Below are 72,089 nucleotides of genomic sequence, written 5' to 3' on the forward strand. Positions count from 1 at the left end.
TCAGGTGCTTCCTATCAAAGACACAGGGTGTTTAGGTTTTCTGTAGGGATTTAACAGGAACATAATACTAACCAATACAATCTTTCAGAGATCTGAGAGGAAGCCGCAATGCACTAAAGCAACATGAATTCCTTTAACGTAACAAGAACGTACGAATGATTACTTCTGCAAGTACCAAAGGCTGTAAAATCAAAGTTAAGAAAATATTTCAAAAGGTGCTCGTTACATAAAACTAATAAAACCACATTGGAAACCGTCCTGAAAAGAAATGAGGTAGTGTTGTTGATACGTAGTAGGGATGTACCAGTTCCCCGTTTATACTGCAAAAACCAATACTGAAACACTCAGCTTCATTTATCAGTCAATTATGGTCAGAAATTTGATCGAATACTTAAATAATAAGTTAAACAGTTTGGGGTCAATGTCAAAAAAAAATTGGACCAGATTTACTTTGTTTATTTTTTCCATCAAACTCCTTTCCTATCTGATAAATGTATCCGTGCATGTTGATTTCTGGTACTGAGCATAGCTATGTGGAAATGTTCTCGTACAACTGGAATCAGATACACTTCATGAGTCAAGTTGAGTTCCCCTTTTCAATTAAAAACATGGCAAGCTTTTCACATAGGAAAATTATTATACCACGTTTAAATGACAACTAATGCCACAGTATCACATTGGTGCATCCCTAATTAGGAGTACAATTTAGAAGAGTGGTCTACGGATGCGTTGTCGTAACATCTTCTCTAGTTATCCCACCAACATCAGTAAACCAGTAGCAACATAAACATGTCAATACTTTGATTCCAAAATGAGATATACACCATCTAAAATATAGCAAAAATCACTTTTCAACTGAGTGTCCCTGGTCAAGAAAAAACCATCACACCACGTGGATATATGGCATTTTGGAAAAAAATACTTCATGTGTACCAAATCTGTATACTCTTTCTTTTTACATTTTGAGTGTTATTTCCTTCATTTTGACAGGTGTTTTGTACTTTCACTGAATAGAAATATACAGAGGTTATGAACGCACCTACAATAATTGGGCACCTGAGACCCCCACACTCCATTCAGGGAATGTGTGTGTGTGTGTTTACGGGTGCGTTTGTATGACTTGAGCTTTCTGTGTGCGTGTTTCAAGGTGTGTGTGTGTGTGTGTGTGTGTGTGTGTGTGTGTGTGGACCCTGAGACAGCAGGAGGCTGGAGAGAGACACAGGTGTCACACTCAAGAGTGTGCAGATTTTCTTCAAGGCTTACTCCTCAGTGCCACGTTAAAAGTGGCACTAGCCGGAGTTTCCGATCCTCCCGTTCATGATGTTAGCCTGTCTCACTCACTCACAGACCATTCCAGGCTCTCTCATAGCACAAAGCCATGTGCGACACAGTGGGAATAGCCTCCTTCAATCCACTTCCATCTGCTTGGTTTAGTTAAATCTTTCATTTCTTTCCTAAAGACAGGAAAAAACTCAGAGGAAAATATGGTTGCATTGCAAGGGAATGCATTACCATACACAGTACTCTACCACTAAAAATATACTGTGTATGTATACAGTACGTGCCAACCTATGAAACAATGGATTCAAGGACCCGTCTGAAACTTTTCCACGGAAGAGAAAGGAATCCAATGATGAGGTGCATAAAAACAATCCCTAGGGATTCTACCTGGGTACGTAGAAGAAAGAAAATCAGTCTGATGTCTGTTTGTGTAAGGGTTGCTGCCCTACATGCAGCGGCTACGGACACAGATAACTGTGTGCTGCTGAGGTAGAGTGGACAAGGCCGGAGCTGACAAACTGGGCAGAGGACATCCTACCAGAGATGGCCTTCCCTGGTGCCGAAGGGCAGTGTCCGGAGTCCCCGTTCTCCAGATGCTCCGACTTCAGCACAGAACGCACATTTTTTGGGGAGTGGAAGCCGTTGGTTAGCCCCATGTCCTTCTGTGGCTCTCTGTCTGCGCTCAGCTGGTCTCCCGTGCCTTGTAGCTCCCTGTTGTGATTAGCCACCAACTTTATCAAGGGAAGACTCACGGGGCTTTGGGCCAGTGATAGTTTTTCGAAAATGTTCTCTTCTCCTGGTGGGCTTGGCTGACTCAAAGGGGAATATCTGTCCTCTGATAATGAGGGTCCCCTGGTGGTGTTAGAATCCTTCTCCCTTTCGCTGCCATCCTCCTCTTTCTCCCTTCCTGGGTCTGACAGCTCTGAGTGAACAATAACTTCTGCCTCCACCTGGTTACTGCACACGGATGTACACAGATGGTCTTCTATGTCCTGCAACAAAACAGTATCACTTTTACGTCAGGTTGTTCTATCAGTTGATCGACCCAGGTCACTCAAACATTTTATGTTTTTTGTACAATTACCGCGTATGATGACATTTTACATAACTATCAGCAACAATCACAACGGACTGTTCGCTAAACCCCTCCACCAACAGTGATGGACGAATCCTAGACAAGGAACTGTAACTGGCCTGTCAATATGTTTCCACATGTCAAAGGTGAGTGCTGTATATTTTTTCCCCTCTCTAAAACAGAGCAAAAGTGTAAGGAATGGATTAAACTGTTTCTATCTACTCTAACTCTAAGCTTCAATTATGACCATGTCCTACTAACTAGCTTGCTGCTCACTATAGTAAGTGTTGCTGCCGGGGCCAAGGAGCACACAGTTAACTGAACTAGCACATCCATTGTGTTGTTGTTTCACAATAAGTGGAAGACGGTCTGTTAGCAGAGTTCAGGGCGAGGTTAGCGGCTCAATCCTGCTCTTTTAATGAATTTGGGGAAGATACCATAGCATTGCTAACTGTGATAGCATTTACATTTGCTAACTTCTCCCCTGAGACATGCAGCTGAAGCCTCTATCTTCAGCACAACATCATATATGAAGCCATCAAGTGCATATTTAGGAAACCTTTACGGAAATTTTGTTCAAACCAGTCAGCTGGAAAACAGCCCAATCTGTTTTAGTGAACCTGTTACTGAAATCAAGGAGCTGTTGTTTAAAAAATGAACAAACATTTCAAGTGGTAAATCTGCCCCGATGACCCTCATTGTATACTGCATATCTGCTGTGCAAGAACAGAAAGCGTGACAGCCATAGCAACAGTAAATAAGGGGGGTGGTTTAGCAAACAGTCAATTGATAATGTCACTTGATTTGTGGTGTACAGCTAAAGTTGCTTGTCAGAGACAGGTTGATAGCTGAAATAGAGTTTTCATAGAATTTAGTTGATTCATTTACCGTGCCATTATCAGTAATTTGCATGTTGAGAGCTCCATTAATGAGTGTTGGAGAGTCTTCTGTTATGGTGTCTCTGTATCTAGTGATTCTGTTGGCCCAGTTATGACTCACAGAGCCATTCCAAGCAGCCTGTAAGACAGTGGATGCACCAAATTACAACTAGTATCCCTCTAACACCACGTAACAAAAAAAAACAGAATATCCAAGGCCCATCTGGAGAAGAGCTTCCCCCTTGCAGGTTTTGGCCTTGGGATCAGGTGCAGGGGCATCTTCCCCTTTCCCCGGATTAGAACTTGCCATCAGGCTCTGCTCCTCTGGGGCCTCTTCTGGCAGCTGACCAGACTCTCGGACACCCGGGGGCATCAGTGTCTCAAGCTCGTGGCTATCGCTGCACTCTGGCACGTTGGAGGAAACGGGGCAGCCTCCTCGCCTGTACTGAGGGGTCACAGCTGTGGGGTCCAGGCCCCCAGACACCTCCCTATTTGGATGAGGGATAGTAGTAGTTGGGGTAATATAGAGGTCTGAACGTCGCATACAATTTCCTGGATTGTTTTAGCTGGCTTTTAGTTATTGAGACAACAGTTGTAAGTAAGTAAAACATTAAACTCATTCAAATGTGCAGAGGTTCTGTACGACTGCCAACACTGTAGAGTTACCTTACCTTGGTTTGCCATTACGAAAGCTTAAACACATGCAGAGGAGGATGCATATCAGTCCCAGGCACACACCAACTATGATGCCTGTCACTGCATGGACGTCCAGCTCTGTTCAAATATCAGGCAACATGGAATAGGAGAAAAACACTGTTAGAATAAATGTAAACAACAATCCGGGAAAAACAGAGTTCGCACATGGAAGAAATATATGCCATATTGATTTTCACATGTGATCTGTTGCCAGTAGCTGTTATCTGGCTCATATATCTCCATCTTAAAAACTACTAAGATACAATGCATTCCGAGTTTGAAATACTGTTTGGCTCAGGCCCGATGTTATGAGACTGCGTATAGAGACCTTCATTTCAGACAAAGTTACAGTAATGAAGAGATATGAGGCGACATTCAACTAGGGACAGCAGACCTTCATTGCTATTCATTTATGCTCGGTGTCTTTGGCAGTCTGGACATAGAGAGGAGAGGAAACAGATGGCAGGAGCTCTCAACCACCCACCAGCCACCTCACTCCCCATTCACACTGGCAACACTATTACAGCCTATGTGAACAAAATAAACCTGTTCCTCTGATTAAGGGTTTGGGTACAACACAAATACATTTTCACTGCTGATTGCATCAGGAAAGTTTAATGTTCAGATTTTCCAGAAATATGATCTACAGGTTGGTGGATAGCATGTTTGAAACAATATTCTTCTTCAGTACGTATAAGAGAAGAAAAAGGCTTACCGGTAAATGGTCAGACCAATTGAATCCTAATTATCTTCATTGTTGATGAACTGGTTGTAATTACAATGAGTTTGACAGGCTCATGTTGGATAATAGTTCACAGAATAGGTCTTTATTTATGCTTGAAGACAAAAGGAGTATTTCATCATGTAAAAAGTAAAGCTAAAATGCTGCCTGGTGGAATTACAAAGTGTATAATGAGATTGCATGCTTTAAACAAAGTGACATGAAAGTAAAGAAAGTGCTTTTCACAGCAATTCTGCACAAAGAGCAGTGATTCAAAGATCTCCCCTGGGGGTGGCTGATGAGGCCCCTTGATACCCACACTTCTCCTCACAATGCACCAGAATAGGAGAAGCGAATAACGGTGTCCTACCGAGCTAAACTTTCTCTGCTGGCAGGGACAAATTACCCACTTTAGAGTGATAGAAAAGTGTGTATGTGTGAGCATGGGGTATGGGTGGGAAAGTGTGTCAGTGTGTGTGAATGCATGGCAAGGCTTGCTGTACGATTTTGAATCTCAGAATTCTTAAAGAGGCAATATGTAAAATACGGCCAGGAGGATCGTAGGAGGACGAAGAATGTAAAGCTGCCCTAAGGGCTTGTCAATCACATTGAAGATACAGCGTCTGTGTGCGTGTTGATAGTTTGTTTATTGGATTCAATTCAAAGTGGCAGAAAAGAGATGATGACTTGTGTTTCTGTCTCGACCGCCCCGCCACCGGGAGGCTGCTTAACCCGAAGGAGAGCGGGCGCAGCTCCAGGAGATGGCCGGCCCTTCAGTTAGCACTTAGTTAGCCGGCTGCAGACTGGGGGTCTGTCTCCCAGTGCACACTTTCCTCCTGTCCGGGTGGTCTCCTGGCCACGGGGAGGACAAAACGAAGGTGCAGGTTGTTTTCTTGATTCTGCCACTTTGGAGTTAATCCATCAAACAATCAAAACGTACACGTGTTGAACAACCCCCAGGTTAGTTGCACAAACACAAAGATGGGTAATAGAAAACACAGGCCGACGCCGCACGATACGATCATAAAAAACAAAATTATTCATATTCTGTATTCTATAGACTAAAAATCTAAAACAATTGAGCAATCATGTTATCAATTCATTTCGTGGCATCAATTACGTATTGTAATATTTGAATGCATTTAAAGATATTAAATAAGCGATATGTTGCATTTCCTCTTTATTCTACTTTAAGTAAATTTCTATCTGTCCTAAGCTACAGATATGCCTGTGCCCCTCAAAGTGTTGTCCCTTTCTCATTCAGCATGTTGCATCCCTGAACCCTCTTGACGCTGAGACTGCTTCTTTCTTTCCATTCACAAATTGAACCTCTCTTTACTGAGCTACTGCTCCTACCACTGTTATAACAACCTTCACTACTGCTACCACTGCTCTTAAAATGACCATCACTTGTTTTCTTGTTATTAAGGTCACCTGTATATTGCATGAACTTTTTTGGCACATACCATATTTCTGAAGGGGGGTGTCAACATCCTTTACAGGTGAAAAAGGCCCTGGCCCCATCTCAGTTGACGCCCCCAGCTTAAAAAAGTAACGGGTGCCACTGGACAAACCCTGGACTTCCACACTGGTAATGCTCCCTGAGAGAGACAGATAGGAAAACACAGTTTCACTCAGAATTTCATGAAGTATTAAACAGGATTATAAAAATAAAGGGCTCAGGATTTGTGTCATGCCAGCCAACACCTACCATCCTGATATAGGTTTTCCCACAAGTGCTCAGGCTGGCTGAGGTTGCCACTGAACAAGAGCCTGTAGCTGATGATGATGCCGTTAGGCTCCAGCGGAGGGCGCCAGCTCGCCACCACAGACGAGGAGTCCCGAGCACTCAGCTGCAGCTCCTCGGGAGGTGTGGAGGGCCCTGGAGGAGAGAGGAGGACTGGGTCAGTAATTGGAGCCCAGCAATGAGGCCTCACAGCTGTGGAATGTATATTGTCTTGGTGGGGGATTTGACATGTAGTGTGACAACCATCTGCGCCCTCATGACCCCACCACCTGGGTACATGAGAGAGGGGACAAGCAGGGCAATGGGGGGCTTGGGCTCAGGTGACGATACATGGCATTGGAGAGCATAACAGAGTGACTGGTGGTAATAATGTCATTAAAAGGCAGCCCATTCTACACTCTCCGCCCTTACTTGGCTTACAGGCAGAGCTGCTGGCCAATATGAGAGCCACTACTACACCCGGGTATTTCATTTTAGCCAGTTATCAGCCATCAATGCCAACCACGAATTCCCATGTCCACTGGCCTCAGGCCAGCCAGCACACTGATCCACACATGAGTGAGCACACACTCACTTGCAAGCAAATGCATATATTACCATATCTGCAGGCTGCAGAGAGCGAAATTGCAAAACCTTTACCTTGCTAGCTGGAGACAATGGTTCAAAAGATGAAATACAACGCAAGTGCAGCTAATCAGACAAAAAATCTGAAAGCATAAATGTGCACTTCAAGAACAAGATGAAATAAATGATTGATGGGGAACATGAGGTAATATGTTTTAGCAGACACAATAAAAAAACAGAAGTGACTTGCTTTAGGGCACTGCAAAGTTGTGAGAGCGAAGAGTGTCTTCCATATCAAGTGAGTGAAAAAAGTCTTACTAATGTCCAAAACCAAGTAAATGCCAAAAAAATGGCGTAGCTCTACAAGAATGTTTGAATGCCTTTCTTCATACAGCACCCTTGAAAAACAAAGTTACGAAGTGCTTTTCACAGAAAAAACAAATGTAAATATAATAACTGAAAAATCAAGTATAATGTTAACTATATCAAGCATGCTTTAAAGGCCACAAAATACGACAGGAAACCCCTCAGGGACTTTGATTGTTGGGTCTTTATGAACTAAAACACTAATTAAAATGACTGCCCTGATAGGAGCACAGCAGAGACTCACGGTCAGACGAGGTAGACTCCTCCACTGTGCCGCTGAAGGGTCCCGCCACGTCCACACCATTAGACTGCACCGCCAGCTTATAGCGGGTGAAGGGCCTCAACGCCCCGAGCAGTATCTCCTGAGCAGAGCTGCAACATACAACAGCACGGGACAGTCCTGAGTGTGTGGTGTGCCGTCTGTATTCTGGGCTGACAGAAAATAATAACTGACTTTGTTTGATTTTGTCTGTTTATCTCGTGTTTAGTTGGACCACTCTCGACTTCAACATACATTATCTTAATATTTTACCTTTATTACATGCATTCTACTTGACAATCAATTGTTTATTTTTATTGTTGATGCACCTCTTTAACCCAATAATTCCATTTCCTTACCTAAGATACTTCTTGACCATGAACTATGGTGATACCTTTTGAGCTTTCCAGGGTCATTATCTCTTTAAAATCGCAGGCAATTATTAAGTTTCTGTTGTTTAAACTGCTTTCTGACCTGGTATAATAGGAGACCAGGGAGGCGTTGGTGGTTCCAGCTGGGCTGCAGCGCACTGTGTAGTTGATGATGCGTACGTTGCTGAACCGTGGTTTCTCCCAGCGCAGCCAGATCGAGGTGGAGCTGTTGGCCATGGCTTGGATGCCGCTCGGGGGCAATGGAGGGGGGCGCATGGGCAGGAACGACGACACTTTAACACACATCATTTACCTTGATACAATTTAGCATTTTTAGTATCCCATAAAAGTGATGGGAGGGAGGGAATACCTTTTTTTTACAAGACGCTCAACAATACACACATGCAGTAAGATAAATCTTACCTCTGTCATGGGTCCTGTCTGTCCTTCCCTTCCACACGGCAGCTGCTCCATCTATCTGCTTGTTGAATGCCCAAACTCTCACCTCGTACTGCCGATCAGGGACTGACACACACACACACATACACACACACAGCAAAAAGAGTGTGAAAGACAAATATGAAAACAGAAAAATAAATGTATATATGTTGTACAAAGACAAGCCATTTAAATATTGAAATTAGGCCCTAGATCTCATCTAAATGCAGTCAATTTTGGTCTGATATGCTGTACCTATAATGTAACACTAATGGCAGCTAAGCTACTAAAGACTTTTGAATGAAATGATGAATTATTAAATACTTTTCATGAGGTGTCCATTTCTGTTCTTTCTTTTATTTTTTTTAAATAAGTGCTAGTGAAAGCAACTTTAAATGAAATACTCAACTCGGAGTCAAAAAGGCTCTCCAAAAGCTCAGTGTACTAAGTTTGAAAAAATAGCTGAATCATTTTTATCAAACTTTTTTTTCAACAGCAAAGTTGGCATAATATATTACAATAAAATATTATATAAATAGATAAATAAACAAAATAAGTAGATACAAATATCTACTTATTTAGTCAAAAATAGATAAATGCAAAATGACTGTGGTATAAATATGAATGCAGAATGCACTTATGTATGTTATCGCGCATGTTGCATTTTGGAGAGGTCTCAGTCAACAACTTACCCAGCCCGGTGAGGAGATGATACCTGGCCTTCTTACGGAGCCTGATGGTGTGGGTCTGTGTTGTCTTTTCTACATTGTCTGATTCATCAGCCTCCACCTCTCGACAGGACAGCTTGTAACCGGAAACCAGTGTGTGATTTGGCGAGGGATGCCATGTCACATTGAGTGTGTTCACTCTCGCTCTGACTTTCAGCTCAGTGGGGGCAAAGATCACTGAACAAATTTTGGAAAAAAGTATAAAAAAAAAAGATTTCCACATGATGACATTATCAATATCCACAAGCATTTCCCAGTATATTTTGACCTGTTGCTTGTGGAAAATCCACATAGTCCTGCTAATAAAAGTAAAAAAAAGTGGGAACTCTGCATTAAAACAAACCAGGAATTTTAGGAATGAACAAATGCTAAGAGAGTCAGGTTCTGGTGCCTTCCTTACCCATGATGTGGTCGCTGTAGTTGTAGTGGGCTAATGTTTGGTGCTGGGCCCACTCAGAGGCAACCCCGAAGCCAATGCCTGTCCCGGCTGCTATCCTCAGTCGGTAGGCCTGGTTGGGCTGCAGCTCTTTCATTGTGAACTGAGTCTCATTACCCCTTACTTCCACAGAGAACACAGTGTCCACTGTGGGAACACACAACACACTTCAAATATGTCGTCTCTAATAGGACAATCTGTTTTGAAATTGCCAATTAAGCCAATCTGACATATTATCCCAAACAGAACAGAACCATTAGTAAAGCAGGCTGCCAATATTTGTCCTTTTCTATGAATAAATTATGTGAAGAAACCAAAATGGGTAAATCTCCTGAATTATCCTCTGTGAGTCACTAAATTGTACTTTCACTGGCAGATCAACTTGATATCCAGCAGGGGTTACTCACCCTGATCCAGAGTGCTATACTCAATGCGGTAGCGGGTAACAGCCCCTCGACTATGCTGCGAGGACAATGGATGCCACATCAGCCTGATGTCTGTGGGGGAGGTGCTGACTATAGACAGCTGAGGAGGTGCGCTTGGTACTGAAGAAGGGAATAGAAGGACATACTGAACTGTTTGATAATGCACATTCAAGGCATATCCTATAGATCTGCACAGTTACTGGACTCCTGGAAGACACTGCTGATTCACAGACATTTTAGACTGGTTTGTGTTTCCTTTTTGGGCATTTACAAACGTCTTATTCAGTGTTGGGTTGAACTGAGCTCCACCCTCTTGTGACACATCTGGTTTAGTCTTGTCATACTTTTTTAAAAGCAAAAATGCTCTGTTGAGTCTCCAGCGAGCTGCTACTACTACTCTTTAAACAACAACTAGGACACGTAATGAACGGCTGATACAGATGACTCATAAACTCTTAATAATCTGGAGGAGTTACAAGGTTGGCACGATATGATTTTTGCTCTGTGAAGCATCCAGGGCTGGCCTGAGGTTACCAGTACGAGTTTATGAGTTTGATTACGCACCATCCTCCAGCATCTCTACAGTAACACGCAGGGATGGCCGACTGGCACCCATGGGAGAGTAAGCCACCACAAAGAACGTGTAAGCAGTATGGGGAAGAAGCTCTTTGATATGATATTCTGTGGTGTCGTTGTTCATCGCAAACTGGTACTCCTCGTTATCCGAGCCTGAAATGGATGAAAAATGTCAAATCAAAGACAATTCTTGCGGGAATGCGTACAGACTTACTGTACTGCTATACACAGAGACGCACACGGAGACAAATAGAGACACACCTGCAGCGCGTTGGCAGTGCACAGAGTAGCCGATGATTTGGTCCGAGTTGTACTCAGGTTTCTCCCAGATGAGCAGGGCAGTTGTGCTGGAGGGCGTGGCAGACAGGTGGCGAGGAGGACTAGGCAGACCTTCCCTCACAATGACCGTCAGCTTGGCAGTGGCACAGGCCGTGCCCAGCCCATTGTCTGCTATGCACTGGTAGTAGCCCTCATCCTCCTGCGCCAGCTGGTTGATAAGCAGGACTCCGGGGCTTTGGGTCTTTACTCGTCTGAATGACTTGATGGGCTGACCGTCCTTAAGCCAGTGCAACACTGGAGTTGGCTCCCCAGAGCTGTTGCATACAAACCTGGCTGTGTTTCCCCGGGAGAGGGACACCGTCTCCGGGGGCTGGAGAATGACTGGAGGGGCTGTTGGAAGAAAGAAACAAATCCAGGATTTACAGGGGAATCGGATTGTGTGCACTGTGAAATTAAAGGGATACCCCAAAGATGTTGTGTGGGGCGCAATGTTATTTAAAAACCTGCTTGGCTTGTGTTATGTTGCCACTGACGAAAATGGCATCCACAAATATGTGTGCGCAGAGGATGCTACGGATGACAATAATTACGGTGTACATTTTACAGTGTTTTGGCTGACTCCGATTTTCAGCCGTATTCAGTCCGAGAGAGGCCCCCTTAAGGCCGCAGCTGCAGTGGGGAGGTAATGAATGGTGGGGATCCTTTAGAACCTGAGCCGACGAGAGCTGGTGGTGCCTTTGCTCAAATTGCCTTCAAATACCAACAGAAACAGAATCATTCTGCTGTGAAGAATGTGAGTGTGGGTAGTTTTTGTTGGATACTGTTGCCGATGACAGCTCTAAGACAGAAATGTGTGTGTGTGGCCATGCATGAAATCTTTCCTCATCACTGAAACAGAGGTGTGCTGGAGACCTTCAGATTCAAAGACAAACTGGAAAAGCGATTTTTTTGTTTCACAATAAGTTAACATTGCAATTCAGCCTATCTTAGTAAGAGAGAAACTTGTATTCAGAGGGTTGTATTTTCTTCCTAGGTGTAAGAATATTTCCTTTGTTAACGTTTTGTGAGTTTATTTTCTGTATTTTCAGAGTAGTCTCAATGAAGCAGCACTCAGAAATGTCTAATCCGTCATTATATGCAGAACAAAACGGGTCTCCTACCAGGCACATGCAGCTCAGCAGCAGCATTGATGAATTCTCTGGTCTTGGGCTTGTTGGCCCGGCAGACATAGACGCCGGCATGGTGACGCCTTGTGTCCCGAATCACCAGGTTTGTCGCGAGGACGACCACATCAGTGGAAATGGGCTTTCCGTCTGATCAAAGAAGAAAGCAACAAAGAACAACAGTCTCAAATCATACAGAAGAAAGAGATCGGCCTTGAGAAAAGTGAAGATCATTTCTCAGGCTTTCAGTTGCCTGAGGAACAGCACAAAAGAGAGAGAGGCAGCAGAGGATGTGACCTGTAATCCCATAGGTTGACCAACAGATGGCTCTGTGACATTTTAGTCTGGGTCGACTGAGGCGTCTGCATTGGCTCACTCCAAGGCTGTGTGTAAAATCCTTCACGCTTCACCATATAGACCACTATTTAGTTTGTCCGCCATTTTGTGCTGTTGTTGGATGCTTTACATCGACTGATCATCTACGAGGTGAATTACCTTACTCTGGCACATAAAGCACAAGCTATCACTTTGCATTGCACCTGACCTGCATATCATACTGCAGTTTTTGACTGTTACAATGTAGAGAATTCCCTGAACAGTGAAATGTTAAATGCTAATGTGGGAAGTATTTCAGATGCAGCACGAGATGTTGATCACAGCCCAAAGGAATTCCAATTATTAATATTACCACCAAGACTGTGTGTGTGTGTGTGTGTGTGTGTGTGTGTGTGTGTGAGTGCGAGAGAGAGAGAGAGAAAGCTGCAGAGTGAAATAATTAAGGTGACAAATCATCTTACGTGAAGCATGACTCAATGCACAATAGAGGACTAGTCGAGGGGAGACGGCTCTCATCAGCAAAACAGCAACTTTACAGCCACAGGTACGCAAATCTAATCCTGACTTGTTGATATTTGCTCTTTGTGTGTGAGAGACAGATGAGCCTAACCCTGTATGGACGTGCAACAGAGGCAACCAAACAAACGGGATGAGAACCACGAAAAAAAAGAGCATTTGCAAGCGTTACCTTGTCTGCTCCAGGACACCAGTGGCTTCGGCTGGCCTTGTGCCATACACTCCATCACAGCGGGACGGCCGAGCACGACTGTTGCATTCCGAGGGGGGGAAACAATGGCAACTCCATTCAGGGCTTCAGTAGAGCCTGTGAGGAAAAACAAAAGTGTATACTTTGGTGTTATGGACAATGAAACATTCTTGTGATTTTGTGATAGTTGCCTGTTTGAATCTTTCGGCTGACTGAGAGAATACATCCTTTTTTTGTTTTCAATTAAAATACTTCATTCCTCACCAATGAAGTGAAACAAAATGGCAATTCAGTCTGATTTTATGGCTTTGGTAATATCCATATTTGCCCAATTACTGTTCCACGTGTTTTTTATGTAAACTGCCAACATGAAATGCCAAAAAAACAAGACGAAACGCAGCAATATTTGCGCCTTAATCTTAGCTGCTAAAAAGAAGAGGAACCACTCATTTTTGGACACAAAGGCGGATTAAGAAACAACTGACTTTCTGACCTACAAAGAGAATTGCAGGTGACAACCTGAATACGGATTTCTGTTGGCGTACCCTTTAAATCAGCACCTAGTTTCTACTACCTATAGTAGTATAGTTCTGATTGCGATCAATTCTTAGTAGATGGATGAATATGACCTGAATAGGAAATCTTGATCAGAGAGGTTTTGATGCGAGAGGATTTTCTGGGAAAACAGGCTTGAAGCCCTTATAGCACATTTCATTTACAGGTAGCAGTGTATATCTGACACAACAGGCTGTAGACATACTGTACATTACCATGAATAAATAAAGCAAATGGCTGACTGAGAGGAGATTGGTGCGATAGAGAAAGGAGGTGATGTTTCTAAGCGGCGAGAGACACATAGTGGTTTGCGACACTAGAACGAGAGGGAGAAAAAGCCTCTAATGGAATTGAGGCGCATCTCTGCTCTTTAGCAGCTAAGGATGTTCTTCAAAACATATTGTTCATGCGTTGAAGGTAAAGCTGGCATTAGAGAGCCTTACTTCTATGCATTTCTCCTGAGCCCAGACAGTCTCAGCAGCACATAATGCTCATGACCTCCAAATAAAGGCATTCTGTAGACATATTATCCATTAAACATTGAGATTACATACAGCAATCCTTGGTTATGCATAAGGTTTTAACTGTCAGTCCGCCTTTGCGAGGACTGAACTGCAGGGTGAGCCTTCATAGAGGTCCAATGTGGATATGATGGGTGTGGGCGTAAAGCATATATAGAAAACTGTGGTTAAAATAACGACGAAATGGAAGAAACTAGAGATTTAAAGCAGCTGGAGCACTTGTGGTACATGGACTTGAGTACCTTAACATTAAGCCGTCAAAGCTTGGCAATGGGTGTTGAGGTATGTTATTCATAGAATTGTGAAGTGTAAGCGAGTGAAGTGATTGCAATGGCTCGCAGTAGAGCCTTAAGTAGCTTCCTTATTAGGATCCACAACAGCAGTAAAAGCTCCAAGTGGGGAAAAAAGCCCAGAAACATCAGCCCCCTTGAGATTAGAAGCCATGAAAATGAACTGTACATATTCCGGTGTTATTTGCTGTGCTGTAGTGGGTTGTGTTTTCTCCCTGCTCTCTCACCAGGTGGCACCCTCCCCTGCTTTGCACCTGCAGTGTGCCATTGTATGCAATTTGTTTCAATCGCTCATCGGTTGGTCGTGCACTTGTGAATGTTTGTAACTTGGCGCGCGCAATCACGTGACTGTCACAAATACTTCACTGACGATAACACGATTTACACGTCTAGGGATTATATAAAAAAAAGCTTTTAGATGCTTTAGAAACAGGTGGTCTTAAAGGTGGTCTTTTGCCAGCCAAATCAACAGGATATTCAGCCTTTGTTTTCTTACAATGCATGTAATCCTTGACTTCTTTCTTTACATTGCTTGTACACAGGCAACAAAAGTAGTCCATGAATATGAGATTTGAATTTACAGATAACTACAATCCTTTCTCTGCATTGTGGTGGTTATCTTATGGCTTTTGCCAGTTACAGCTACAGTCTGTATGGGCATATCTATGGGTTTCACTCGCTGTCTTTTTGATTCTTCACAGTACATTTTGTTGTACGCCCACTGGCATTTTGGAGAATAATGAGCTGCCGCTTGTAAAGGCCCGCTGCTAACGACATACTCAAGTCAACATAGTCCTGAAGCTCCACCCCTGCTGCTTCAGTATTCAATATTCAACATGTCACGTGCACCAAATTTGACAAAACACAGAGTTTTGCGAACCAATAAGTAGAGACCAATGTATCACCTTGAATCTAACGGCATTTTAAGTCGACAGGTGACACAACAACATACTCTGTGGCAGTGTCTTCAGAATGGAGCGGGGCGAGTTAAGGGTCGATAGAAGCATGACAAAAGTAAGTGGCTGGTGGGTGGCTGTAAAGATGGTGTGAAAAAACCTTTTAAAGTCCAAAACTCATTTCTGATTCACTTCCTGTGGCCTCATCAGTCTCCCTCCCGCTTTCTTTTTGTCTTTCTTTTAAAAGATACAAAGGCTGCGACTCAAATAGGACACAATGTTTCCCACATAGCAGCCAATTACAGTTGACTGATCTCTAGCTAGAGGCAGATAATAAAACATGGATCTAATGTGGGCTGCCTAATGGCTCAATGCATGTAATCCACTGATGCAAGTCCTTATAGGATGCAGTCATGCTGGGACTTTGATCAGAGAGAGAAGGGTGTTCATATCAAAATTTACAAATGCTGTAGACTGAAGGATTTGTCTTTTTTTAGTAAACGGCAAACCTCATTTCATTTAATTGACATCCTTGAGTTTCATTGATTGGACCATCATTAACATTTATCGTTTGGTTGTTGCCATATTGTTGTAAAATTGATCGACATGACAATTTGAGGATTCGATTTATTTTTCTCTGTGGTTTCGAGACGTGTACTAAATTTGATGGTGGTAAATTAATGTTGATGCTATGCAGAGTGAGCCCTCTGACACAATTCCCTGTGGTTTATACAAAATGATCAGTGATACAGTTTAAGATTATTGGGAGACGCAGTGAATCCTCCATTCATACATATATAAATGGTTTCCCTACAGCTCTTACTCACAACTCAAATAATGTTTGTATCTGAATGGCACAACTTGTGTCACGCTCTTATTTAGTAACGGAATTGAAATATTGAAACATTTTCAATTCTTCTGCCATACAGGGAGAATGAGTTCTGTGGATGAATAGATGAACAAACAGCAGCAAGCACGGAGGGCTCATTGGAAAGAGTCAACCTACTGTCTGCCAACACTATTTTCTTGACAGGAGAGGTAAATGCACAGCACTTGCATTTCATACAAAACATCAGCAGCTCAAAGTGCTTTGCATAATAGAAATGCTTTTGATAAGAAATGAGAGGGAACTGTACCGCAATAACATTGCAGAAAGGACAGTGGCAAAAGTGGCTGAAGTTTGAGTCTGATTTAAAGAGGCAGTTTTTTCAACCACAAGTAGTAGAGTTGAGGACAAGTCTCAGATCTTTCAACAATGTGTTGTAATTGCATAACCGAACTCGCCGAACTCTGCTTCACTTTGTTTTGTTCTAATTCAGGGAACAATTAGCAGAGTGGCCTCAGGATGACCCGAGTGTCGGACATCGCTTCAGACTGTACATTTGGCTTTGAACCTTTTCTAATTGAATTCCATGAATTGGGTTGAAAAATGTACTTTGAAGTGTCGTTCACATTCTGTCAAAACATATTTGTATCTGCTGTCCAGCTTAATGAAAACAGTTGCAACGGTGGGTTTTCTAAATGGAAACAATTAAATATTCAACGACTCACTTCCCCAGGCCCCTAAGCCATATCGTAGTATCCAGCAATGACCGAGGTGCTCAAGTGGTCTATGTATGCAACATTTTCATCACATTACACCCATTATATCCCCCACTTTCTGGTTATTGTAGAAGAGAATAGATAGAGAAGTTCATAATGCAATGACAGCATCTATATGAGCAGCATCAGCTATTCCTGCTACTGGAGTTACTACAGTCCTGGAATACACAAATGTATACAGAGCCACTGTTTCCTGTTGTAATGCAATCCAGAATATGGCATCATCCACTCAAAAGATGTGTTTTGCTTCACTTGAATATTTGACCCCTGTGCAGAATGATGTATGCGCAGCGTCTGACAATAGAATGCTGTATTCACATTTATCTGCTGCCGAGGGAAAGTTTCTCTGCGCTCACCTTAAATCTGAGTTCAAGGCGTGTATGTGCAATCATGATTTTGTGACATCACAAGTTTGGAAGACAATAATGCTTCAAAATACAACTTACACAAGTGTGATGTGGAAACTTGAAATCAGAAACAAAATATTATTCAAAGCAGTTGTCTTAGAAACATGTCTGGAGGTGATCTTTAAGTATTATAGCAACTACTATTATCATAGTCCAAATAATGCAAACTCGACATATGTTATGCAAAACAGTTTTGCTGGTTCAATTTGGAAAAACAATTGGCAGAAACAATCCTTTAGATATAGATTATTCATTGTAGTTTAAAACACACAATACAAACACTGATTTACCCACAATACACAGTGACCAGAGTGCCATTTTGTAAGCACCAGAGAAAAACCGAATACATTTCAAGCATCTAGTCCTCATACTCGCATTGGATTATTTAAGGATGGCCTGGCAGCTCCCAGTGGGGCCTGGCTGCCTATTCAAACACTATAAAGCACCGCAGCAGACCATACCTGTGGTGACAGTGAGCCTGGCTTCATGAGAGATGTCTCTCCTGGCAGAGTTGGACGCGACACAGCGGTAGGCACCCTCATCCTCCTTGATCACCTCCAGAATCTGGAGCACCCCGTTAAGAAGGGAAATAAACCTGATTTCCACAGGGCGAAACAGAGGAGAGGGGGCAGAGGGAGAAAGAGTAAGAAGACAAATGACAGAGAGAGAAAAACAACTCAATAAATGGCTTAGTGCCCTGCAGCATGAACAATACAGCTGATCAACTCTGCAGGGATCCTGGCAAATCCTCACAGCACTCCATCCTTCTTTATTGAGGAGCTATTGTGTGCAACCACCACAATGAAAGGTTGCAATTACAAGTTCAGCAACTCAAAACGTGACTTAATTACAGGACTAAAAATATGAAAGTAGACAAAGACAACCACTCGAGCTTCATAAAAGCACACAATACCCCAAAAAACAGTCTGTACAAATTCTTATATTTGGGTATTTTATCTTTTTGGCTAAAATGTATATTTGTGCTGTTGATATTTGCTAACTCTACTTTAAACCTACATGTCTGCTTTTCCCTCTCTTATGGAGGTCATGTGCTGGACACATTACTTAAGGCCCTCAGGGCTATCGCACAACCTCTTATCGTCTCGATCACAGCCTATTAATCCCACCAAAACATGACCAGTGGTAGCCTGTTTGGGAGAAAAGAAGGCGAAGGGAGTGGAGAGGTGGAGAGAAAAAGACAGAAGGAGAATAAAGAGGCAGTCGATGGGGAAAATCCAGGAACAAGAAAAAGAAGAGACAATAAGAAAAATATACGGAGCCATAAATTAAGAGGAAATGGGGAAGGACATAGATGTAAAGGTGATGATAGCGAAGAAAAACAGCAAGAGATGGCAGAGAGGCCAAGAGAGAGAAAAAGGCACATTAGAGCAAGAGGGAACAGAGAGCGAAAAAGCCGGTGATGTAGCAGCCATCCCTTGGCTCATCTTTGTGAGAGGCCATTAACAGCGCCTGAGGTCGGAGAACCACATCCCACCAATAAGACCTCATCAGCAGCGAGCTGTTTGCGGGTCGTGCAGGGCTACAGCAGCCATTAGCACATAGTCCTGTGCAATAAGACTTGAAACAAAGAGTCACCGTGAAATGTCAATATCGTTAAGTGGCCCAGTAAATGCGACAATTTATGAGAGAGCGCTGACAGAGAGAGATCTGTCAAGAATGTGGGAGTAGGTTTTTACATTTAAATGTGACGGCCAGCAGTAGCCCTTTTTCAAGCATTCATTAAAGGTTTTCGATACAACTTTCAGAGAATTAAGTCAGTCTCCCTCTGTGTGAGTAGTAATCTGAGGTTCTCTGTGCTTTGTTTCCAAAGCAGGGGTCGGCCACGTTGGCGCATTTGAGCATGCCCCACTGGTTAGCTCGGGGTCACCACTTTGCAAAGCGATCATACGGCGGTTACAGCTTGTTACATCAGCACAAAATCTATGCAACACAACAGATCCACTGCAATCGGCGAATGATGGAAGTCAACAAGATACCAATGAATCGTTGCATCCCTAAACAGCACCATGAATTACATTTATGCAACCACAAAATCAGACGAATGTCAGCATGTTGTCAATTGTTTTGATACTCTGCAAAAAGGCGTCGAAGACAAAGCAAGTGAAAAAGAGAGAGAGAGGCTGTAGCACAGAATTCATAGCAGGCGTTGCATAATTGATAATCATCAACCAACCATCAGCCTACAGCACACTCAATTCACAGCTGGGTGCAAACAGCATGAGGGGGATGTAAAAAGAAACTGAAAAAGTCAAAGGTAATCAACAAGTAACTCGATGCTGAAATAATCTGTCATGGAAGAATACATTTGGCCCTTTATGAGTGAGCGACAAGTTCCTACTTCCACTAACACCTGCGTTGCATTGAAGGATGAAAGGAAATTACATATCAGGACTTTTCTACCTTGAAAATCAAAAGCAAAGCATTGCGGTGAAAAAACATATTTGTATGTATCAGAACAAATGCAAGGAACAAATATAATAGCACAGAGCTAACTCAGCTTGACAAACACGGTCATTTAAGTATGGCATGTGCTTCCATTTCTGAGAATTTATGGAACTTATGTGAATTCTTTACAAATGAACTGTAAACTGAATGACACTACATGTGTTATTGTTACAATAACTAGCTTTTATCTGCGCTGGGATTTAACCTTGCATCCAAATGTGGAGGGCCACAGCCAGCTTGAGTTGTACAGTACAGTAGTCTTCACATCATATTCACTTAGCATGCATAAAATTCACTTAGCCTGTTTGTGTGTTTCCACATTAAATATTCCACAACACTAGTAATAAACTAGAAAGTAATTTCCCATGTGACTTATCACGTCACAATCATTTAAATGATGTGATGTTATTATATAATGGACAGTACAAGGATATTCATGAGGAAACACGAAAATGAAAAAAATAATAAATATAACAACAAGCACTCCAAATAATTGGGTTGGAATCGCAATCTGATCAAAGTAATCACGTCGTTCATTGATTGACATTTTAAGAAAATGAATCGACAGAAGAGCAAATAGAATAATAAGAACATTGGGTTCAACAACAACAACATATGAAAAGGTTACCTTATCTCCTCAGGGACAGCCACTGTGTCCTTTTCCCAAGTAATAACAGGTGTGGGTACTCCCTCAATCTGGCACTCGAAGCGAGCCACTCCCCCAGCAGGCACCGTTTGAGGTGACGGCTCCTGATGGAACTTAGACAGACCTGTGGGTAAAGAGATGATAAAGGTCAGGGGGGTATCTATCAAAGCAGACTTGGTGATTTCCCAGAGGACAGACACAAAAAGTGGCCCATATATAAATTGCTGTTTGTGCAAATGGTCTTTTTTAATGATCTGTAATGTGTGTGTCATGCCGGCTACCTCTGGGACACTGTTTGTTTGATGTACTAGGTCCCACATAATGTGACTGACTGCTATCATGTTAAACACACACACACACACACACCAAGTACACAAAATAAAATGGACTGCAAAACAAATGTAGCTGATCACGGAGGAAAAGGATTTGATGTCTGTCTATACTGAATATTGTTTTCTGGCCATTTTAGGGAGTTTAAAAGGCAACGTTTTAAATTTTGTAATTTGATTAAAGACTCTTGAATGTCCTGATTATGAGGAAAAACTGGGTATTTGATCAGGTTTGGCTAGACTATTTCTCTCTCCAGGTGGAGTCTTGGCAGAATTTTCACAGCCTCAACACATTTACACACACGGGAAAGCTTCCTCCTATAGATTATAGTGAGCACCAGGAGGCAGCAGAGTGCACTGTCTGAGGGCCTCTAACCTCTGACCCCAACAGACTGTTGGAGAGAAGAACACAACTGGTTTCATGTCCCAGCTACTTCGCCTGTAGCTCTGACTGAGGAGTAGAGAGAGGGGACTGGATCAAAGGAGAGCGCAGAGTAAGAACACAGCGAAGGCAACCAAAAGCAAGAAAAAAGCAGGAAGGTAACAGAGGGAGAAACTGATATCGTAGGCTAGACAGTATATAGTATTGACAGAAAATCAACATTAGCAACATACTGTAAAAGACTAGAAATCACCATGTCACATACCTTCTGTGTTTGGTAAAAAAAACGACATCTTAACACAAAAATCTGTCATTCTTTCTGGTTTCTGAAACAAGTTCTGAAACACATTTTCTCCATGTGAGGCTAATCACAGAAATTATATTATTGACAATTACAGACTGTGCTGCACTGAATCCAACTGATTCTGGAAGCAACAGAATGCTCTTTATTTTGTGTTACTCTAGTTTAGACAAAACCATGTAAATGAGCCATGAAATTTTAATGCGAAGCTAAGAGCCTAATGGGCTGATCACAAAGAAACGCGCAGCTAGAAACGCATCTAGTTCGAAATGCGTAGTTCGAAATGCGTAGTTTGAAATGCGTAGTTCGAAACGCGTAGTTCGAAACGCGTAGTTCGAAGCGCGTAGTTCGAAGCGCGTAGTTCGAAGCGCGTAGTTCGAAGCGCGTAGTTCGAAACGCGTAGTTCGAAACGCGTAGCTAGAAATACGTAGCTAGAAGCGCACATGCAGCAACACGTCTCTTTGCGATCAGCCTATGAGGGCACCGCCACACATGGGTCAATTTTAACTATTACTGCTTTGTACATGTTGTGGAAATTGTTGGCATTGTCAGTGGGGCCTTCTTAGTATACCCACATTAGCATTTAGCACATTACACCACTGTGTGAGTACAGTCTCGCATACTGCTGCACTCTGTGTTTACACCAAACGTGAAGTGGTGTTTTGGCGGGGCATGATAAAGTCAAGAGGACAGAAATGAAAATGCACCGGGCAATGCAAATTATGCCAATACACAGAGTTTTTCTCCAAGAAGCTCCCACTCACAATGCCAGCATGCAGATTAGCAGGTATAATGTTTACCATATTCACAATCTTATCTAAGTTTTGTGCTAATCTATTTCGTGCTTTTTACCTGCCAACATGTCAATATTCAACACGTACGAACATGTAAACGGAAGTTAAACCTAATTCAATCTGCAATAACTGCAGTCGCTCATCCACTGACACTCACAACAGCAAGCACGATCGGCCAAAAGCTGTTTTTTTTGTAAACTTGACTGATACTGATGGATGTTTTTGTTCTTCATTCTTAATAAACCTCACTCAGGAATGTCATTTAGTGCATTGACATTTTACTTTTACTTCCAGTGAGATAATAATGACCAATAGTGACTTTGCTGTTGTAAACATAACTGTTGCTGTCATGTAGAATAGCTGAGTATTGATAAGAGTAGCTCCTGGTTGCATAAAATCCTAATTATAACTATCCCTACATGAAGGCCACCTTAGTTCTCCAACACGCTTGAAAAGTAAAGGGGTGAACAGAGGAGTATTTAATTGGTTGCAATCTGCAACACACCACTGGATCGCACACACTGTTCCTATAAAAAAACAAAACAATGGAAGGGAGGACTGAGTGCAGAGCCTGACACTAGCTCACAAACTTGTTTTGGTTCATGGTTGTTTTCTAACTTTCATTCAATCACATGGAGCCATCAAGATGTCAAGCAACCCCAATTTTTGAAACTCCAAGATTTCCTCCAAACCACTGTAAGCCAGAGGAGACAAAGGGTGGACTGTTCCAGATTACCCTAACCCCTGTCACACCAACTGTTAGTCATGGCAACAAACTGGCCATCTGTGTTTTCCTACTGCGCTGGGGGAACAGCGTTTTTCAATGAGTACCGTAAACAGAGGCTGGCCATAGTAGCAGAAAGCATTTGATTCATTTCAGGAAAAACTTGCGATGATGTTTGCGTAGTATGCAGGAGGAGTTGATGAGTAACCCTTGCCACGTCTTGCCATTACACAGAAAGATGCCCTCATGTCATCACACTGCCTGTAACACTGCCAGAGAGTTCTTAAACAGGGTGCCAGACACACAGTGTGTGTGTGTGTGTGTGTCTAAACTTTGGTTCGTGTGTGCCAAGCTACTTGACCTCAGTATTTACTCTAGTGTAGGCATCTAAGAACTGTATGTGGGCGGTGAACAACAGCTGATAAGTGAGAGTGCACATTAGCACACTTTAATGCAAAGGGCGGTGTTCGAAAAAGACACTTTGCCCATGCTGTGATGGAACAATGGCGACTGACTGGGCTTCCAACTCCACCATGTCAAGCATAATCATATTAGTCTTTTCCCAGGCCTCTATGAGAGCCCCTCGCAGTGAAATTCCACAACAGAACAGCCCGGCGACGTGCCGTTTTTCAGACTACCGGTAACTCTCCCAAAAAAAGATGACATATCAAGCCACAGGGCCAAACAATATGTCCAATTGTTTCCTAGTAACAAGGTATTTTTATGCTTAAAACACATTTGCAGGCAGCTCCTTGGGCACTGCATGAAAAGTGTGAAACCCATCAACGCACTACATACAAATCTCCCCATCTTGCCTTTCTTTGCTCCCTCTCATTTGTCTTTTTCCATTGTCCTTGACTTTACCCCATACTCTCGCTCTGTCTTTGTCCGTCCCTCTATTGATGCCCCACTCTTTGGCCCCACAGCTATCAGATTGCAGTGTTTTTACCCTCCCCTTGTGCAAGCAGATCATTTCACCCGTGACCACCGAACTTTCAGGCTGACTAACAGTGTGAGAACCCATCGAGCATACCCCTAGCCTCAACATATATTTATAGTAGCAAATGGGAAATAAGTGAGCTGTGAAATTTTCCCATTTACATTACACTGCCATTTTTAGATTTATAAAGGTGCTCAATTCTATCAGTTTTGGCATTCATGTAGGAATGACACTGACAAAAAAACATTGACAAAAGGAAGTTGATTACAGTAATTCTGTGGTACATCTTATTTTTTGATGAAAAATGTTTCAGCCTGGAAATCTTACATTATTAGATGTACAAACTGCCATTTCAAATCTTGAAAAGTGATTCTCGTCTACTTTTCATCTTTTCAAAGGCATTGGCTGCATAGAGTTGGACATTTTGAGTCCGATAAAGATTGTATGCATTAATATAAGGCTGCCACAAAATAGGAATTCATGAAAATCATGTGAGGTGAAAAAAGAGCACAAAAAACATTTGCAAAGTATCACTCACTGTACCTTGAAATGAAAAAGAACATTTTCTACAATGTCCTTTGTAAAGGAAGAGCAAAAACATAAACGCGTTAAGTACACAGCTTGTTTGTATGAAGGAGAGAGATCACTTTTTATGATTATGACATCTATTTAACTGTAATGGTTGCAAAAGCTGGTACGAATTAGGAAATATTGACATTCACCTCAGCAGTCTCATAATGAGACAGGTTAATTGGTCGAATTGACATTAAAAGCGGCTTTTTTTTCTCCATCATCATTTACCAGTGGACAATGTTCCCTCTAATTTTTCATGTGTCTGGGCATACACACAAGCTCCCTGAGCACACTGAGGACCACTGTGAGCAACATCAGATGTGCACGCTGTGGCCACACACCAGTATCACACCTGTTCAAAACCTTGGATCATAGCAAGTTACATGGCTTATTAAAAGAATCAAATTACAGCAGCAATTTTCACTAGTTTACTTTTAATATAAGTGATTTGACAAACTTTAAAGGAAAAAGACAAAAATCTTGTTGTTCATGAGATGTGTAGTATGTTTTATGTGACAGTCCTGCTTGGCCATGGGAAGAGTCTTGCTTTGGCCTGTGTGAGGTCCTGTTGTGGCCTGTGTGAGGGTCCTGTTCTGGAAGAAATGATACATATACACCTTTCAGACATAACATTTTGTTCACATTAAAACATTCACATTTTGCACAATGACGTGTGCTGTAGCTTGTGTTACAGTGTAAATTCCTGTAACTCTGTCTGTAAAATATGTAATTACTCAGTTTTTTATTATCATTTCTACTACCCATAAATTATCTAGTAGTAACATAATTTAATGATTAATATCCATAAGTAAAAAATCTTAATAAATGTCACTAGAATATGCACAAATCTGACTTAAATTTTACCTTATTTTTCACGTCTGTCCTTCTCACTTCTCCAATGGTTGTACACTTTGTCCAGGTTGATGGCTTCGTCTGCTTCTTGCTTTGACTTTATGTGCATCAGCTGGTCCAAATGTGCCACTTCAAGACGATTTCTGGATGCTGTTTTGATACGATTCATTAAACTGAATCCTCTTTCACAATCTGCACTGGAAGCTTAAAAGAACCACATTTCTTTTTTCCAATGGCTTGGTGAGTGGATGTGTCGCTGCCCGTTCGTTTCGCCATGATAAGGGTTAGCATTTGCGTCTCGTAACTCCGCCGCACTGTTGTTAGCTAGCTAACCTGCACGGCGCGAATGGGCAGGGCAATAGTGTCAATGCTATGATTGGCTGCGTAGCGTAAGTGAACCGAATCGTATCATTGGCTGGACACCTGTCACTCACTGAGTTACGTTGCAAAATAGTACAGAAAACAAAATTATTATTATTATTATTATTATTATTATTATTGGTTTAATTGATTAGATAAGATTAGGACTAATATTAGATATTAATTAATACGTTTATGTTGAATTTTATTTTATGCGCTGCATAGATTTTCTTGTGCGCTGAGAATGTGCGAGCAGTGCGCGATTGCTCAAGCGCGCAGCTTAGAGGGAACATTGCCAGTGGACGTGTTCGCAAAATGTAATGTGCACACTGTATTCTCTGTATATGTACACTCTGGCATTTTGGAGCGAAAAGACTAAGTTAGAGAATGAAATATCTCCATCTAGAGACTGAGACGGTCTCTTTCACTGTGTCTCTCCGTTTGCAACACATTCACATATTTCTGGCGAGGCCACATACATCATGTACTGCGACCAGGAAACTGGAGCAGGTGGGTTTCGTAATGTGTTTTCACAGATGTGATCTCTGCTGCGTCTTGCAGGCAAAGGCGCAGTCGGAAATGAGTGTCCGTTCAATGACAATGTTGAGGCAGTTCGGCCTCGACCCCTTGCACACTGGTCACATCTATCTCATAGGCTCTCGTCACTGATGTAATTCAAAAGCCATGCACACGCCCATGCGCATATACACAAACGCAAACTGAAGGTCATCCTTAATGGTCTCTTCAGCCTTTCCTTTCACCATCACGGCAAACTCTCTATAGCCTTTTCCGCCTTTTCACCATTCATCCCACATCCCCCCCCTCCCGCTCCTTTAGTCCTTATTGTCCCTCAAACAAGAGATCCTCATAAATAGGCATGTGACAGCTGACAAAAGCAGGGGCATCCACAAAGGATACTGTCTCATTTTACACAAAGCTAATGACGAAATAAAGACTCCCACTTAAGAGTGAGAGAAAGAGGCGTCCTTGGAGGGCCGACTAGAAAGCGCCAGCCTGTGCTCAAAGCCCTCACACCCGTATCTTCATTCATTTCTTTTATTTCCACCCACATTTCCTCCTTTGCTCTGTGTCTTTCAACAGACTTTCAACAGTTCTCTAAAAGGGTACCTGTTCCCAGGGCACTTGTTAGCGCTGGACAAGAGGATACGTTTCCTATCTGGGGCGGATTAGAACCAAGTTTGTCTCCACCCGTGCAAGGAAAAATTCCATAGACAAGTCTGAGAAATCAAATTATCTGTGTGCATCTATACCCAATTGAATACTTTAAGTGGATAAATTAATCAAATGGATAGTCTTTCAAGTGACACTGTAACCTACCCCTTCTTGCAATTTCAAGCATTTTGACTGCACCGACACATTCAGACACAACAATACATTTTGAATGGAAAAAATGTAGCTGTAGTATACGATGATGAGGAAGGAGTACCTTTATAATATTAGCTACCGGTACTTTCTCTCTTATCCCTCGTCATTGTTTCGTGCAATAATCTAACCTCATGAGCATAGCCCCCACTTCAGGATTGCTTTCAATAAAATAAAAAAGACATCTCTAAATGTCTTGTTTCGCCTAACAAAGAGTAACAAAAATTAAAAAAAAGATATGCAATTTATAATCAGAAATAAAGCAGCAAATATCAACATGTGAAAAGCTGGAAAAATAGCTCTAATTATTAATCTACTATCAGAACTGTTGTGGATATGTTTTCTGTTGGTCAACGAATTGATTCATTTACTAATAGTTTCAGTTCTGCTTTATTAAAGCAGCTCTGCCAATGACAGATTGTTAAAGTATCCATCCACCTATCCATGAAGTTTCTACACTTGGGTATTGGAACCTATCACCGCATGCATAGGGTGAAAGGCTGGACACACGCTAGACAAATCATCAGTTTATCAGGCCTACAGAAAGACAGGAAAAAGAAGTATGCGACACAGTTTTGCACTTCCGCCCTACATTTGCAGCATGCACACTTTGATTTTCCTTTATTGACACCAATCAAAACTAACTGCAGGACTTGCAAATGTATCTGCTGGATACCTACTTGCTAGGAGAACATTTACAGTCCGGCTGGTCAGGGCTCCAAGGGCGCTGGCACACACACAGCTGTAGCCCCCCTCCACGCCCTGGGGAGGCTGGCCGTCCTGAGAGGTCGGCAGCAGGAGGAGGGATCCGTTGGCCAAATACTGCAGGAAGTGCCCCCCTTCCAAAGGCAGAGGGTGGCCATCCTGAAGCCAGGTGATATTGAAAGGTGTACCGCTGGCCCCAAGGTTGCAGTCCAGCAACAGGGGCAAACCTGACTCCAACACTACATGGCTGGGCCCAGCCCCGCAGCTCAGCTCCACCGAAACAGGCTTTGCTGTGTGGGACAAAGACAAGAAACGTTTGTTAACCATGCTCAACACCTGCAACAACCGTGTAGGTTAAGTTCATCTTTATTTAAAAAAAAAGAAAAGTCCAAAAATGTTCTCTTTTGAAGGCATTTGCCAGTGTTATTTGTGCACAATATTAATAATAAAAAACAATTTACACAGCACCTTTACAATAGAACAAACTGAGATTTGGATTTTAAAAAATCACTCCAAGATTTCGGCTATGCTGAGTTATTGAATGGAACAGTGAACCAGAAATGTCAGATTTTTGGGTGTTTGCACCATCTTGACCTATGATTTTTATATCACTCTTTTAAGCATTTACGAGGAGGATATTTTGTGACATCCTCATGAAGGCAATTTAGCAGGCAGGGTCACAGCTTAGATAGTTTTGAGTGTCATCAGCATACAAATGGAAACTGATCATATTTAGGTGTTGTCATTAGTTGGCCATGAAGAAGCATGCATGTGGGAAAGAGTACTGGACCCAGCACCGAGACTTTGGGCACCTCACAGTGAACACCTTTTGCAGCTTGCCTGGAGTCAGCAAAACCAACGAAACGCCTGTCTTTTTAGGTAGGACCTAAACCATTGCAGAGCACTGCACTTAGATCCAGGAGAATAATGGATTCATGGCCAGTATTAGCTGACAGCAATAAGTCATTTAAGACCTTAAGAAGAGCAGTTTCAGTATCAGAACATTGTTCTAAAACCGTAGCTAAAAATAGAAGCTTAGAAATGGGTATTGCTGTAGATGGAGAAATTGGTATAAATGAGACACAATTGGAGAATCTGGGGGAGAAGTGAGACTTCTTATGTTTTAGATTGTCAGTGTAAAAGAAGAAATACATTCTCAGCATTTCTCTGGGGCATCTACTATCCGGCCTAGAGAGGATTAATGACATGGTCATGAATGATCAACAATATTCTAGGCCTGGATTGATTGTTGTCGACTTAAGTAGCAAAATATACAGAGCCTCTCTGCCAACCTCTGTAGGAACCGGTTTATTGCTCTGTGAAAACAATGACGGCTGAACAATAAATTATATTCCCTTTTCTTCTTTGTTGATCCAATTATTCACACATCTGCATCATTTGTCATTTTTGGCTATTTTTGTATACTTTTTCAATTTCAGCGTTTGTGAATTCGTCATTTTATAGCATAACTTCAATAGAATCAATAGTGTAGCAAGCACAGCGGGATCGGGGTAGTGCCCTCAGAGGCAGGGTGTTTTGGGGACAGGTCCTGGAGTGAGAGGTTGATGAGCTGGTGTGAGATGAGCGGAGTGCAACATAAACTGCACTCAAAGGACATGTTGTTGTTTGCCGACAACAATTTCACCATGCTAAAACTTCATTTTTATTCTTACAAAACAAAAGTTTGACAAGGAAGTTGCAAATGATTTGAAACTGAATGCATTCATGAATGATCGTGCTATGTATGTTACCTGCAGTTTCTCCTTTCTTTATATTTCTGTATCTTACCTACACAGTTGCTATTCTTTCTGTGTTTTCTCACTCTATTTTTCTCAACATTCAGTTCTTTGAAGAACAAGACGGGTAGAAGGGTAAAGGAAATAGTGAAAGATCTTAGGAGAAAAGGGAATTCATGAAAAACATCTCGAGGGAGTTGGTGATGGAAGATAAAAAATAACTGAAAACTTCAAAACTTGACTGACACGTCGGTGGTTAATTATAGATGAACAGGCTGGATGGCATTAGACGAACAAGGTAAAACCATGAAAGGTAAGGGTCAATAGTAGCCCTAGATTTTCACTATACTTACAGTAGACGTCCCATACTATTCATTATCAGATGCTTACGGTACAATACAGTAAGTAATAATTGTGATGAAACATCGCATACGTATTCTTATTGTCTGACCTCCTCTATAAACAAGCATGGCAGCTGATTTATTTGTCCCGCTCTCAAGTGCAGCGGCAATTACTGCAGAGTAAGAATTCAACTGAACACATTTACACTGACAGTTTCGGTTGTCGCCAGCAGCCCCTCTGTCAGATGAAAGTAGTGAATGTAGTGAAAGTAGTGAATGTGGACATTGCCATCGTGAGACAATCAGTCATTAAAACTGAGTAACCAGGTTTTGTAAGGTTCTGATGTCTTCATTTCAAGTCCACTGAAAAGAGATGAAAGGCTGGTGCTGTGACGGGAGTATGATGTTGCACTGATTATGGAAAATGAGCCGGTGTCTCGGTTTATCAAGCGACCCTGTTAACTGGCGACTTTCAGCCGAATGTATCTGTGGTTGTCATAGTTACGACAGCTGTTGAAAATAGGAAGAGAACACGCAGCTGTCCTTGTGAATGCCACATTGTTTAGTTTTTCATTACAGTGTCAAAACCTTCTCATAAACAGTCTATGGTCAAACAATGACATGAGTTTGAATCCTGTTCAAATATATATTTTTTTTACTTTTAAATTTGCTACAGAGTAACTTTATTATTTCAAAGGAAGGGCAACTTGCTTCCTTCCTGTTTCAACACGTAAACAACAAGCAATGTTTCAAACGCGAGTGGACTCGTTTCCGCAAAAGAATCTCCAACGTCGAATCCGGTATGTTTTGACCATAGACTGTACCGGTATATGAGAAGGTTTTGACACTGCAGGTGCTGGGTTCATAAGTGCCACCCGCAAAAGTGGCTCATAAGCCACACACACCTTTGCCAAGTTAACGTTATGACGGCATTGGCGGGTATTATGTCAAGCCCTCCTTGTTGGAATCGAGACAATTACCTCTGCAGCTAGGGCTTCAATTCTGAAAATAGTCGCTTGTTTGATGATGGACGAGAGGAAAGCACTGCCGCTGACAGTGGGCGTCAAGTGAAGGGGTTAAGAGTTGATTCACGCACACAAGCAGCTCTTTCAGCATGGCCATAATCCTGGTCTTTCTCAGCCATGCCTTTAAAAGTTCCTTTTCCAAGTGAAGACATTATTCATTATTAATCGTCATTTTTCTGGCATTGCCCGGATTTGCACGACGTCGACGAGTACAATCAGATGTTTGCAACCTTATATACAGTCTATGGTTGCAACCGGTTGCAACTTAGATGAGATGAGAAAAACGTAACGCCAAGTGATGTAACTGATCGGCCCGAACGACCACAGCCACGTTACACAAGGTTTTACAAGTGAGGTGCCACCACAGCAATGATGAATTGTTTACTTCCACCTATACAGCCCGGGTCCATATAGCTGCCAAATATTATAAATGAATGTTAAGTAACTTAGACTGTCTTTTCCATGAAGTCATTTGTACATGTGCAAGTAATATCATTGTAAGTTCTCCTCTACAGTCCATTTGACAAACCTCTTCATGAATCCAGCTTAGAAACACAATTTTCTCACTTACACGTACATTAGCACACACGCAGAGGCAGGTTTCGTTCAGCTCTTTCTCCAGCGTTGGATTAATTAAGTAAATGGGGGATGGAATTTTTTTCCTTGATTAAATGAGGCTTGACCGGGGGTTCACTTCCTGATGAAGAGCCTGGGTAAGGCTGAGAAAGACTGCACAGCGCTCTGGCACACACACACACACACAGAGCGTGGAGACAAGGCAACATAAACATGCATTATACACACTTACACCCAAAAGCAATACGAACAGAGACACGCATGTAAATAACACTAAAACACACTCACAATCTTGTAGGAGCAACAAGACTACCGGTACTGTACAAGCGCGCCAACACACACTGACACAGATCACCTCCCCAGCTCCTCTCTTCCTCACTCCCATTTCAACTAATTCGGTCTTATTCAGTCATTAAAACGTTAACAGCCATTTCCCAGCTCACTGCCAATGGTTTCACTTGGCGAGAGGCGGGGATCATTCAGCATTGGATGTGGAAGCCATTACCAAACTGGTGTAGACGTGTGATGAGGAGCATGCAAATAAGAGGAAACAGGAAAACACTCATTTTCTTTTTGGGTAAGACATTGAAACCTTGTAAAAGAAATTATATAATAAGATGAAATAATTCATTGGTTAAAAAAGTTACTGGAACAGCAAAGATCGGTTACAGGACTAGCATGACCTGCTATCCTTAAAAAGACTATGGCATGGTAAGCACATCATATTTCAAGTAGTGGCTATTTCATCTCGGAATAAAAACACTTGATACTGAGACACACATTCGCACCAGAACGCTTGACATGCCCTAGATATGTGGTCATGTGCAGCAAACACACATATACACACATATTCACACCCTGATATGTAACCACACGCCATTACAGCACACACAGACAGATGCACTCCCACAGAGTAACTGCCAGTGTCTCATGAGGAGACATTGTGGTAAAGGGGGGGGGGGGGGCATGTGAAGTGGCCATTTTGCCATTTTACTGTAAAAGTGGGAGCTGCTGGAAAGGACAGGGTGGACTCTGGGATATAGTAGCAGCTGTGCGGTTTCCCTGAGCTCCAGTGAATGGATTGTGATGGCACTGAGCCGAGAGGTTCATAGCTTACTCTAAGTAGACAGAGGACAGTGGTTTACAAAACGGAGAGGATGAAACAAAGCACGACAGGCAACAGGAAAATAACTCGGGACCATGTTGGGATCACAGCACCTACGACACCAAATCAGGCCAAGGATTTAAAGTGTATTTGGGGGGCAATGGCCGCTTCCCCACTTCCTGCTCCGCTACTTCAGGCGTCGTTGTTCGGACCAAACCGATTTTTCAACTCGGCCTTCATTTTGAGCTTGAGTCTCTAACCTGTAAAGATTTGTGACTACATCTTGCACGGTTGTGACACTATCGTAGTGACAGACATCTGTCCACAGACAGACATATACACACACAGCAAAGTACTCAAAACTGCTTCTGTGGTAGTTCCTGGACCACACTGTGCAACGATGAATCACACAGACTCGGAGGGTGAACACAATACCAGCAAACGCACCACACATAAATGTCACAGCGCGCCTGTCTCCATTAAGTAACAATTTTGACAACTTATCTGGATTTGTAATAGCTTTTTTGATTGCGGCAATAACAGCAATGTGGATAAAGAATACAGGTGTGATATGATTTTGTGAGATTAAATCACATGTTTAGTGTACCTATTGCTATAAATCTGGTGGATAAATGTATCGCTTAAAGATGATTTGTAGTCTTATTTACAATGAAATACATAAAAAAGAGAGACAGACGAGAAATAAAACAGACAAATGTAAAACAGACAAATGTATAGTTAATGGTTGCGCTATATGTGGGAAGTTTACGATATTTTATACACGACTATATGCGATAGTCGGAGCATTAAAGGAACAGTGTGTAACATTTAGGGGGATTACAATTTTCTTGTGTTTTGATGTCATTTATTATCACGCTGCAGAGCGCATTTACTCTGCTCTCTATGTTCTGGCTGAGCTCCTCCAACTACACGCACACACATGAACACATGAAGCGCGAGCAGATGCCGCTGTGGTGCAGTGAAAAATACTCGAGTTGACGGCAACTCCAATTATTACTCTACGTGCAATAGAATAGTTGCGAGTAAAAAGCCAATGCTTTATCAACACATCTGTGCCGCAAGAACGGACATGTAAACGAAAGTGAAACCTAATTCAATCGACCACCGCAGCTTTGTTTACACATGCAAGCACAGCATGCACGATCTGCCAAAAGCTCTTGTTTGAGTAAACAGTTTTGCTTGAAGTGACAAAGCAGCCAGGAGGACAGGAGGACAGGAGGACAGGAGGACCGGAGGACAGAGGACAGAGGACAGGAGGAATGATACTGACGGATATCTGTGTTTTCCTTTTTTATAAACTTGACTCAGAAGTGTTATTTGTTTTATTAACATTTTAAATTTGTTACAGTGACTTATTTCCTGTAAACATAACTGTTGCAACTCTGTAAACAATATTAGATATATTTTAGATACAAATTCTGTTCTGAATTTATTTGTTTGTAGAATTATATATATGTTTTTAAAAGCACTTATTTGGAGTATTGAAAACAGTAGCTTCTAGTTGTACTAAAATCCTAAAGATAACTCTCTCTACCTGAGGGGTCTTTGAAGGATCACCAAAGTTATTACAAGTCATCCTAAATTCAGTCCGAGTCTGAACCAAATTGGTGGAACGATCAACAGACCGACTTTGCCAACCACAGAACTACACTGCAAGCGTTGCTAAAAACTGGTACAAGTGGGCCTGCTACAGTGCAGCATTACCAATTGCCAAGTCGGCTGAAAAAGGTCACAAACAAGACATGGAAAGAAAGGACACTCTACAAGGAAAGAAATCCAGTGAATTAAAGGATGAAATACAGGACTGAACAGTGCAGATAAGATTCGGGCAGCCTCGAGACTCAATTGACAGAGAGCAGCGAAATGTGATTACAGACGCTTTTGTGAAGAGGGGCCACTGAAGCGCTCAAAAGCAGGGATAACCAGATTGCCTTCTACCTCCTGCTAAATTGACACGGCAGCAGTAGATAATTGCTCCTGAAGAGTTGTTGCTGAATGATGTAGCAATTTCTTGTATTGTACATGTAGCAGGTAATACTTGTCTCTGTAAAACAGCGTTGTAGGACATCACAATGAATGCACTGAAACCTAAATACAGGCTGAGTGGACAAGGACAGATGGTCTAATTGATAGCACTCGACCGTTTACAGCAGGATAACTCCTGTTCGTGTGCGGCCTGGATGCCACCAACCAAACCTCAAATCAAGCTCAACTAGTGTTCATCTGTTGTCTCTCTGCAGCCTTTGTTTGCTAATTCAATCGCCTGACATCGATAAAAACAAGGTAAAAAAAAAATACCCCAGGCACTTATACATGCTTGTGGGTGAAAACTATCTTGTGTGACTGAATCGATATTTTGAAGCCACAGTTGGGTTGATCTGAGCGGAGAAGCAGCTAGCGATAAACTCTGCAGGGAGATGGGGGCTCTCAGGTTTCGGTATGCAGGGGGAAATGCCTGTGTAATAACCTTAAACAGTCACAACCTCACTATCATGTAGGCTTCATCTCTTTCCGTGTTAAAAAAAAAGTCATGTAAAGCACCATCAGGAGTCTGAAGCATGCTACACAATCAATCCTCTTAACGAGTCTTAAATTGCTCTGATGGCAATTAAATTGCTCTGATGGCAAATAAAACTCTGTTTACTCGTTAAGCAATGCTTTTTACACAGGGCTCAACATTTTGCTGTTCATCCAGAGTGAGGCTGTGAGTCACTCGACAAACTGAACAGCTGCCGTGTCAGGTGTTAACCGTTCAAGCTGTGTTTCCTCCCATGACGATACAGCAGGGTTTTTCTCACACCCTGTCATCTCAACTACAAACACACACACACACACACACTCACTTTCAGTGCCAGAAAGCTGATCCAATAAATCAAAGGTTTTACTCTGACTGTGTTGACCGAGTTTACACGTACTGACAGGGCTGCAATATTAAAACACCTTGCTTTATTAATTGTGCCTTTTTCTCTGACAGAAAACAGTTTGAAGCATCTTTCTAAGTTATATATTCTGTCACCGTCACTCCAGATCAAGTGGCATATTGGAAATCTTTACTTCAACATAAAAACAAACAAATCTCAATTATTATCATCTAATGACCTCCCAAAAGCACATTATTGATTTTTTTTTATAAAGGTTCTCTGATAATCAGAGCATAACTACAGCATCAAACAACTATTTACTATGTAAAATAGTGCAGTAATGTTTACCCGAGCAGAGAATGAAGTGGCTCTCCCTCTGTTTGTATTGTAATCAAAGCTTCTCTGTGCTTTGTTTGCCGGGGCCTATGTGCATGTGAGCGTGCCTCCCTGGCTAACTCGCTAACTCACGGCTGCCATGTGGAGAGCTGTGTGTATGCACTAGATGTGCTCTAAGTTTTCAATTCAATAGGTCTGTAAAGTAACAAAGTGAATGCCCATCACCATTTTCTTAAGCCCATGTTGACATGTTGAAATTGCTTGCATTGTCCCACCAGTGAAATATCCTAGAAGACTAAGATATCCAGCAAAAATTCACATTTGAGAAGTTGGAACCAATGGATTTTGGGCATTATAGCCTACGAAATGACTCTGCATTGTTTCTGTACATGGTCCCCAAACTTGTGTAATCACATGTCAACCTGCCTTTGCACCTGTCACGCTATACTTAGATAGCGCTACAATAGCGCTACTTTCCAACATCTAACATGAAAAGTTCCCATGCCTTGCAGAGAGTAATGAATCATTGACATCAAGTTGACATTTACGATCACCACAATTATACAGTGACTTTCTTCTCAAAGCCAGCGAATAACAAATGGAAAGTGTAGAATGACAGAAAGGTGGGTTGTGGTGAGACAAGCATGGCATCCTGTGTCCCACTGAATGTGTGTGAACAAGAGGAGAGAAGAAAGGGAGCAGAGCAGTGCACGAGGGATAGGGAATGGGGGGGGGGCTGCTCTATCTACAGTGCTCATTCATCCCAGACTGGCTTCCTCCAATCACAGAGTGGCATTCCTGCATACGGGGCCTCCCAGCAGCATGGGGCCTCCACGTGGCCATGTCAAGAGCCAGGCCCACTTGCATGAGTCAACAAAGCAGACAGTAAAACTCACACGGGAGTAACACTGGAGATCCAAAATCGGAATCTATTTGTTCATGCAGCAGCACAATGAATGTACAGGAATTGCTGCTGGTGATGTTGGGACATGCAACGGTACACTGGTTATGTAAAGGCTCCCAGTATGTGGAGAGAAACGCAGGACTATAGGACACACTGGAAGGTATTATATGGAAAACATTCTCCTCTTACTCAACTCTGCTCTTTGAAGTGAGGCACATGTACATTATTATGCTCATGTGCAAGGGTCAGGGTTGAGCATCTCCCACAAGGGCAGAATGATGAATGAGTATATGTGAAACAACCTGCTACATACAGTCAAGAAGGGAATACCGCAATGAGCAAGATTCACATATTATTATGCTCACAACAGGGATCACAATAATGCCATTTTCCATCACTGATGTGAGAGAGATGTGCCGTGATCTTCGCGGAATATACTGCATCTGAATGATAATTAAAGGGCGAGTGTACTCAGTATGAAAGCACAAATGATTCAAGGGATTCCTAAATGTGTGTATTGTATGACGGTTAAATGTAATATAAAAAAAATTGGACTAAGGTACAATCTACTGCTGCACTTGCAGAAAATCCTCGTTTGACTTCAAAGCATTGACATTACCTGTACTGCCTTTTCCCTCTGCAGTACCTACCGGTACTCATCAGTATATCATAACTCTGAAGCTAAACTACAAATCGGGAGTGGCATTGCAATATTTGCCCACGTCTTCCCACCTGCATGGGCAGCTTCAGTGTAACGCCTCTGCACTCATGTGACCAAGCAGAGGAATGGAAGGAATGTGAATGCAGGTTAGTTGACCAAGTGAGCGCTGCCAGACTGCTGCTTCTTACACAAAAGCACACACACACACACACACATACAAAGATGAAGCTACACTGGTAGAATAAAAGCCCAAGCAATGAAATCAAGTGAGAAATCAAGTTGTACAAGGTATATAGAGCTTACCAGCGTGATAAGTTAACTTATTAGTGACTGAATGCTATCTTCAAAAATCCCTGAGTGAATTTGTGTAATGACAAAATAACCACTTTTATAAGCTGGTTGTCTGCCTCCCTTTGGTGTTCAGTAACCTCATTCCACCAAATATTGCTGGAGCTTCAACATGAATATGAAGTTCAATACTACCACCGCTGTCAATGGAGTATACGGATAGAACAAGTGCTGGGATTCATGTATGGTTATTATTGGGCCGTCGATTGCGTTTAGTGCTGGCTTGCTTGGATAAAATACTGTACACCACCTTCTGTACTGCTGCGACCCTCCTCTGAGAATCCGCTCAAATCACATCATGTAATGTTATGAATTGCACTGTGGCAAACTTCAATGACCTAATGAGCCAACAGGAGGAAATAGCACGATCCATCTGATTCGCATCATTGCAGCAGTAATATCTATTTGTGCTCGTGGGATCAAGGAGCCAGCCAAATGACCAAAGACTTGGAAACATTTGATCTCTGTATGCAATAGCGGTGCAACAAAAAGCTGCTATGGGAGCACATTACTGTAGGACCCGTGAGGAATTCTTTGTAATGGCTCAAGTGTCTACATTGCTGGTGAAGGCACACTCAAGATTATTGTGCTCCTACAAGACATTTTTGTGTATGGTGTGCAAACTGCTCACCAGAGATTTTGAGGTGAGGCTTTGACTCTGAAATGTGACTTTTGCGAGCAATGCAAGCTACACTACTTTTTTTTTTTTTTAAGTTAGACAATTGGTGTGCTGGCCAACTCTGATTCAGATGGCAAGGCAGCTTAGCAGCACACTGTAATACAGAATCTCTCACCTTGGTACCTAGATTGTATTGAGGGCCAAATTCCAAATACCATTGAAGCAGCTCTGTAAACCCTTCTGTCACATGAAACTCTTCCATCACTGAAACCCACGGGTGAATGCCAAAAGACATTACTTAAGCAGAATGATAACCCGTGACATGTTCAATACCTAAAAGTAGTTTATATAAAAACCTACATAATATTGCAATACAATAAAATACAGAAAATAAAAAAGAAATCTGGAAATGGAATGCATATGGTCTTTAAAGATCAATTCTCCGTTCATTACAGCTCTGTCAAAGGTTTTGGATGGGAAAACTAAAGATCCAACCCAGGCTACTTATGAATGCATACGTGTCCAGTATGCCGACTTATGCAATATTTAACTCTCATTAGCTCACAAGGTTTTATTTTCAGATATTTGTAAGTGGTTGTATTCACCCCTGAAAAGAAAACTACCGAAATAAATTCAACACAGCGCTTTGAACATCCCAAGAGACCAAATCAAGCACAAGACTTCCTCTCCTTCCATACAAACACTTCTGTGCTTAAGATTCCCTCCCTGGCAGCATGAATAGGTGCACACAGGGCAACCATAAAAATCAACATATTCCCTGCACAAATATACCCAGCTGAAACTCAGCCCAGGGCATCTTTAAATAATATGCATCCTAATTTAGCATGGCGTCTCTGGGGAAGGGATCAAGATGCACTCACAAATCGCAGCTGACACACCCACGCATACACACAAGCAAGCAGCCAAGCACACGGGGTGAATGTACCTCAACAAACACACTTAATTTACCGCTAATGCGTAATGAGCTTTTCCACACAGGCACTGATGTCCAACAAACTCTGGTTTTAAGTCTCGAGAGATATTTGCATGTGTTCACAGAAACACTGAGAGACTGCAATCATTTTGTGTTCAAACAAGGCTAACGATAGTTGTTAAAAGTACAGTTCACATTAGTATACCACTCATACATTCATTGATGTAGAAATGCAATTACATGAAGAGGGGAACTCATATTCTCCTGCAGGACATGAAAGAACGGAAGGTGAGAATAAGTATCGTGCATTTCTCCCCACTGCACTTGTCCACATTAGACCCACAAATAAAACCAACACAGAAATATTTTTTGGTGACCTCAGAGCCGTTACACACTGATATACGACACGTGGGCAGTAACAAAGGCTAATGTAAGTGGTTCTACAGACAGCATGCATCCCTCCACAAATTCAATGTTTAATATTCTGTAGCTGCCACTATACGGGAGGTTGAACAGCTGGCCCTCTGGTGTAGACACAACAAACTGGAGCTGAACACATTTTAAACATTAGTCTACAGATAATAGAAGAGTTCAGGAGGAGACATGGATGTCGATTCTTCGGGGACTAAAGGTGGAGACCAACATTGACTCCATCTTCCTCCAGTGGATGAGGAAGTTCAGCTTACCAGAGGGGCTGTTTATTCGGATGTGACATTCATTATTTTCTACATCTATTTGTCGTGTAGATTGCAGCTCTGGTTGTTTGTTTGCTAGTTACAGTGAGAGACTGGGACATATCCTTCTATATGCATGCATACTTGACTGAAAACTGGACACCTCAACCTTCTAATTCTTATACCACTTTGATACCAAGTAGGTGAAGCTGTAGAATGAAGGATAACCTCCAAACATACCACTGGCGTACTGACGGCTTGCAGACTGGCGCAACAGAATCAGATTATTAGACAAAAACAGTCAGCAGGGAGACAGCTAGTGCCAGAAACAAAACAAAAACACAAGCTTGAAAGGGAACTTTCATTTCTGAGCCAGAATTTCTTTTTCCATGTTTGGATGACCAATAGAGGCCAATAGACTGGAGTATTGGACTGACATTTAAAATGTGGTGGGGGAATAAAACGTGGGATGCCCATGTTGCTTTGTTTCTGCTGTCGATGCTACACAGTGCTAGCCATAAGAATGTGTCTTCATGAAAAGAAAGAAACGGCTTGTTGCTACTCACAGCTCTTGCTACACTTTCTATTGACATTTCCAGCTTCTGTGATGACACAAATGTAAGCACTTGTTATCTCAAATGTTTGTGTTGGTATCTTCTGTTGCGCTGCAAACTTTGTGCATTTTGTGGAAAAACTTGAGCTTTATTCCCATGACAAATAACCTCGTTCAGACTTTCTTTTCAGTGATACTGTTTGTAACATACCAACCTCACTATAGATCCAAAACACCATCATCTGACACTGTGCCAAGCCGCAAAGGTAACCTATTGTGTAACTTTACATCTCCGCCATATTTAAGCTAGAGAATGGACTTTGCCTCACAGTGCCCTGGTGTAGCGTGTGGAATAAATGGTTGACAAAAAAAACATTTCCCTCCCACCACCATGCCTATCACTGCACAGGGTCACTCAGCAGTGAGTTTCCTACAGCTGTGTTCCTCGGGTGTTCAGTCGAAACATTAACTGAGTATGAAACAAGCTGCTCAGATGACCTGTGAATATTGGAGGAATAACTGTTTTTGCCTTTAGCAGTAACTACAAGTTTAGTTGGAGAGTTATACATCAATTTCACAATACAATATTGTAATTTAATTCCTCCTAGAGCTAAAATCACACTAAGTAGTGGTCAACGGTGATTTCAAAGCAAGCTAAAAAAATAAGACGGCAACAGTGTGGTGATACTAATGGGCTGAGCATTGGAGCGAATGCTGTTTTTTTCTTCTTTTTTTTGAATGAAGGTCATCATGGTATTCACTTTGCTAAATTGGGTTACACTGAGTTCAAATGTTGAAAAACCTGTGGTTAGCCATTTGTCCCCTTTCATTTATTTTTATCTATAGATTTATACAAAGCACACTATCTTTTGACTAAAGTCAACATTGTAACTGTGTTTGTCTGTGTAGGGTAACATTTCAAGTTAATACAGGGAGGGGGAAGCTGTGATAAACAAATAATGTAATCAGAGACACTTTAATATAACTCTGCAGGTTTTCCTTTTAAATGGTTCCTGACTTTTCTTACCTCAGTGTCCACATTTCTCCTCAGTTAGTAATTCAAAGGCCGCACAGGCTCTTGAACTTTCTTGAGTTTGATTTCACAACATGAAAATAAAACTAAACAACATTTAATTTGGGCTTGAGACCCAATTAAATAAAATGCACCGCCAGAAGAAAACACCATTGGGGCTTAAAAAACCAATGGCAGTAAAGATGTTGCAAAAGCAAACTCATTGAGGCTTCACAAACACAGTAACATGTTGGTAACAAGGCAATTTTTACCTTGAAAGCAATTAGACTCTACATCAACTTGGATGTTTCTCACAGCATTGTTTCAGTCGCAGCAGGAGGCTGTTTTAAGCAAAAATGCTCTAAAACACTGTAGAGTACCTATAATTAGCGACTAGAGGCAGATATTTCCGACAGGAGTTGGTGGAGACCAAAAACAGAGCTAAAACAGAGTGAACACTGAACTTACATTCACTAGCTGGACAGAATCCCGACTGAATGATGATGTTGCTTCGTTACTGATGTAAAAAAAGCATCTGTTTGCTAATGAGTTTGCCATATCAAATCTGAAGATGATATGTCAAGATTGTGTTCACAAATTGTTTCCATTGCCCTCAAGTTGACAAAAACAAGTCTTCATCTGCCACTAGCAGGGGAGATGTAGATGTAGATTTTGTATGTTCTCTCTGTATCTGCTGACTGCTTTCCTGCAGGCACAGTGGTTGCACCCCCCATTGAAATGCAGAATAAGCAATTCAAATAATTGATGTTGGTAAAGGGAAAGAAATTAATTGGACGTACTTTTCCTTTAAATCAATGCATGTCACACTATGCTGCTCCAGTGGAATTGCAGGACACTGGAGGCTGTTGCACTGCATCTCCCAACTGTGTAACTGCACAAGCTGGACAGTGCAGAAAAGCATCATGTGAGGGCAATCAATACTTGCTGGTACAAAGAGTTCCTGTGCCTGTTAGAATGTTAATACAAACAGTAAATTGGGTCCATCAATCGAAAATGATCTTGTGACATTATCAGTCAGTGTAGAACCAATGCTTCATGATGCAACTGTTGCTGTGTTTACAATTTTCATGTGCATATAAAAAAGCCAAAGGCGTTGTAATAATCAGATTAATTTGCTCATAAAGTCTTGTAGTGGTGCCGATGTTTTCTTTTACTATGACCATTAATAACTATGGAGCGTGAACCAGTGGTGGTGCCAAGGGGACGGCCCTCTCACGAGTTGCATCAGCATAATATGGGAGGCTTCTGTGTGGTATTTCTAAACATGCAGTAGGCTTGTTCCTAGTAATTGTTTTGTTCTTAGAACTAATGTACTCCTTGAAATTAAACCAACTGAAATTGTATTTTGTATTTTTCAGGACAACTAGTCGATTTGAGGAACAATGAATTGTGTATTACAGGGGTCTGCAACCTGCGGCTCTTTAGCCTCTCTATTGCGGCTTCCTGAGGTTCCCAACTGGCGCACCGGATCCGGATCCAGGATCTAAAAACCAATAGATAATTCAGAATTCTAAATATTGGGCAACGAGTTTAAACTTTAACCGGCGCGTCTTATTCAGCCGTTACGGCACTTGTTCGGCGGTGCAGGAAACGCACCGACCAATGCAGTGCAAATCACATCACATGATGCAGCTCAGCCAATCAAATAAGGGTATTCTGACAAGTTTCGTGACTCGAGCGAGGTTTACACACACCGTGACACACGGGGCTGAGACGAGGAAATGGAAAGAAGAGCAGGGAAATTGCGCTAATCGAAGAAGTTATCTCACATGACTCTCCAAAAAGAGAAACGTGTTCAGAGAGAATATAATTTATGAGCAAGAATGAACTGAATCTTATATGTTAATTATTCCCACAGGCAGTTAAATCCTTTACCCCTGTCGAGCGCGTTTCCCTGCAGGTGGCTGATCATGATTTTCAGACCCCCGCCCCTCTGTAAACTATCAATGGATAGATCCAAAAAAAGAAAAGTCACGGAGGAAAATAGAGAGTTTAACTCTGCGTGGATGTCTTAATTTGCTTTCACTGCCAACGATGCTGGCTTACCTCTATGCTTCCAGAACAAGCACACAGCATGTGCTGAAAAGTGTCACCCTGGAGATGATTTCTCAGCTGCTGCAGAAAACTCTCCTCTTCATGAGAGTTTGATATTGTTATATCAGGTAAAATTGCAAACAAATGTCAAGAATTGTCTTTATTCTTGTTCTATATTTTCATAAATACAACAAACTACAGTTTTTGTACATATAATATAAGTATATATACAACTTTATAAGCTGTGATATCAAATAGCTTTTGCGGCTCCAGACAAATTTGATTTGGTGGAAAATAGGGCAAAATGGCTCTTTGGATAGAAAAGGTTGCCGACCCCTGGTCTACTACATGTATATACAGACACAGAGCAGATTACAAACAGGATTGTAGTGGAACTCAAATTGTAAACTGTACCGGTATTAGTCTGTGCACAAGCAGTACATTAGTAACATTAACTGTAAAATAAATACCGAATATGCAATTCCTCAACCCTCATATTGACATAGTTACAACAGCATAACAATATTTCTCTCTTCTGATTTTGGTGTGCTGCCCTAAGATTTTCAGTGGTCCCACCTGGCCACCCCTGTGAAACATTACTGAGGGCGCCACTGCTGTGAACACACAGACACTCAGGCACTTTTGTTTCAATCATTTGCTTGTGATATGTTAAGTGAAGTTGACATACTTTCATTTGATCTTTAGAATGGACAAAACAAGCTCTTTGTTTGTGGATGTAGCAAGGGCCCTCGCCCTCAAATTCACCCCACCAGCACCCGCTAATTCATCCCTGTCCCAGAATCACCCCCAGCTCCCACACACCAGCCTCAGTTCCCACAACCACCAACATTCACAACGTGCATGCTCCACTTTCTAAACCCAACAAAATGCTAACGCAGAGAAACATGCACGCCCCGAATCACCCTTGAAGATTGTTGTTTACTGGTCTTGATGACAAATAACAATGCACGGTAATTATTTTGGGATAATACATGATGCTGCCGTCGGTGTTTGCAGAGAGACACAAATGTGGCCTCTCCTCTGAAGCGACGCACGTTTAGATGACAATTCTTGAAGGTCTAAAAGGATGTTGGTCGATGATTTGTTAAATGTTCTTTTTTTGTCATTTTCTAAATGAGATGTTCAATAAATGACAAGTATTTTCAGACGGCGACAAAATGTCAAAACAGTTTGATACCAACTTTCAATGATAAATCTCACAGTGCAAATGAATCAATTTCCACTTCACTGTTATCACTGACAACCTCCATCACAAGCGCCATTTACCTGCATGAAATTTCATCATCTGGACGTGATCGCCCCCAGTGTGGCACTCACTCTCCTGTCAGGAGGATCTCAAGGGGAGTAATTCCTTATAGTCGCTGCTGGAGTCTGCGGGGCATGGTAATCTAACTCTATATAAATTGTATCCTCTGACCTTCTCCCATTATATCAGATGGAAGTCAAGGAGGCATACCTCTAGTTGCCTCGTTTTTAAGTATTTTATATGCATGATTGAACAATGAATCATGGGACTCCTGATAAAATTGCAGTACATCGCAGAGGGAGGTGGTGTCTACATGGATGTGCAAAAGTACAAAAGTACAATCCTTGTGCATGATATTCCTTTTATTTCTTAGCATGGTGTTGGTAGCAATTACTGCAGAGTATGTCATACTGGAGTTGCAGCAGCAGCAAAACTACATGCAGGAAATCTCCAGACACAAGAGAAGGATAAAGTACTCAGTGAAAATCACTTAAATAATGCAGCACTACACCAACACAGAATGTGTTGCACTAAACACAGCTCCACTGGCTAATGAGTGAGACAAAGTGCTGTGGTAAGCAAAGTGCGCTCTTCTCTTTGTGTGTTTGTGTGTTACAAGAAGAGAGGCAATGCCCACAAACAACATTACAGTACAATGTACATCTTTAAGGATTGAAGGGAAATGTATCGGCATGATGCATCAGAGGGACGCACAATGGAATGCAGTTGTAACCCATTTGCTACACAACCAAAACGTGACAATAAATACAGCAACCAAAAGCGTTGTGTCATATTTGCATGAGCTATAAAATATTCCACAACAAATTGTAGACATCACAGGTATTTGGCACAGGTATAGTCAAAGGTAGTCCAATGTGATCTGGTCTCAGAAGAATAAAGAAGATAAATTGATTTTAGTTCGCTTCATTTGGGGCCCATGGTCCACAACAATTGGGTGGCAATTCAAAGTGGGGCTGCAACTAACAATAATATTCCGCCAATTATTTTCTTGATTAACATAGAAATTGAATGTCAGAAACCAATGTGGCGACTTTGATGACATGATGTAATGCGACCATCAATCCAAAGACAACAAGTTCACGATAATAGAAGACAAATAAAAGCAGTACATTCTCACATCTGAGAAGCTGGAGCCAGAGAACGTTTGTCATTTTTGCTTGAAAAATGACTGAAGCAGTTAATAGTTGATCAAAAACAGCTGTATCTGTAATGCGACCATGTGCCCAGTCTGAAGATGAATGCCATCTTAGATCGTAGTCCGAAGATGAACCTCAGAGTTCTGTTTTGCATCTCAATCACACGCAAACACACAGTCCAACACGCCTCTTCCTCGTGGTAAGCTCTTAACACATCAATACCAACGTATGCATGTTTAGTTCTTCAAACTGTATGCAGTTATGAACATTTGACAATAAGTTTTCTCCAGTTTTTCATACACAGTCGGATGACAACTGGTTTATTTGTTTAGCCTTAATTCACTCCCTAAAGATCTTCAAAGAGAATGTGGGTGATACACACTGTTTTGCTTCATTCTTGTTTCGGTACTCATTTCATACAGCAATGAAAGATGTCATAACATGGGTCACAACATGTGTATGTTGATGGGGGTTCTCAATGGAAAAAAAAGTTTTTAAGAAAAGAAATGCATGGCAGGTTCACTACTTCTATGTTATATCATATTTCCTGGACAGCATTCGACTGTATAAAGCCCTCCACTGATATTCTACACAGGTCTTTGGCATGTAAATCCTGTGGTCAGTCTTTCAACCACTAGTCGTCGCCTGTGTAGGCAGACTTCCCTCTCTAGCAGCACGCTTCCACTCTCAGGAGCCACAGCAATGTCTGGGAAATAAGAAGTGCATCTTTCAGCATCAGCTCTCAGACACATTGTTCTTCAAGTTTATCAAGATCGACGTCCTTTTGATGTCAGTATTACTCTTCCCACGAAATCCTCTCACTCAACTTTCTGAGCCAGTGATAAGACCAGACGTCCCATGCACTCAGTGGTTCTCGGTTATTAAACCGTTTGAGGGAAAACAAAAACTTCAGATGTTTTTATTGGCAACGCAATCGACACATTTTAAGACCGGGCTACTTCCAGGGCGCTCCACTCTTATTAAACACCAAGGCCGAGCCCACATGTCTTCATAATGAGCCCCATCCCATGTTTGGTCGGAAACTCCAGTCAGGGCTGCTCATCGGGCTGTTTGTGCTGCAACTTCCTAACGCCAAAAAAAAGCCCCACAGCGCGTCCCGACAGAGACACCCGTGAAGTGATGGCACATACAACCCTCTACCTCAATGCGAACCGGAGAGGACCCACGAGGTGACCACAGAACACGGAGGGGATATTGCACTCACCCAGTAGCTCTCTCCTCTCTTTTATCACAGCCCACTTGTGTTCTGAGTAACTGCACTTCAGTCGTAATATGAGTGGCCCGCTGCCTCGCACATGCACTCCACTGAAAAAAAAAACATGCATATGATTAAAGTGAGCGCTTTACCTTGCTTGGATGGACCACAGAACAGCGAAAGAAGACAGAACAGCCAAATTGTACTCTCCACCGCCATGTACAGCCTTTGATTTCCACCAGTGGGGTAGCAGCGTACGTCTATAGGCTACAACCAGCTATACCGTTCTAGCGACATGCATATGTTGGAATCCGCTATTGTCTCTGCGCCGGTGCGTAAAGGACTCTCTGTGAATGTTTCCGTCTCCTCGGTAAACCGTCCCCTGGCTTTCCAAATCAGCTTGCATTAGTCGGGGGACAGCCGTCGTGTCTCTCGGCGCTTCAACGCCATGTTGCGAACGAATGTTAAGTGTGTGTTAGCTGCTGGTCCACACACACACACACACACACACGCACCGGTGCGCGCGCACATACGCGCTCACGCACGTTCACCAGACACTGGCCGGCTGGCTGGTCGTCACCGGAGTCCTGAAAAGCTGTCGGGGATTCTAACTCTCCTCTAAGACTTGGGCAATATGAAGCGAATGCGTCTGTATGAACACTTGCAATATATTTTAGCCCAGGCCACCTCTCTCGCTCTGTCTGGAATGATAGATTCGTTCGGGATCTCTCCGAGAGAGCAAAGCGAAGTGTGGAGAACGGTCTGGCAAAGCAGTTACCGGTATCTGTAATGACTGCAAATGTGTTGCCCTGTATGAACCCAATGTTGCAGACACTGGTCGTTTTAATGAGCACTCACCGCATACAGATACGCAGTGAAAACCTTCTCATCGTGCAAAATATACACGCGTTCATATGATTTAGTCACGATATCTTAGTGTGTTTGTAGTTCCCTCAAGTGTGTGTGTGTGTGTGTGTGTGTGTGTGTGTGTGTGTGTGAGAGAGAGAGAGAGAGAGAGGAGATGCACCTTTGTTTATACACATGCACATGCGTTGCATGACTGTATGAATGTGTGTAATAGAGCAGGTCTGGGTAAAAAAAAAAAAAAGGGAGTATAGAGTCACATGTGCTCCCTGAGCAAGAACAGGCAAAAGGAGGAGGAGGAGGTAAGAAAGGGGGGGGGGGGGGGGGGCATCCCAATCAATCAATCAACCAACCAGCTCGCTGCCTGCACTGAGTGCTGAGGGACCCACTGACTTTTGCACATGGCGGGAGCCAGCTGGAGCCCAGCCTCCTCAGAGCAGACAAAGACTCGCCTCGTGCAGCCCTCTCAGCATCACTGATACCAGCAGCATCCCCACATTCACCAGCATGACAAAGATAGAGCCGGAGAGAAAACCACAAGCTTTAACCAGTCAGATATGATTTAAGTATATGAGAGCTGCTACTTGTAACACTGTAATGAACAAAGCATTGTTCTTTTAAGTTTCAAAGTGACATCTGAATTACTTTTTGGGATGACACAAAAGCCGGAGTCATGTTGCACCATTCAAATTTCAGTCAAAAATCTGTGATTTAAAATACAGCCTCCTTTTTTTTGTTTTTTTCCACAAATGGATTCACGACATCTAGGAGTAGAATGCATTATATATTGCCGACACCATGAAGAAGAAAGACAGGCAATCATAAAAGGCAGTAATGAAGGAGTTCCCTTTTGTAATAATATTTTGTCCGCCCAGATTTCTCATCTCAGCGTTTTCATTTAATGCTGATATGAGATTGATTTGAGCTGATGAAATGAAATGGGATGGATGTATTTCCCATGTGTCTGATTAAAGCAAATGTCTGGGCCATCGGATTATGTGATTGCATTGGAAAACTAATAGCATTGCTGTGTCCTCTGTGATTGTGGTCAAGTTGTAATTCCCCTGCTGCTCCTTTTTTTCCTCCCCTTCTCCCGTCAAAGAATGAACACAAACTACCAGCTGCTCGCAAATCACTGTACAGAAGTGCTATGATCTGAATGCAAAAACAATCTATAACAAACAGCTTCAGTTCATTTTTGTTATAAAATGTTGACACTATTTTCTGGAGCTTCTATCCATCTCATCACACTCTGTGTGTGTGTGTGCTGCTCTACAGTATAGTTACTGTACAAAGTGTCAACAAATAAAAGCAGTACAACAATGCAGGACATGATAATACAATGTGAAACTAAGTTTATGTTGCAGTCCAGACAAACTGAAGTTAAATTGCTGGTGGAAGGTACGACCTGCTCCGAGTTATGTTCTTAATTATCAGTAACCTGATTCCCTAAAACCACAACCCCACGGAACATGCCGCAGCAACAGTCGAATCCCCATCTGCAATTTGTTACCCCCGACATACATCTCTGGCCATGCACTCTGTGTATACTGTATGTATTATAAGATTGGTGGCTCTGTGATTCAACATTGGTCTCTTATTACTGTATTTAAAGCATGTTTTGGTCAAGATAAAAACCAATGTGCTGCAGGAATTACAGGATGTCGTTCCAACAGGAACAGCTTGCTTTTGACAGTCAAAGAAGGAAAGCCGGGATAGCGAAATATAGAGCAGGCCAAGTGTGGAGAAAATTATTTACACATTTGATGCTCTGCCCACTGAGACCAATTAGGATAGTAAACTTGTCTGGCTTGAGTCAAACAACAAGAGGTTTTAGTGTTCTTCTCCTGGCAGTAAACAGTACGTTGGTGTTACTGTTTTTTTTTTAAAGAAAATTAGATTTTTCTACTGAAGACAATATTTTAATTGGTTGGCGAGGAGCTGAGCAGCAACGCTCCAAACAATATCCATCTTAGTAACTGTTGTATTTTACGGTGAGAGAAAGCGCCTTTCTTAAAATAAATGCATGGGGTGAAATTAAACACACTTCACGTATCCAGTGCAATCGGTATCGAGAATATTCTTGAATCAACTGAAGAAATACAATCTGCCATCATCGGGTGTTACAGGTATTTTTACCGTCATACAAGGCCTCCGGGCAACCTTGCTGAGGCTGATCAGACCTCAGCTTGTGTCCAGATGGTTATCTAGCTACTTGCCCCATGGTTCCACTCTCTTGAGCCACATTGTGATGCTCTCTCTGCCACATCTGTGGTGTCGCGGATGGCTGTACTCACAACACTGATTGTCTGTCTCTCTATCTTGGGAGAGGGATTCCTCCTCAGTTGCCCTTCCGGTGTCTTAGAGGATGTTGTATACTGTACAGATAGTAACGCCTCTTGAGTTAAATTTGCGATATCGGGCTATATTAATAAAAGTCACTTGACTTGACATGCTTCTGTGTTGTAGGCTCTGGCCAAGGATTGCACTGCGTTCAACGTCAGCCTGGAAGCACCTTGTCCTCCAGCCACCTTGCTTGCATTTACCGACCAGCCACTCATATTTTGTCGGCCGTCTCAAAGGCCCGTCGATGTTTCCAGGGTACTGTTCGCTCCAACATGATAACTTGAGCCTGGAGGAGCCTGGAGGATTCGGACATGAGAATGAGTTAACTTGACCTGCTTCTGCAAATTCCTGCAGATGTCCAAACTGAGGGGCCCATTTTGGTACCAAGGACGAACAATTGAAAATCACCGCTCAGCTTCAGTCACTGATGTTAAAACCCACAAACCAAGCCAGAAATCTAGGTGTAGTTATGGATTCAGATCTCAACCTGAACAGCCATATCAAGACAATTACAAAATCAGCCTACTATCACCTGAAGAATATATCAAGGATTAGAGGATATATGTCTCAACAGGATTTGGAAAAACTTGTCCACGCATTTATCTTCAGCAGACTGGACTACTGTAACGGTGTGTTTACAGGTAAAAAGTCCGTCAGAAAGCTGCAGCTGATTCAGAACGCTGCAGCTCGAGTCCTCACTAAGACCAGGAGGGTGGATGACAGCACTCCAGTTCTGAGGTCTTTGCATTGGCTTCCTGTCCAACAAAGAATTTACTTTAAAATCCTGCTGTTGGTTTACAAAGCACTGAATGGTTTAGGGCCAAAATACATCTCTGATCTGCTGCTACCTTATGAACCATCCCGACCCCTCAGGTCGTCTGGGACCGGTCTACTTTCTGTTCCCAGAGTCAGAACTAAACATGGAGAAGCAGCGTTCAGTTTCTCTGCTCCACATATCTGGAACAAAGTCCCAGAAAGCTGCAGGTCTGCTGAGACCCTCAGCTCATTTAAATCAAGATTGAAGACCTTTCTGTTTGCTGCTGCCTTTAATTTGAACAGACACAAAATCATTTTGTTTTGTTTTGCATTGAATGTACGTATATGAGTGCAGAGCAAGCAAAACCAAACACAATTCACAAAATAAAATGATTAGTTCAAATCTATGTGTTTTTCAAGCTAATAGCACATTAGGTGGGCTGTCTAATGATGATAGCATAATTATTGGTCCTTACCGCCATTCTAAAATAACACATTTGCTTCGTGATACATTACAACCATTGCCATAAGACATGAAGCATCATAAATGTAAGCACTATTAGATTAGATGAGTGTATTCGACGGTAAGGAATAGCTTAGTGTTCATATGCCAAAACAATACATATACCATGTGTGTGTTAAATAAGTGGTTTATCAGTAAATGAGTATTTCAGTATTTAGCTTTTATTAGAAATGTATTCATGATTGTTTTTTTTGCCATATTAAAGACTTGGAAGGGAGCGTTTCACTGATTGAAACACTGACTTCCATTAGAGCCGTCCTTACAGCGTGGGATCTCATTGTTTGATTCAGTACTGGGTTGTATAGAAATCATTGTGGCTGTGTGGCAGTCAAGTCGCCACTATAATTACGGCCACAGTGAAATATGTAAATGCTGATTAGCTGTAGTTCTGTTTCTTGGGTTCCATTATGGACTATCAATCAGTGAACCATTTCATAAGTGTTACAGGCAGTAAGAAAACGTTCCTGTTTTCTGTTATATTCTTTTTTTAAGCTTTATTTGGTTTGAAATGAAGTCAAAAGAAGTCATTTGTTGCCTTGCCTGTTCCACTCTTTCTTTGTGTCCTTCTCTCTCTGTCACAGTCTTGACTCTGTTAGGTCCGTGAATTTGAATGCTGAGTACAGTTGCCTCCGTTGTGTCTGTCTTTCATCTTCCCGAAGGTCAGAGACACAGAGCTCCATCTGACAGCAGAGCGTCTCCTGAATAGGTAAAGAGATACCGCAGACTAACTGACAGACAGATAAAACAGTGCCCTCAGCTGGAGGTGCTGAGGAGTGACCACAGAAGGTCCAGATACAAGCGTGCGTCCATCATTCATGTCAACGGTACAAAGGCAGCAACGGTGACCTGAATGCTGAGCAATCCCAGCGCACAAAGAAAGATGTTTTCTAAATTCTGAGAAAAGAATCGTATTTTGTTGTAACTTTCTTTCATTTGTTTTCTCCAGCTGCTCTTCACTCACACAATTTGAGAATAAACCTTTCTGTTGATAAAACATGATAGGAATCATATACCTGGGCTCCATTTCAAGCTGGATTTAGTCACTTATGTGAAATGTTTAGTGAACAAACACTGTATGCTACGGTCCATGGTTCATGTTTGGATATGCAAATGAGGTTGGTGTATGATTGCCTTGCCACAATGTTATTCCACCTCCTTCCACTGGAGGGGTGCCCTCCACATGCTTGGTCTGGAGGAAAGCGTCTCCATAGAAACCAGAGCAACGGTGGCACATTTGGCAAATGTGCTTTTCTTCTGGGGAACTATGACACTATAGGGTGCACTGGTGCTGGGCCACGATTGAGAGCATCAAGCAGGGATATTGAGAGTCGAACAACAGACACTTATTTTTATCTAATTTAAAGTGCATTTACACAACCAATGATGAAGATAAATACATGTATTCATGTTTCAAATGCAAAACAAGTGGACTAACATGTATGTGTGTGGTGTTGTACTCGATTTAACTGACAAAATGTGACAAAGTTTTATGAGCACAAACAGAATATCCTTAAACACTTTTTTTTTTTTTTTACAAATAATGCATTAACAAATAATAAACATTGTACTTAGTCATATATGGGTTATTTGTGGTTTAACTAACAAGAGCGGAAGCACAATAAGAATTTTCACTGATCAAAAGTAAATGTTCTGCTCCAACAAAAGAAAGGCACTCTATCTCTCTGTCTCTGATGCTAAATAAAGGTTGAAGCTAATATGTCAGGCCCATCTCTCACCCTTCATTTCCTCTTTTCTTCTCTCTGCCGTCTTTTTTCCCCCTCCTACCCCTCTCGTTCTCTCACTGTCTTACACGATACTTAATATCCTGCCTTCTGTCTACATGCCATCCAGGAAGATGACAAAGTATGCAGCAAAGAGGACCCAGAAAAGATTCATTGTGTTGCATCAATGGTGTGTTTGGAAAGCTCATGGGGAAATCTGACTTTCCCATTCTAATATATGCAGAGTGAATCACTGCTGGTGATCTGAAGTGGGAGGGAGACGCCGGGCTCTGTAAATGCAGAGCGGGACCATTACTCTCTGAAAGAAGCAACTCTTGTCCTAATTAGCTTAAAAAGTAGATTCTGAATCTGAAAATAGCAAGGCATTAAAGAAAGGAGCTCATCTCAATGGTCCTGTCAATCATCTCAATGGTCCTGTCAATAGTGGTCTTGTTTGGTGGAGAGAGAAGATAAGCAGAATGGGAGACAGAGTGAGAGAGACAGACAAGAGGGAAGAAAGAGACACCACTTAAAGCCAAATCTTCTGTAGATTTCTATTTTAGGCATACGTCATAGTCGCCTAAAAACAACCTGTCAAATGTAATGTAAATACCATTGGAGAGAGGAGAGAGAAAATTAGAAACTAGCTGGAGTGACGATGTGAGGTAAGGTCATTTTTCTATAGCTTTCCAAACCCATTGGCCTTGATTTGATGGATGGTATTTAAAAACATGAAACTAACTCTTCAGTACATGCAGAGTTTGAGTTTATTGTTAAAAGGACAAGTATTAGACTTACTTAAGCACCTGCGTTGCTCTGCTGAATTCACGAATAGATGTGAATTGAAGAGACGGCATTGATCAGATGATCTGCATGACAATCAATGAACCTGATGAAAAGGTGTATATCTCACAAATAAACAAGTTTCACTCATTATAACAATCAAGTCTGCAACAAATATACTCTTAGCAATCAAACTCATTTGCACGTTATATTCATTGCTCATTCCTAAAGAAGTATAAATGATCCCACCCTGGATGGAGTCATTTGTAATCTTGGTGATTATTTTGAAAAATGTAGAACACTAAAATGCATCTCCTGCTTGCTTTTGTGTGAATTACTGTTTTAATTAAATGCAATATCTTATCTTACTACTTCTTTCACAATAAAATCTTAGAATACACACGCTTGTAAAAATGTACTTTCCTGCGAAATCTTTGTTATATATTTTGCATTTTGAATAAAGAAAATGCGATTTGTCAATGTGAGGATATTAAATTCAAATTTGTAATAAATGTTTATAACAGCACTTGGTAATAACAATACTATGAAATATTAATAATATGATTTAAGATGTTTATTATATTTATTATATCATATTAGACTCATACTACTCTTCAGTTTTACGAGAACATAAACGCTCTCTGAGTTTTGATACGACTTTGAGAAGGTGTGTGAGAGTTAGTGAAGATTTAAATTGACGATATGGTATATTATTTACACATTACAGCAATTTGATTAATTGTTTGAGTCAGCGCATTACTATTTAAATAACATTCTTAATCTTTAGTGGAGCAAAGAATTCAGAAATCACAAAAGTACCGTGGGCTTCCTGTGCATAAAGTGAATCCTCTATTTCAAGTCTATGCATAGTTTTTAAGGAAAACAACTCAAACCATCAGATATATATCAGCAAGGTCAGGTGGAGGTACAGTATAATGATTTTTCATTGTTATTTATTATGATCTACATATCTAATATTGTCAGATTGCTGCATCATGTGCTCATCCCATTCGATTAAAAGTGATTGAAAACCAATGGACCTTTACTTATTCTCTCTAAATGAATTCACATGGCTCACTTTATACTGTAAATGTGTTATCGTGGCAATATAGAAGTGAATAAAGAAAAGACTAGGACAGCAATCCAATTTTACTTTTTAATAATACCACACGTACGTACATTTCGGGCAGCACACACGTCTTCAGCGCTTATTCTGCCAATTGGAGTGCTGTCCTTGACCTTCCTTTTTGATCATTTACATTAAGCATCCAGCACCCATGTGTTCAAGGTCTAATCGTGAGTTGAGTATGTTGTGTCTTGATTGATATAGAAGCACAAAAAACTGACCCTGCAGAAATCCTTCAATGCCCTCATCAATTACAGTGGACCCATGAAGAACTGGCTAAATTACAATTGTTGATTGATAAATTGGGTATTATTGCCATAGTGTACAGGCACTGGGAATTTATTTAGCAACTATATTTTGGTTTCTGTTTAGTTGTATGCAGTGGTGGAATGTACATGTACTCAAGTACTGTATTTAAGTACAATTCTGAGGTAATTGTACTTATGTTGAATGTTTCCATTATATATTTCTCCCACTCCACTCCATTTCAGAGGCAAATATTGTACTTTTTACTCGACAGTATTTATTTGATATAGCTTTAGTCACTAGTTACTTTATGAATTCTGACTTATTGCATTAACATAGAAGATTTAAGTCTATCCACAGAACTCTCTTCTATCGGACCATTATCTAATAACCTTTGAATTCTTACTAACGGAGTGTACACCGTTAAGCAAGAGTTACTACACTCGATGTCTATCTGATGGTGCCGTAGCTCAATTTAAAGAAGCGATTCCGTCTGTATTTAACTCGATACCATGCTTCAATGTGACGGAGGACTCCTGTGCTAACTTTAGTCCGACCCAGATTGATCATCTTGTCGACAGTGCTACAAGCTCACTGAGAAGGACACTAGACTATATTGCTCCTTTAAAAAAGAAGTTGGTAAAACAAAGGAGGTTCGCTCTATGGTATAACCCTGAAACCCGCAAATTAAAGCAAACATCGCGAAAACTTGAAAGAACATGGCGTTCCACTAACTTGGAAGAATCTCGGTTACTCTGGCGAGACAGTCTTAAGACATATAAAAAGGCCCTCCGTAATGCCAGAGCAGGTTATTACTCATCGTTAATAGAGAAAAATAAGAACAACCCCAGGTTCCTCTTCAGCACTGTAGCCAGGCTGACAGAGAGTCGCAGCTCTGTTGTGCCGAGTATCCCTATAGACCTCAGTAGCAATGACTTCATGAACTTCTTTAATGATAAGATTATAATTATTAGAGAGAACATTAATAATCTCCTGCCCTCGACCGATCTTTCCACAAATAGAGTAACCTTAGAAACAGCTGTAAACCCTGATATATGTTTAGATGGCTTTACTCCCATTGACCTTGACAAACTGACTTCAACAATTTTTACATCTAAACCTTCCACCTGTCTCTTAGACCCTATACCGACTAGGCTGCTTAAAGAAGTGCTGCCATTAATTAGCACAACTTTATTAGATATCATCAACCTGTCTTTAGTAACAGGTCATGTACCACAGTCCTTCAAAGTAGCTGTGATTAAACCTCTTCTTAAGAAGCCCACTCTGGATCCAGAGGTGTTGGCCAACTATAGACCGATCTCTAACCTTCCCTTCCTCTCTAAGATCCTTGAGAAAGCAGTTGTAAATCAGTTGTGTGACTTTCTGTGTAACAATAGTTTACTTGAGGATTTTCAGTCAGGATTTAGAAAGCATCATAGCACAGAGACAGCTCTGGTAAAAATAACTGATGACCTTCTAATCGCATCAGACAAAGGACTCGTCTCTGTTCTTGTCCTGTTAGACCTTAGTGCTGCGTTCGACACTAGACCACTACATCCTGTTGCAGTGACTGGAACATTATATTGGCATCAAAGGAACCGCACTGAACTGGTTTGGATCCTATTTATCGGATCGATCTCAGTTTGTTTGTGTAAATGATGAAGCCTCGATGAAGACCAACGTCAGTTATGGAGTTCCACAAGGTTCTGTGCTTGGACCAATCTTGTTCACCTTATATATGCTTCCTTTAGGCAATATTATTAGAAAACACTCTATAACCTTTCATTGTTATGCAGATGATACTCAATTATATATATGCATCAAACCAGATGAAACCAACCAGCTTGCTAAACTGCAAGCGTGTCTTAAGGATATAAAAACCTGGATGACCTGCAACTTCCTGATGTTAAACTCAGACAAAACTGAAGTTATTCTACTAGGCCCAGAACACCTCCGAAATCAGTTATCTAATGATATAGTTTCTCTAGATGGCATTGCGCTGGCATCCAGCAGCACCGTCAAGAATCTTGGAGTTACCTTTGATCAGGATTTGTCTTTCAACTCTCAGATAAAACTTATTTCTAGGACTGCCTTATTTCACCTACGTAATATTTCAAAAATCAGGCACATCCTATCTCAAAGCGATGCAGAGAAATTAGTTCATGCATTTGTTACCTCTGGACTAGATTATTGCAATTCCTTATTTTCAGGCTGCTCTAATAAGTCTCTTAAATCTCTCCAGTTGATCCAGAATGCTGCAGCTCGTGTACTAACAAGAAAAAGAGGAGAGATCATATTACTCCTGTATTAGCTTCTCTGCACTGGCTCCCTGTAAAATCTAGAATAGAATTTAAAATACTTTTACTTACCTACAAAGCCCGAATTGGTCAGGCTCCATCATATCTTAAAGAGCTTATAGTACCATACTGCCCTACTAGAGAGCTGCGATCCAGTGATTCAGGGTTACTTGTGGTTCCTAGAGTCTTAAAAAGTAGGACGGGAGCCAGAGCCTTCAGTTATCAAGCTCCTCTTCTGTGGAACCAGCTTCCCGTTTCAGTCCGGGGGGCAGACACACTCACCACATTTAAGAGTAGGCTTAAGACTTTCCTCTTTGATAGTGCTTATAGTTAGGGCTGGCTCTGGCTTGCCTTGGACCGGCCCATGGACAAACTGGTATAAGCAAAAACTACAGGGGGACTTCCTACACTGAGCACCTCTCTCCTCCTCTTCTTCACCTCCGTCTGTATGCATTGATGCCCATTAATGCTCATAACTAACTTTACTTCTTCCCTGGAGTATTTGTGCTTTCTCGCCTCACAGGATGACCGCAGTTTTATCTGGACACTGGTTCTTCAACCAGCCATGGCCCTGCTGACACCTACTACGATCTTCATGATTAACATTATTAATCCTATTACCGATACCATTAATGCACAGTACTGATTTTGTCTCTTCCCCGGAGTCCTTGTGCTTCCTCTCCTCACAGGTTTCCATGGAGCATGGTTTCATCTGGACCCTGGTCCTTCCTCCTACCAGGGCCCTGCTGACTCCAACTGCTGATGTCACTTTTATTATTACTCACATTACTATTTCATATTACCGATAACATTAATGCACATTATTGACCTGCTTCTTCACCAGAGTCTCTGTGCTTTCTCGCCTCACAGGTTCCTGTGTATCCGGGTTTACCTGGACCAGGTGTTGCCTCCTGTCGTGGTTGTGTCATACATTGAATGTGCTGTAATTACATTGAATGTGTTGTAATTCACTATCCTGTTCTACACATGACATCATTGCACTTCTGTCCATCCTGGGAGAGGGATCCCTCCTCTATTGCTCTCCCACAGGTTTCTTCCTCTTTCCTCCCCGTTAAAGGGTTTTTTTGGGGAGTTTTTCCTGTTCTGATGTGAGGGTTCCGGGACAAGAAGACGTCAAACGTGTACATATTGTAAAGCCCTCTGAGGCAAATTTGTAATTTGTGATTTTGGGCTATCCAAAAATAAATTGAATTGAATTGAATTGCCAATACAACAAAATAGCAAATATAAAGTGATATAATGTCATAGATTAAGCTCCACAGCAGTATATGAAGTACTTAAAGTATGTTGTGATGCCAATATTTTTTTACAAGTGACAGAGATTTTTAATGCAGGACTTACTAAGTATGTCTTCACAGTGGTATTGCTATATTTTTCTATAAGTAAATGATCCGAGTACCTCCGAGTACCTCCCCCCAGGAGGGCTGGTTGGATGAATGCTTATCAAACAACGTTTTTCAGCTTTGAGACCTGCTATTCTCCACTGGAATTGTACTCATGTGCTCTAGCACCTTACTGAACTATGTGACTCTGTTGTTGAAAATACTACTTCTTAGTTAGCCAAGCAAAACTATGCCAACAAGTGTGTTTACTGCCAAGAGATTGTTTCCTGTGGCCTCAACCAAGTTTCCTATAGTCTGTCACTGCAGTGAAACAGCATCCCCAGCTGGAGAGCTGCAGTCAATGTAGTATTTAGGTCAGCAACAAAATCAAGTCTTGTATTCAGATTGAAGCCAATGACTCGGATACTGATTTGACTCACTGCCCAAGTAGGGTGTGGTATAGCTGAATTTGCACAATGCAAAGGGAATTACCAGCCTAATATTTAATTCAACCAGGGTTATCTATATATCTCATACTGCTGCTGATGTAATTTATATCTGTATATTATACATATATTGTATAATTTTTTTTTTTGCAATTGCAAAGTAGGCTACATTGCTCGCTCACTTGACATCTTAATATAAACTACAAAACAACACAACTATGTGATCAGAAGTGTGACAACATCCCTTCAGATTAACTGTAAATGCAAGGGGCTTATCTTACATGCTGGGGAAATGGTCAGCGGTGATTCTGCTAGTGTGCAGTTAAACGCCACACTTTACCTCCACCGGTGGGCCAGGTTCAGCACCATGGACAGAGAGCTGAACCCTGATTGGTTAAAAACAACAACAACGTCAAGGATTAGGGTAATCTGCCTATTGGTCTGAATCAAAGTGACAGCAGACTCACGCACGGTGATTGGTGGAGGGTCAGGATAGTTAGGGATTTATTGCTCTGGTTTTAAAGAATAAAGTATTATAATAGTCTATTCGTTTGCTTGCAGATATCGTCCGATCGGCAGTCCTTCTCTGTTCCTCACGCAGCTTGAAGCTTCCATTGGAGACGGTGCATTGTAAACAGAGAAGCTCTGCTCTCTGGAGGAGGTAAGCAGATTACGTGTCCTGTGGAATCCGTAATTCCTGGCTATGACCAGCTCTTTGCACATTAATATTGCTGCTCATTTCATCCAGTGGAGTGGAGCTTGCGATTGATTGCAACAACCGCGTGTCACCGGCCTCCCGGGGTTTGTGTTGGCGTTTTCTGGTGGTTTCACTAAAACCGGAAGGATTCCGTCGTTAAACTCTTACTACGGAGTCAGTGCCTGGAGGGCTCACATGTTAAATCCCCCGGCAGAAAGTCTGTACGGTGACGCTTAGTTACGGCACCCTCTATTAAACGCCGTCTTCCCATAAAGTTGGGTATAAAGTAGCCGATGCATTGGTTGATGGTCTAACCTCCAGTTTATTCTTATTATGTGCAAAAATAATTCCACATCGGGTTACTTTCCGGGAACCGCATTATTGTTTCCGAAAAGTTAATATTTCTTTAATCTTTGTTCTTCACCTGGCTTCCACAAAAGTGGATCAAACATGACTGACTATGCTTCCAGTGCTTTTGAGGTGTAAATCGGACATCAGCACCCAAACAGCATGCATCCAAAAAGCTATTCTCAGTCTAGTTTGTTCATCTTGTGGTGGCAGCAGAATCATTTTATCCTCAACTTCCACCTTCTGATTAGCAATATCCAGAGCCAGCCCTGACCTCATGGGGCCCTAAGAACAATTCTGCCAAGGGGCCCTCCTGACCTATGAGCCATGCAAATAAATTACAGGTAACAATAAGAAATGAATATCCACCGTTCTCTCCAAGGCAGTCAAGGTGCCATTCCACCTGTCAGCCCACAATCTGTCCCACTGTTAACAGCCACAACAACTACAACAATATCTACTTTTTTCATGCACTTCTCCTATTAATAGAACACAAGTCAAACAATATAATTTTTCCACCAACCCTTAAAATAGCCATATCATGTCAGATGTTTGAAAACTCATTTTTTTGTAAATTATATAATCCAAAAGTCATCAGTTTCCCTCAGAGTTAAGGTGTGTGAAACTTGTCAAGTCAACTTCATTGACTTGAGGAAGAGGAACATCTTGTCGCATGTGTAGGCTACAGATTGATTGCATAATTGACAGGAGGCAAAGTCAGCAGCGTATAAGCTTCCGTTCACACAATTATTTAATTCAATCTGAATAACAAAAAAAGGGAATTTCATTATTTTGTGGGCATCAAAAAAACAAAATATTTGAAGATTCAAAGGTTTTGTAAAAGCACCCTTCAGGACACATTCCCTGAAGGTTAACTGTTTGGTCGCTGGGTTATACAAAGTCAGTACCAACAACTACGTCCTAACCTCCGGTTTCTTCTTCTTTGACAGGCTCAAGAGACTGAAGAAGGAGTAAATCTAAACAGCAAACTCCACACTTTATCCCCATGGCAGGTCAGAGATTATGAAGCAATACTTTATTATAAAGCAATCACCTGCAAGCTGCTATGTCTATCTGTCTAACTGGAATTATTTGTCTCAGAGGCCAACTTCCCCCCACTGCCGGGATTCATTCCACTCAAGCCATGCTTCTACCAGGACTTTGATGAGATCCCTGAACACCACCGCAGCATGTGCAAGAAAATGTACCACCTGTGGATATGTGAGTGGCTTAAAGTGAGGTTGTATTGTTAGAATAGTTGAATGGAATTTCCTGTTGCACGATCCCTGCATCGGGCTACCATATCAACTTTGGAGCTTAAATTTAAACTATGAAACTTTAAACTTTAGACTTTTCATGCTTGACTCTAAAATATAACAACAGAAGCCAGCGTTTTCCAGGAGTTTCCATGAATTGTGTTCGCCTTTGTGGCGATAACAACTGTTACATAAGAACTATGCAACAGAAGGGCAATGGTTTGGAAGGGTCCCTTTGGTCCAAAAATATATTCTTTTTATTGGCTGTGACTGTGTTATTCTGACTGGTTTATTTGCTAATGAGTCATAGCGCTGACCAGATGGCCTTGGTTTGAGCAGAGCAGTTAACATTGAGAATGTGTTAAACTATTTCAGCCAGAGGCACTTTCATCAAAGTTTATGACACCATAAACAAGCGGGACAATGATGTTTGTAATATTGCTCTGGTCTGGAAGCTCCCGATTTTGGCCAAATATAGCAAAGTGCAGAGTGGCCTCCCCACTCCAACTTACCTGCTGTAAACCACAGCTGATTATGATTGTGTTTGAAGTGCCCAGTCAACAAAACAAAATATGTTTTTCATTTGAAATAATAATTTATACACAACAACAAAAAAATACATCTGTTACTCTAAACTAGCGACTAAACTCTCTTCTCTCTGCAGGTGCTGTCTTATTAAGTAAACAATACACATAAGCAGGTATTCAAACTCCCAATCTGCTTTTGGATGAGTTGTTAATCTCTTTTCCTGCACCAATTTTCTGTATGCATGGCATGCGCATTATTTGCATACTCGCATGTTAGTCAGCATGCAATTTCTTCCTTCTCATTTCCTTTGTAAAAATAATTTGAAGTGTTAACTGAGTTCCTTAATCACTGTCGTGTTGCAGCTGTGTTTGGCCTCATCATTCTCTTGTGAACCAAAATTTGAAGTTTAGAGAAGAAAGACGGGACCAAAGCACAGAGCTATAATTAGGCCCAAGTGCAACGTACTGCCTCATAACATTACTGAGAATTAAAAGAGAAGGAGGCCCGAAAAAAGGCTAATCAGGAAACGCAAGCCATTTTGTAACTCAAGCATTGCAATTACATACGTCACTTTATATTAATTCTGTCTGCTTTCATATCCACATATCCATTTTTCAAACACTTGTCTGCATGTTCATGTCTGCACACCGAATAAAACCGCGTGTAACAGTCTGTTTTGGTCTTACAGTGAATAGTGCTACTCTTGCTGTGAATCTCATTGGCTGCTTTGCTTGGATGTTTGGGGGAGGTGGCGTGACCAACTTTGGACTGGCTATCATCTGGCTAATCATGTTCACGCCTTGCTCTTATGTCTGCTGGTTCAGGCCCCTCTACAAGGCTTTCAAGTAAGTCAAATAGGGAATAGTAACGTGACAGGGAATAGTAACCTTTTGGGGGCTCCTCCCATCTTTATATATCCATATGCTAAAAAATATGTGCACATTTGGTAGATCAGAGGTCTACTACAGATCACAGGATATTTCCTAACAAATGCCATATAGGAACATGCACTATCCCTTCACGAATGGGCAGCATATCTTCTTAAATCATTCCTTTATCTTCTGGGCCTATGCTATCTCCTTCTTGACGAGTTTCCTGAGTCATGGACAGCCAACGTTTTGTCCAGTACAGTAGATGATGCCCTGATGCAAAATTTGGGCCTTACCCGCCTCTCTGGTGAAGATCAAACCAGACATTACTCCTCATGGTGCAGAGTGGGAATGACCTATATCACCCTGTAGGCTTGAATGCCTTCAAACCAAATGTAGAGATAACATGAATAACATCATGTAAGATGCAACATGCACATCAAATATTAGATGTGAAAACATTTTTATGCACATGTAAATATTTCTTGATCATCTTTTTATTTTCTTTTTTTTTTACTTAGGAGCGACAGCTCCTTCAACTTCATGCAGTTCTTTTTTGTGTTCATGGCCCAAGTTGGCATCAGCATCATCCAAAGCATAGGCATCCCTGGATGGGGAGTGTGGTAAGAGTCACAGATTGAAAATGCATTCCAAATATTTTAATCGTTTTTTAAATAGCAGATATTTTGCATGTTCATCAATCTTTCATTCAAATTATTCATTTTTATGTTGAGTCTTCACTTAAGAAAATAATTTACTGAAGTGAGTGCCATTACAATAAGATACAGAAACTCATACTTAGAGTCTAATGCAACTCAAATACCAGAGCCATTGTTGAAGTTTAGATGTTTCCACAAGCGTTTATATTTGATTCATTCATTGTTATGCATGAATTAACATTAAGTATCAGACGTTGTTTTAATCAAACTACAAAATCTACTTTGAATGAAACATTTGGAGGTCAAGCAATACGCCCTGTCAGGAGGACTATATATATATATTTTAAAGACCCTGTGCGCTGCTTTCATTAACACGAGAGGGATGAAACACCAGCAATTGCCCTCATATAACTTTTATGATAGTCCTGTCATTAGATTCTGAGAGGCTGTTAAAGATATCCTCAAAATGTCACCTCACTCAGGCTTATGATCAGAAATTAATATCATGACAGCCTCCATTAAGTTTGTAAATGTCACCATGTGCAACTGGATATTCTCATGTATGAGCTGTAAAACTTTTAAACTTTATATTGCAGTACTTAAAGTCCACAAAAAGTCCCGCCATTTAACATCCAGATGTTCAGTGGTGGTATCCTAATGAGGAACACCAGACAATCCAATAACAGATCATTATGGTTCATGTTGTGTTCATCATCTAAAATGAATCTTCTTCTTTTTTTGTGTGTGTGTGTGGTCATCTGTGTCTTTTTCAGCGGTTGGTTGGCTACCCTGTCCTTCTTTAGCTATAATATTTTGATTGCGCTCATCATGTTGGTCCCGACCATCATGTTCACTGCAGTGGCCTCACTGTCCGTCTTTGCCCTCACCAGGGTAAGAATTTAACTTGGTGCATTTATACAGGCAACTTCTTTGAGTACATTTTCTGTCATTGTCAATTTTATGATGCCTTTTGCCAAAAGTAGCAGATTATTAAAATGATTGCGGTAGAAAATAACGTTACAGGATTTGAGATATCAACAAAGTAGCATTGTTAGGTTTATAATTACAAATGCCAGAATTACATTAAATCCTTTGCTGTCCCTGAAAAACAATATTCCCCAAACAGATTTACTGATTTGGGAATATAGTTGCAACACTCTAAAAAGAAAAATCTATGAGATAACATCAGCGAAAGTAATGAAAACCTCTTACCTTCCACGTGTGAAGGCTTGTTGATGATAACTTGTGAAACCGCCTTGCCTACAGATCCATAATTACTACCGTGGCAGTGGGGGAAGCATGTCCAAAGCTCAGGAGGAATGGACCACGGGAGCCTGGAAAAACCCTCAAGTCCAGGCAGCGGCCCAGCAGGCAGCCATGGGGGCAGCTGCTGGAGCCATGCAGGAGCAGAACTCCAGCCCACAATATCACGGCAACCAGATGTAGCCTCTTCAAGGCAGAGCTGTCAAAGAAATGATGTGACAGTTATGTCAAAGTGAGGTCAACAGGGTTAGGAAAATATTACAATTTCCCATAATATTGATGATTATTAGGTTAAAAGCACTTGCATATTTTAACATGTCCAGTTTTTCCATTTCGGACAAATCACTGATAAAGCAGAATTGTCAGTAATTTCAAGCAATTTCATCATTTTGCAAACAAAAAAGCTCTGAACATCTGTGGGCATGCTGGTTATTTGTAGTTTTATATCATGTCATATGTTTTTTTCTGTTTGGGAAGTTGGAATGAAACTAGTTTTGAATGTGTGTTACTTTAGTGGCTATGAGAGAGCTGCGTGTTAATGTACTCTTTGTGTTGACCTGCAATTTTTACAGAAGAAAGCAAACATATTATTTTTGATGTACAATAACTTTTGTTGTGATGCAGATTCAATTATTTAGTATTATCGTATGTATTTACCAATGCACCATTAGAATGATATTGTTGAGGGTGTAAAGTCACTTTAGTTTCATTTGTATTTTGAATTCAAAGGTAAACCAAAGATCTTATGTATTACTGTAGTTTAAATCATGCTTCTTTATGTGAGCTCAGCAGTATTTCACCATATTTCTATACAGATGCACTGTAATGTTGAATAGAAGTCTGTCTGAGTCACAAAAAGAAACAGTATTATTGCACGACTTCAGCTGGAAAAAACAACATAAAATTCATACTTACTTGACACTGACTCTGTGATGCACTTGGCTCTTCCTGTTGCCATTTCTATTTGCTCTCACAACATCACTTTTACATCACAGAAGAATTACCTCAGGGTTAATGGCTCTATTTAAATTCAGCACAAAACAAGTGAAATATCGGACCCATGTGATGTATGTCAATTTAAGACTTCTCTCCTGCAGTGTGGCTTTTTGACCACAGAGAGGCGCTGGTGGTTTTTAGTATGAAATAAAAAGCTCCAACATTTACAGATTACCTTCATTTATCCTTCACAGATCATATTCTATATTTATGATACACCCTTCTATTTCCTGATTCTCTCTTCCTTTGTGTCCCTCCACGCTGCCTTCTCACTCTCCCTCCCCATCACACAGAATGAGTTCTATATGGAAATCAAGATGTTATATCGTTGTAATATCAAGTATTGTGTTATTTTGCGCTGTTCTTTACTCGTATTCTGAATCACATTGACACGGTTACACATATGGTAATTTGAAGTTGCTGGGGACCTGTTGGGTGCTAAGCAGCTCTATGAGAGCAGGTGGGTGTTAAAAAGCTTGCTCAAAGGTACCTCAAGGAGAGTTGAGAGTGAATAGCAGATCATCACTAACTCACCAAGCTGGACTTTTAAACAGCATATATATAAATATATATAGTTTCTCTCTGAGCTCTGGTAACCATACCACCATTGTAATGCACATACCTTCATGCTTAGGCTGAGATCAGGGATCTTATTGAAAACCCTTATTGTTCACATATAATCTTGAGCTGCTAAGTTTAAGACAGCGAACAGTTCACTGTTTTATTATTGTGCCGTTACTCGAGGAGGTTGGTTTTCATAGAGGCTCGTTGTTCCTGGTTTGTTTGTTATATTTGCCCCATTTAATCAAGACATTGTACTCAATCATTAAAAAGTGATTTTGAATAGTTTCCAACACATTACACACAGCAAATGATACTGCAGCCATATCTAAATATAAGTAAGAGGGATATTCTTTGCCTTCAGGTGGTAGTGTTGGTTCTCTGTAGTTGTCTCATGGTCACACTGATTGTCCACCAGGGGCACTATATTACCCTTTTTTTCCCTCTTGTCAGTGACCTATTTATATAATCTGTAGAAGTGCATAATATATCTGTGATACTAGTGATTGATACTACTTGCCTGATTAAAATGTAGTTTTTAAAACGTACATGAGGGCAAACACAATTTCCCCCATGACATCCTGTGAGCAGGTGACCATCATAGATCCGATTCAAAATACACTTTAAATGGATTTATCTTCCCCACAGTCTGCCTCTCCCTGTGCTGTGAGAGTGATCGAATTACTCTGTGGAGAGGGGAATTAAATTATACAGCGATATATATATATATACCCAGAGGACCCACACGCAGCCACCAACAAACGCTGTAATTGCTGTAAAAATCTCTTGTGACAAGTGGTGACAGCAAAGACTTGTGCCTTCAGGTATACAGGACTGGTTGACAGCAACAGAATATGATCATTGATTCGTAACAAATCAAGACTGCACAGATGCTTTTCACTTTTGAATGAAATTATGTCCACTTGTAAAACACGGGTGTAAAATCATTGAACTGCATGCCGCTCATCAATTAAATCTGGCTGGAACAAACAAATGCAGATCTGATAAAACATTCTTGCTGATTGTATGCTATTGGTTGTTGAGGCAATGTCACAACCAGTTAATCTGGCTTTTGATTTATGATCTCCATACAAGCCAAAATATAAGCCAAGATACTCTTGAGCATCCTTTATGATCCTTTATAGCCCCTACCTGTGTTGGGGGTGCTGCACTGGCTTGTTTGTGACACTCTGTTTTTGGTAAAGGGAAAGGGCGGAACCATTTGGGGGTGAAGAAAGCTAAATTCTCAAAACACTGTGTGCTGCTGTGTCTGGAGGGACAGTACAGTTGGGGGCCTCAAAACAATGAGCATGTTAGCACATGTTAGCACATGTGAGTGTTCCCCACTGGTTCGCTCAAGCTCGATTTTGAAAGTATCCAACTGACGAAATCCCTGCCCCTCACTTCAGACCTTCCTCCAAAGCTACTCCATCAAAACACATGAAGGTGCACTGCCTGACTACTGCTGGAGGGCGAGTCCACGAGAGAGTGTTGGGGAGAGGAGCTGTCATTACTGTCAGGATGGAAAGACAATTTCAACAAATACAAGAAGAAATACTTCTGAAATAAATTGCCTGTCATCGTCTTAATGCAACATTAACACCAATAATAATGATCTTATACACAACTCTTCCTCACTATCAGTCAACAGGAGAGAACATAGAGGTTGGAGGAAGGAAGGAGGAGGTGAGGTCCACATAAAGGGCACAGTATGACCTAAAGTTGACGGAGCACAGAGGGCCTTTGTTTGATTTCTCAGGAGAGATGGAGATAGAGTGCCCTTTCAGGCTGTTAAACACACACACACCTCACCATCTGGACAAAGCTACACAGACGTAAAGTCATGCACTCACACAGGCATGCATTTATGCCCGTGTATCACACACAGATACACATGTGCGCATGGAGCTGGGGTCCCACCACCCAACATATATCTTATAAAACTGTTTTTTGAAGTCACGGACCCTCTCAGACTTCCTGTGGATGAAATGTAACAGATCTGAGATGAGGAAAAAGGCGAGGTAGGTATAGCTCTCTGATAAACATGGTAATTCAAACAGTGATAGAAATAAATCTCATTGGCCATTTTGCCATTCAGTGTAGGCTCCCTGTTGAGACTTTCCTTTTTTCGGTCTATAGGGGAGGCAAAGTTGACTAAGACGAATAGTGAGCACATGACAATAATATGAAAGAAATGTTTGGATTGAGTTTACCAATTTACCCAAAGAAACAGAATGGAATCAATGTCTGGGAGTGAGTCATTTACCTCTGCCTCTGTGACTGTGCCTCTGCAGCCTGAGGTTTTGCAAATTGAGCAGTTAATGATCACGATGGCTTCAAATAGAATAAAAACTCTATGTAATTATGTTTTTAATTGTTTGCAAAATCGCCCATTTGCATCTCTGTAAAGTGGTTTCAGTTAATGATAGCCCTGTCTTTGTGCAATCTCACTGCAAGATGTCATTTGTAATTTAATAACTAAAATCAAATAATTCTACGAAGATCATCAAAAGTTTGCTGTGACTTGAAATAGTAACTAAAGCCAAATGATACAGCAGTGTCACTTGCAATTAAATATCTTTATAATCTTACATACAATTCAACTTTCAATTATGTTTTATTTTATCACAATATATCGTAAAATGCATGATTACACTGCAACACTGAAAATGGAACCCTGTTAATGATACCCTGAAAGGAAGATTTTCACATTTCGGGAAGAAATAGAGACACAGTAGATGAGAAGATCGATGCCACTCTCTGAGAGTCGATCAGTATCGATCCTAACTGTGTTTCCCAAAAAATAATCTTTTGACAGTGGCTTCTGGCATTGTCCAGCTTTGGAAATACAACAAGTGTCCCAGCTGACTGTGATATTTGTGTTGACACAAACTCAAAAAAATATACAAATCACCAGCTCCCAAAAGCTATTGGCATCATGCAGCAACAACAACAAAAAACAACAAATCCCATCCTAGTCCCCTTTGCATGTGCATGATGAGATGAGTCAGAGCATCCAGCCAGCTACTAAGGAGGGGTCACCCAGCTGCCTGGAGCACGGCCATGTTAGTCAGCTACAGCGAGGGAGTGCTGCTGCCACCAGACTGTTTCACAGATCTGAAGATGGGAGTCATCCCCCTGACAACACAGGAAATGGTGACAGTGGAAGTTGGAGAATGAGTCTGGAGAAATATGGGCCTGTCAGAGGGGCCCGAGCACAGTGGTGCAGGGCCGTCGCTCCCCGTGACTGACTTCATCATTGACACTCCCCGTGGAGCCAGTGGAGGAGTAGGTGGGTGGGTGCAGGGCTATTGCAGGGACCCGCTTAAGTCTGGAAGCCTATCTTCCCTCCACAAGATCTCCTCATTTGTTCAAATTGCCTGGGACTACAAACACGAATATCCCAACTTCAATTTCTGCCTATCATGGAAGGAAAGCCTTAATGAGAATGTATTGCCTGTTGTTGTAACCATGTGGACTCTTAGGAATTGGCAATTTGCATACCCCTTAAAATTTATGAAAGTGAGCAAACTAAGCTGGAAGAGAGAGTGCTTTTTTTTTTTTTTGCAGTCGACACCAAATACAAGCCAGATGTTTCAGTGATGAAGCAGGCGGTATTTAAACTGTCAGGCAGTGCACTCAAGTGTGTCTTGTGTCTATGACACAAGCTGCTTCTTTGTCTCGTATAACGCCCATTGCTTTCAATGTGGAGTGTTAACACAAGAAGGGAAATGTTTGTTAACTCAGATATACAGTATATGGCGGAATCAGTTTTGCATAAAGTGTGCACAGGATGAGGTATTTTCAAAACAAACGAGCGAGCAACTGCAGCTGCATGTAAATCAGAACCTCACTATTCAAGTGTCTTCAGCCATTCGCTATCTTCCAGCCAGTGGTTTCTAATCTGCATCTGTTCTACCTTTACAAAGCCAACCTTTCCTCTTACCTTTCCCATGCAACAATGTGTTTATCCCAATGGAAATGAAGATTTATTCACATCTTTACTCATTTAATTCGGTCGCAAAGCAGCGCTAGAGCCAGAAGATGGATTACCTATGGCCTTGATATTGTGCCACAGAATCTCTACACAGTATAGGACCTCAAGTCTGAAGGTGGGCTTTTTGGCAATGTTGGCTCACAGACTAGTCCCTGTTCTCTCTTTCTACTAAATTCAATTAGCCTCACATAAACCTGCTGGAGTGAAGAATGAAGGTCTCAAGTCATGTCTTTTGGCCCTTTGCAAGCTGATTAGGGTGGGGGGGGGGGGGGGGGGGGGGGGGGGGGTTGAGTCTTTGTCAATATTTAGTCCTTATATTGAAATAGGGGAAAGTAACAAATGTCTAGCAACCTTTGTTAATGTGCTGAACAAAGAGGGAGTTAGTAAGTTGAACACTATGCTTTAGAGGAAATAAGGTATTTAAGATTACATATATAAATCTTGCAAATACCATAGAAAATACAAAACTGCCAGAGACATAGTCTAAACTCTAAAGCATTAATTAAGTAAAGATGTATGCATCCAGTAAAAGCTTAATTAAGCTCTTTCACATGCTGCATGCGGATTGTCGAGGCAAGCTCCCCTGACAAAAATAAAAACAAGTAATAATTCCAATTTGAGCACAAACACTCTCTCATGACGTGACCTCACCATGACCTAATAAACACACTTTGGCTAAAATGGGACAGGGGTGAGGAGGGTGAGCAAATTAATGAAGCTGAATGTTGTCCCCTTGTCATCAGTGTCACCACAAAATTATGATTATGCGCTGCATGAGTGAAATAAATGTCAAATCAACTAGTGGGAGGGGATGAAAATAAGCTAAATAAGATAGGGGCAGGAATGTCATTTTGTAATCATATTTTTCAAAGTGAAGGAAAAGGTTATTGGGAGGACAAGCTTGTGTTATTTATTCACTTTATTTACTGTATTCAATTCATTATTTTGTGTTTATTATCATTTTCACAACTTGTCTCGGGTGCCATATACACAGTGATTATGGTTTAGCAAGGATGTGATGGATGTTGGAGAGGGACTGCACTCAGTAGATAATGATAGGTCACATTTTTCATGACGGGAATAACAACCACCACAATCGGCCTGTCCTTATCATGGATCCCACAGGTCCGACCTCTTTCAGCTTCATCACTGTGCAGGCAGTGCAACTGTAATGGCACCACCGTCATCATGCTTTACCGGTAATGCCGGAAATTTAAGCCAAAAGCCATTCATGCCACTCAGCCCTCAGTTGGTCGTGATTGACAGCTTCAAACACAGAAAAAGGTGTTTCC

General features: G+C 41.5%; 2 protein-coding genes across 2 annotated transcripts; one reads left to right on the plus strand and one right to left on the minus strand.

Moving 5' to 3' along the window:
- Positions 1–246: 246 nt before the first annotated feature.
- On the minus strand, positions 247–47,596 carry igdcc4 (immunoglobulin superfamily, DCC subclass, member 4). The gene is made up of 20 exons (XM_079281773.1): positions 47,325–47,596; positions 27,747–28,061; positions 20,411–20,552; positions 17,778–17,911; positions 13,028–13,162; positions 12,001–12,153; positions 10,823–11,230; positions 10,550–10,714; positions 9,968–10,105; positions 9,525–9,707; positions 9,089–9,301; positions 8,382–8,483; positions 8,062–8,251; positions 7,573–7,700; positions 6,363–6,533; positions 6,118–6,252; positions 3,906–4,008; positions 3,542–3,722; positions 3,245–3,373; positions 247–2,273 (listed from the first exon to the last, which is right to left on the minus strand). The coding sequence occupies exons 1-20, from the start codon at positions 47,389–47,391 to the stop codon at positions 1,740–1,742; spliced, it is 3,726 nt and encodes a 1,241-aa protein (XP_079137899.1). The 5' UTR covers positions 47,392–47,596; the 3' UTR covers positions 247–1,739.
- Positions 47,597–61,674: 14,078 nt separating this feature from the next.
- Positions 61,675–65,426, plus strand: LOC306793903 (secretory carrier-associated membrane protein 5-like; the record flags this gene model as incomplete). The annotated part of the gene is made up of 6 exons (XM_079291714.1): positions 61,675–61,681; positions 61,770–61,889; positions 63,141–63,297; positions 63,843–63,944; positions 64,754–64,871; positions 65,247–65,426. The coding sequence occupies 6 exons, from the start codon at positions 61,675–61,677 to the stop codon at positions 65,424–65,426; spliced, it is 684 nt and encodes a 227-aa protein (XP_079147840.1).
- Positions 65,427–72,089: the final 6,663 nt, after the last annotated feature.

This window comes from Melanostigma gelatinosum (assembly GCF_949748355.1).
Source record: "Melanostigma gelatinosum genome assembly, chromosome: 2".
Taxonomy (NCBI): Eukaryota; Metazoa; Chordata; class Actinopteri; order Perciformes; family Zoarcidae; genus Melanostigma; species Melanostigma gelatinosum.

Excerpts from the sequence above, each read along its gene's own strand:
- igdcc4 (XM_079281773.1), bottom strand. The coding sequence starts at position 47,391 with ATGGCGGTGGAGAGTACAATTTGGCTGTTCTGTCTTCTTTCGCTGTTC. Across the intron at positions 17,912-20,410 it reads GCTGTCCCTGAGGAGATAAG|GTTTATTTCCCTTCTTAACG; the intron begins GTAACCTTTTCA and ends TGTGGAAATCAG. Across the intron at positions 8,484-9,088 it reads TCATCTCCTCACCGGGCTGG|TCCCTGATCGGCAGTACGAG; the intron begins GTAAGTTGTTGA and ends TGTGTGTGTCAG.